This window comes from Diadema antillarum, unplaced genomic scaffold (assembly GCF_040938485.1).
Source record: "Diadema antillarum isolate AM-2024a unplaced genomic scaffold, OU_Dant_1.0 scf00000103, whole genome shotgun sequence".
Taxonomy (NCBI): Eukaryota; Metazoa; Echinodermata; class Echinoidea; order Diadematoida; family Diadematidae; genus Diadema; species Diadema antillarum.
Genome location: NW_027270992.1, coordinates 1,648,482 through 1,720,570, shown reverse-complemented (window position 1 = coordinate 1,720,570; position 72,089 = coordinate 1,648,482). Strand labels below are relative to the sequence as shown.

Sequence of the window (72,089 nt, the reverse complement as noted above, 5' to 3'; positions counted from 1 at the left end):
ACGCGTTTAAACGCAATTTCTTAGTTTCGTACAAAAACCGCAAGTCTTCTCTGCAACGCACTTGCGTTTAAATACAGCGTTACGTGTGATATGATGGACTTGCATTTGATTTTTAGAGTTGTGTTTAAACGCAATTGAGTTAAAAAAAGTTCCCTACAATTTTCTAGTTTCGTATGATTATCAAACGCAAGTCTTTCAGCGTTCCGTGCGATTTGATGGACTTGCATTTGATTTTTAGTGTTGCGTTTAAACGCAATTGAGTTTAAGTTTCCTACAATTTTCTAGTTTCGTGTGATTATCAAACGTAAGTCTTTTCAGCGTGCCATTGATTTGATGGACTTGCATTTGATTTTCAGAGTTGCGTTTAATTTTTAATTTTGCTTACGAAATGAAAAAAGTAATGCAAGTCTTTTCAACAATAACGCACTTCCGTAGATATAGAGATTTATTTAAACGCAGTTTCTAGTTTCGTACAAAAACCGCAAGTCTTCTCTGCAACACTCTTGCGTTTAAATACATCGTTGCGTGTGATTTGATGGACTTGCATTTGAATTTTTGAGTTGCATTATGCAATTAGTTGCATTGTAATAAATCTTTTTAGAAAGGGCCCTGGCTTTAATAGCGCTTCGGAATAATCAACGTTAGAATATACGGATTTACAAAAACACCTATTTCATGTTCGGATAATGAATACCTACTGGGACATATAAGTGTGCAAAATTTGTGCGTTTTGAGAAAACGAGAGGGAGAAAAGGGGTAAGGTGAACTGTCTTGGGTACTACATGTCATGCTCCAGTGTAAATGAGTGTAGGCCTATGTCCTTTTTATATTCTGGCATACAAGACAATGGACGCATGGCGCGAACGCTACCGCGCCGTACACTAGTGAATTACCGAGTAGAAACGCAGCGAATCGGAGCAGGCAAACAATTCTTTTTCAGAGAATGGCGATAAGATTTTGAGCGAAAAATTATGTCGACTTAGACGAGGGAATTAACACGTATTTCAGCTCAGTTGGCACTGAATCAGGTCGACTTACGCGAGTTGTCGACTTACAAATGTCGACTAAGACGAGGAAATTTTTAAGGAATAACAAAGGCAAAAATCGGGACTTTTTTATTGTGTCGACTTAAGCGAGTTGTCGACTTATGCGATGTCGACTTAGGCGAGGTCTACTGTATATACAAATGTAGGCCTACAGTCACTATGCAGATGCAGGATGCGATGATGTCACAATTACACTGTTGCGCATCCTACAGTGAGAAGCAGCGCACGATGTCACGGAAATATCTTTGTTACATCATTTCACACATAGTGTACTACCGTTCCGAAGTTTTCCAAATTATAACCATCAAGTGTCAAACATTCAAACATTAGGGAGTACAATTGTACATGTAGTTGAAAGTACAATGTACAGTTGTACATATGTAGTCCGGCCAATCTCTTTCAACCAATTGCTAGAGGATCAGTTACAACATTGTACATGTATTAGGTGTACGTGTACTCCGAAATAGGGAATTCCCAGATCTTTTGAATGATACATTTTGTACAAATGTACCTACAAATGTATTTTCTTAATTGAACTGCTTCTAAGATACGTTTAGAAACGTTAAGGCAAGGACGTATTTTTGGTGTAGGGCAAACATTCTTCACGTCTTCTTGTGAACCTACGTTGAGTGTTCTTGTGATGTACACGAAAACAAATTTATTTTTCTCAATGGGATTCTCCTCTGACATTACCACTATATGCATGGAATACAGTAGTTTGGGTTGAAATGGGGCTTCAGGTTTCCAACTTTCTTGTGAGAAACCTCTCATGAAATATAACGAGAGTGCATATGTACAATGTAATTCTGAGAGAGATTCAAAGTTTACTTGCCGAAAATTGGTTTTGAAATGGCCAAGATAATATCCAAAAACAAACATATCCTAATAAAAGGCGGGACCCATCGTTAGGATCGCTTTGTTCTACTTTGTGTGTGTGTGTGTGTGTGTGTGTGTGTGTGTGTTTATCTCGGCCATTTCAAAACCAATTTTCATTAAATAAACTTTGAGTTCCTCTTAGAATTGTATGCTCTAACATTTCAGAAGTGGTTTCGTAGAGTATCTCACAAAAAGTTAAAAGCTCAGTTCTCATTTCAACTGATACATGTACGTACCAGTACACTTTACTATACAGTCCAATCTAGTAAGGAACAGGACGTAGCCTACTTCAGGGGTTGTCCGATTTTCATCTAAAAGGGCCGGGGGGGGGGGGGGCGGAATCCGCCCCCCCCCCCCCCCATCCTGACGTTTCGCGCTATAATTCCGTAACGCGAGGAGGCCTCGTCGCGAGGCTTCTTGACTTTACTTGTTCAAGTCTCGCGCAGCTTTTGAGACCAAATTTGCAACATCCGCGCGTACTTTTGCGAAGCCACGCCCATTTTTGTAAAGGAATGTCGCCCCAAAACAGGCACAATTTTGTGATTTTGTGTACATTTCCTATGGAAAACAGTGCTCTGTCATGAAAGTCATAAAAACCTGATGATTTTTACAATTAATCACTTTCATTGATTAATTTTGCGCTAATTATGGTAGAAAAGTGGTAAGAGATCATTTCCGATAAAAAAACAAAGAAAAAACAAAAGTTGAAAAACAAGGAAATACATAAGAAATTCTGAAAACAATAAAATACATAAGAATTGAAATGGGTTTTGGAAGTTTTTGTGATGTACAATTGTTGAATATGCTAAAAACAGATTTACAGATCAAAAATTAGACTCTCAATGTTTTTAATTAGGCTAAAATATGATCTTGAGCTTAATTTGCATAATTAATTAATTGAAATTTGAAAATGATTGTTTCAAAAAATCTTATGACACAATCTTGTAGATTATGACGTGGGTCTCGTGCACGCAAAATTTCATCGCGATCACACCACCGATGGCCGAGATCTCGGGGGGGGGGGGGTGGAATCCATCCCCCCCCCCCCTCCCCCAGTCTGAGCATAGCCAAAAAAGCCCGGCCCTTTTAGGGTTAAAGGGATGGTAAAGTATTGGTAGAGATGAGAACTGGGCTTTTAAGTTTTTGCGAGATACCAAGAAAACACCTGTGAAATAGTATAAAGCATACCATTTTAAGAGGAAGTTTATTAGATGAAAATTGGGTTTGGAATGACTGAAACATCAGAAAATAATGTAAAACAAAGCGATCGTAATAAAATGTGGATCCACACTTTAGTAGAATCGCTCTGCTTTGGATATCTCAGCCATTTCAAAACCAATTTTCATCAAATAAACGTTGAATTCCTCATGGAATTACATGCTCTTTAATATTTTATAAGAGGTTTCTCATCTCACCAAATAATGTTAGAAACCTGACATTAGGTCTCAACCAAAACTATACAATCCCTTTAATCGCGTCTTTTTTATTCTATCTTTCTTAGCTAGGTCAATCCACGAGTGCTACAATAGTATGCCGGGAAAACTTCCCAATGTCAACCAAAACTATTTAACCAATTTGCATTCAATTTTCACCCGTTCCTATTTGCGTTGTTTCTATTTATAACAAGGTTGAGTAATGTCTTTTGTGAAAAACAAAACAAATTAAAAAAAACTTATATTCTCAGGGTTTAACGGGGATGGCTAGTAACTGATCAGTGGGAATCAGTGGGAATCCTGGGGGATGATTGTTCCAATCCGGGCCGTTAACTGTCGCCCCGTCACTGTACCGGCATGCTAACCTGGAAACATTAAACTGCACATTACTGGAATATGAGACCATTCTGAAGCAAATAATTTCCACACAACAATAGATATGTACTCTTTAATGAATCCCACAAGGATTGGAAGAATCATCCCCCAGCATTCCCACTGATTCCCACTGATCAGTTACTAGCCATCCCCTTTAACTATCCGTTAACACAAACTTTTTAATGGAGTGCCAGGAGTGTCTTTTGTTTAAAAGAAAAACAAATTTAAAGGGGATGGCTAGTAACTGATCAGTGGGAATAAGTGGGAATGCTGGGGATGATTGTTCCAATTCTTGTGGGATTCATTTTAAGAGTACATTATACAATGTATATCTATTGTGTGAAAACTGTTTGCTACAGAACGGTCTCTTATTCAAATAATGTGCAGTTTAATGCCCCGTCACTGTACAGGCATGCTAACCTGGAAACATTAAACTGCACATTACTTGAATGTGAGACCATTCTGAAGCAAACAAATTCCACACAACAATAGATATATAATGTACTCTTAAATGAATCCCACAAGGATTGGAACAATCACCCCCCCCCCCCAGCATTCCCACTGATTCCCACTGATCAGTTCCTAGCCATACCCTTCAACTGGAAAACTGAGAGCAAGCCTACAAACGCAGAATTGACAAACTTTACAGGGTTCAACACGGACTCAAACGCACTTTAGTGTATTGTGTTCCTGGTTCTAAATCTGGCCCTTGTGGCTACATTGTATGTAGATTTTGATATTTTCCTTAAAAATCATGTAACGCAGTTCCATCTGGTTTTAAACGAGATGGTACACATTGATATTATCAATAAGTGTTTTCGTAGTCTCGATTTTGCGCATGTCGATAACTTATCTGTGTACCGTTGCACTTGAAAGAAATCAGTAGAGTTGATTGCTATACTCAAGAAACAAACTGAGTTATGATCAGCCACCACGGGGCATACAAAGGCAATGTTCCGCGTTGAAATCAAAGTATGTCGTTTCATCAAACATACTGTGTAAGCACAATATCTCTTTGTAGAGGTAAATTATTGCCGCAGAGAAGATAAGAGGTAAACTGATTCTGATAATTCAAAACCATCTGTCTACAACTATTATATACAATTTGATTTATATGACAGCTTTACAATCTTGTATAATGAATACAATGTACTGTATTTACCATTAAAAAGCATACCACGGAACGCCCAGCTACGTGAACAGACGCACAATAATTCGAAAGTATAAAAAGCTGAAATTAGCAGGGATCCTTAAAATTTTCACTTTTTTTCATCATAATCCGTCATATAGCTTTTTTTCGATTAAAAGAATTATTTATAGGTGTTATATACATGTACACGTATTTTCTTTTATCGCAGTTGGTTGGTTTGGCGTAAGTATAACGACTGAGTTTTCTATAATCAGGCTTTTGAATGTTACATATACAACATTACTTCTTGACCGTTCTTGGTATGGCAGGAGATGATATAGGCCTAGAGGCAACCAAGGAGGTTGACCCCTGACGCAGCAAAGCGACACTAGTTATAATGAATCATAAATATATGCCTATGAATATTTCTCTTGCTTATAATAAATACCTGGTAAAGAGCAGTTTGATCCGTCTGCTCATTTCAAATACATTTTACAGTTCCTGGAAAGCAGATTGTACGTATGATTGATGTGTCTGGCATTTTTGTGTAGGTTTTTTTGTGGCTGTTAGGAACAGCCAAATGGAATAATGTCGGTCTATTGCACTAAAAGCGCTGCTATACTTTGACAACAGCTTGCTTCGACTTGGCGAAACAGACAGTGCTGTTTGCGCACAGGGCAAACCAACCCAAAATGTCGCCTGTAGAGGGTTTGGATTGGGCAAATAGGGGGTGTGCGTGCCGTGGGTCTGGTGTCTCGCTTGGCTCCTATCCAGGCGCTGCTATCAACCTGTCCGCGATGAATATTAGATTATGCAAATCAAAATCATAAGCACCGCCCATCATACGTACAAAGTAGTTACGCACCTCTCTGGATCAAGATTTTATGATAGCATCTGCGATATGTACGTACGTGTTGCCCCGGCGAGAGGCTGTTCTCAAATAGGTGATTCAATTGTGTCACACCCGTACTTTGAAAAGCTGCATGGATGATATAGTTAGACGCGGGAAAGTGTTGTTTGTTTGTTTGTTTTTGTTTTATTTTACATGTTGATTTAGTTTCTTTGGATGTAAACCGACTTACCTTCTGAGCCAGTAAGTGCAAGATCTCCGTCAAGAACCTCGCCTCCCATTTTCTTCACTAAATCAATTTGAATTTCAGTTGCAATTACCACATGCTAAAAATAAGAAGTTAATTCACCTACACATGATATTGCACATCACGTTTACAGGCATAACAGAAGAAAGAGACAAAAAATACCTGCATATAGCACCTCCCATGTATACGAACACAATGATTTGTTATTATCAACTCCCATCTCTCACACAATTACTCATGGTGGGGAAAATGGCACAGATTTTCAAGATGGTCTCGATTATTCCGTGGATTCATATTCATTCAGTTACCTATGTCGAACCCGGATGTCGAGTATGACTTCAGAGATGTGTAATGGATTACAGAGAAGTGACGGGAATTAACGCGCTGAAGGAATAAGTAGATTTACCGTGCGGTCTATAAGATTATGTCAGAGATAAATGATTAATTCTCCCCTCACCTCCGGCCTCTTGACCCCCCCCCCCCCCTCCCTTTCCATATCAATAAGTGATTCAATATTCAAATAGTTACGTTTTCCATTGCGAAAACTCGTTTCGATTTCATTCAAGTTTTGTAGTTTCTCATCCAATTTATAATGTTTGTTACACTTTTCGTCGTTATGTTGCTTGCCCTGCCAGGGCGTAGATGCTAATTGTTGTATAACATATATCTTTTGTGTCTTTTTAAAGACGAGAATACGCGTGGCCTTCTGAAAGTGCGCATGCTCTAATTACCAGCACATTTGTAACAATTCAAGATTTATGACGACACCGAATGACTGTTTCACTGAAGGAATCGCATTGCCCAAGAGTACACTGGAAATGATGGATTCTATATCCTGGTAAATCACTATGCAACCTCGGCCCTTGGTCTCGACCTCTGAGCCGCTTTTGCCCTCCCATTATATCAACATCTTGGATTACAAAAACCAATGATATTTTGATAACAATGATGAGGTGCTCGCGAGAGGGACAACTGTATTGACACGTGTGAGACAGAAAAAGCCGCGGTCACGCTGGCAAAAGGTAGGGATTAAAGGAAACCAAAACCCAAAGAGAAATGTGGCTTTTAGAGTGAAAGCAGTGACAACATTCAATAGTAGAACACATCAGTGAAAGTTTGAGGAAAATCAGACTATCGATGCAAAAGTTATAAATTTTTGAAGTTTTGGTGTTGGAACCGCTGGATGAGGAGACTATTAGAGTTCATGTCGTCATTGTGTGGACCAACAATATAAAGAAGATATATAGAGAAAATTAAACATGCTTTCACTTTTCTTGCATAATGAAAGAGCACTTGACTAACCACTTTCACAAAGCAGGGGGAATAATAAGTAATGCCCTTAACATTATGTCAGTATCAAGTTGATGGAAAGTGTGATTTTCATGATTTTTTTTTTTGTGGAATTCCTTTTATATTTTCTTTATATTGTTGTCCACACATGACTGTTGTTTTGTGTTTATTGGCGTTTCTCATTCTCTTTAGAATATTTACGCCATAACGTCTCCTCATCCAGTGGTTCCAACACCAAAACTTTGAAAAATTCATAATTTTTGCATTGATTATCCGATTTTCCTCAACCTTTCACTGATGTGTCCTATACTAATATTGCTGCTTTCACTCAATCCACATTTTTCTTTGGGTTTTGGTTTCCTTTAAAGATCGCGATTGGGATCTTTCGCGCCTGGATGAGAGAGAGAGGGGGGGGGGGGGGATTCGTAGCCGCGTGGTGCGACATTGTACGCAAGCGCATCACGTGTTCATTGGCATGGTCATGATAATTTCATCACTGTTAAATCGCATTGGAAGGTTTGGTTCGCACAGTTTGTTTCATTTCCAGCTGCAAGCATGGTCTTCCAGGGGTCCTGTTGGATGTAAGGCGGGACCACTTCACCGAATTTTAAACACTCTGCTCTTTGCGATGAATAAATGAAACCTGATCCTTTACGTATACATGAGTTGTGACTCTCTCACAAATGTGACCTCCATTTTATGTCCTATCCGAGGGACAGAGTACGTTGTATTTTGCCTCTTACTGAGAGGGAACGGTGTGATTACACCATGGACCTAGGTCCATGATTACACACAGCATTGCTCATTGATCAGTGGGACCCGGGAATCGAACCCGGGTCCTTCAATGGATTCGTGAGGCAGACGCGCTACCGACTGAGCTAACTCACCTATTCCAGGCACGCCCGTAGAACTTGTTAATGCTCTGTTACCTCTTAGAAGACTTAGAACACGTATTCTCTGTCATGAAATGATATGGCTTATGTCAACCGCTCGACATTTATGTTCCATGTTTGAACGATAGCGACATTGCAAATAAATCCATGAAGGAAGGCACGATATTAAACACGATGTAAAGTGGGATTCCGACGAAGATTCCATGGCAGGAAATAAACTTTGAAGGGTGTCCAAGATTGTGACCAAGGTCTAGTAACGATAAATGCTTGACCATTGTATTTGGAAAGACAACATCAAACCTCTTTGTCTAGATGAAACAATCAAAAATCAGTTTCTGCATCATCCTCTATTATCCACGCATTATGTTTATCAATCATTTTAATCAACCGCTCTTATATTGAAGCACGCCTGTCTGTTTTAATCTGTCTTTTGTCTGTCTTGTTATTTCTATTGTCTATTCTTCCATCTCTCTCGCACACACACACACACACACACACACACACACACACATATATATATATATATATATATATATATATATATATATATATAATATTGTTCGTATACTTGCTGTACACTGAAACTTTGAAACTTGAAACTTATTGATATCATTTGCTCGCTTTCCAATTTATTCTGATTGATTTGATTTCTGGAATTTGTTAAACAAGCTCTCATTTTTTTTTCTATATGAACCATTTACATTTTCTCTCCAGGTATGACAAATTACCTTCATCCATCACGGACATATACCCTCGATCGCGTTTACGTTTTTAAGGTGACATTCCTATATTTGCTTGGTCGTTTTCCCTGCCCAAACACATATTTACATGAATGTCAAAAGGTTCGAGAAAACTGAATGTTTATTCTGTTCCCCACCACGGTATTCAGCGCGGACACAGATGGCCCTTTAAAAGAACTGACTCAAACCAGTTTGGAACCATCCGAAGGGCCCCTAAGCACTAGAGTTCATGAACACAATGTCGTTTGCGTTGCTGAACTGTGCAAGAGCGATGACGACAGCTGAACAAAAAAAAGGGGGGAGCGATGATGGTTTGATTTAGGGATATGATGACAAGAATTAATCGCTCAACATTTCCTGTAAAGCGTCTTTTCACAATCAGATTACAGTACATTCTATGCGATTTCTTTTGTATACATTCTATGAGATCCGAAGGAGGTATATTTCCTTGATGAGATTTATTGTGTCCTCGTCCTATTTTCCCTCAGCCTAGCGCGCGTACCCTAATTTGTTATGGTATCGTCCGACCACACCATGACACACCCCCATTCTGATTGTTTGAATTGCTGCTAGATCGCTTCCTATATTGACCCATTTTTTCGCCAAGTTCACGTTGGACCCGTTTCATAAGTCACTCTGTTTACCCCAGGGGCATGAGCTGGCCAGCAACAGATCAGCAAACGACATTTGGACTGTTGCTATAGTAACTGTGATTATTGTTGCGCTTATGATATTGCAATTTTCATCGTAAAACGACAACCCCGATTGTGAAAAGCAGATTGTGACGGCAGATTGTGACAGCAGACAGATACCGCGCATAAAATAATGGTGAAGCATAAGTTTATTTTCTGAGAAATTAATTATGTGCAAAATAATGATACAATGTGTATACGTATTACGCAGATGAAGGCGCAAATATTCATAAGTGAATGACGCGCCTCAAACACAACAACAACAACAACAACAACAACAACAGGCTCATTCGCAGTCGATGCGCAAACACTGTCTTTTCTAATGCCACTAGGTTAAAACATAAAAACAGATATAAAAAAAAAAAAACCGACATATTTTCCACGTTCAGCAACGCTAATTGCTAACACAACCGATTTTTTTGTTCGTTTTTCCCTCGTAAAGGTGAATTCGATTTATAAAAAGAAAGAAGAAACAGTATTTGATGTGATGCCACTTCATGGTACCGGACGCGTGTTTTTTTTAGACGGCACAGATTGGGGAAACTAAAAATCTATCGGGGACCCTATCCCTAAACCTAACCCTAATCCTAATCCTAACCCTAACCATCAAACCCTAACCCTAACCCTAACCCTAACCCTAACCCCTACCCTAACCCTAACCCTAACCATAACCATAACCAAAAACCCTAACCCAACGTTTTTCCCATAGGTTTAACACGCGCCATGCCCCAATCTGTGCCGTCTTAAAAAAAAACGCGTACCGGACAACCCCGACGGACAACCAGAAGGCTGGCCCTACATTGCAACAATACTGCTGCATGCAAACAGGATCCCAAGGATTAGGGACGCGTGGATTCGACACTTCTGTTTGCTAGGTCATTGTGGACGGAGTATCAATAACATCATATCGTATCTGGTCTTTTGCAACTGCGATAGCGTGCATCAAGGTTTTGTATTTGAGGCCAAGTGCACGCGACCTCGTGCGAATCCACGGGTCAGGAGTTCCGCACGACTCCACAAGGGGCCATCACGTGGTTCTTGGCATGCTATCCTCGCTGCTTGCGCTTCGGCTGGTAGGCGTAGTCTATCAGCCTGACGTCGAAAAAGAACTTTAAAACAACTACGAGTATAAATAGGTTCATACAATGTGTATTACAGTACAGTACGTAGGAAGACAGCTCGAAATAAATTTCTAGTGAAAAAAAGACGGCAATGTCCCATAAGGAAAATGGACTTCATTATAATGGCAGCCTTTTCAGTGCAGGCACAATTCTTCATGAGCTGTAGAGTACATGCATGGGGCTATCCTGTTTTGTATCGTATATAACTGAATCAAGAGGGACGCTGTGGGTAGCATCTTGTTCAGTTCAATTGACATTAATTTCCATTCGTCCACAAAAACCGTAACAAAATGCAAAGTACTTTGGTCCAACATTACTCAATTATTGTTTTGTAATTGAGCAGAAAATACGTGATAAAAGTATCATGAAGTTTAATGAAACTATACATACAAATTCGTTAAACACCGGTAATTTACAGTACAAGCTACAGACACTACTTGAGCTGTGTGTACCCGGAAAAAAACAACACAATAGTACATACATACATACATACATACATACATAGACACATACACATATAACACACGTATGATAAGCACATTCATACGAATACACAAAGGACACAACAGCATACAAGGAAGAGAGCACAATGGCATTAAGAAACAAGCAGGTTCTATAGGCCTACGACAATTACCTCAAACCCCTTCCCTGATCCTGAACCTAATCCTAACACTAACCCAAATTCTAACCCTAATCTTTATCATAACTCAATCACTAACTATATTCCGGCATTAAGGGGGGTAATTGTCCTGATATGGAGCCAGGGGGGAGAGAGAGAGAGAGAGAGAGAGAGAGGGAGGGGGGGGGGGCAGACAGACAGACAGGCAGACAGGCAGGCAGACGGAGAAAGATGGGAAGAAAAGAAGGGGATGAGGTTATAGAGGGACGGGAAATAGAGGGAGAGAGCGTAGGTAGGAATGTGGCACCCATCCCACCAGGGGTCGATCGAGGCACAGACGAAACTCTCCCTGATCCGACGATGGGATAAGAAGTAAAAAGAAGGCATCACCAACGCATGCAGTGAGGGGAAGATGGAGTAACATAATAGTCTGACTTCTATGGTCATCAAAGCGATTGCTTGAAAAGGAGGCTGCTAGTTCACCCGCCTGAACGTGCCACTTCTTATAAACCCTGTTATCATCACGTCTTGAGGTCCAAAGGTACAACCCTCTTATTTGGATAATAGAAAAACATATTATCAAACATAACAGGCACGAAATTGATGGCAGCCTGTGTAAGTAAACACCAAACCCACGACACACCCCCTGTAGTACACAATGCATAGTGCCATGATATGACTACAATTCGGGCACCATTACACGTAACTATCGTTTGGCCAAGTCAAGGCTTTTCCATGAGCTGTTATTCAAGGAGCATTCCAGACGATTTTCATAATTTCACATCATTATGTAGTACATAAATCGACAGCTCCATGAATAGATTTGTGAATTTTATTGTGGTCCTTGAGCAGAGACATAGATATTCTGAAAAATCTTAAACAAATTACACTGAATAATGTTGATAACATAGAGCCTCACATAATATTATTTAAGAAATGTAGCAGTGCAATTCATTACAATACCGCTTGCAAGTTCGCCTATGTAGAATCTATGCATTCCTTCCTCTTTTGTTCTGCTTCCTTGAGCCCCCACTCATGCATTCTTATGGTGAGGCTGCCATGTCATTATTTGAAAACATTTTTATTCCTCTTCCCAATCACTATAAATTCTGAAACTCTATACTCGGTAGGCCCTACAACCAATTTAGTTGTTCATATGTATAAGTCTGAAAATCATCCGGAGGTCTCCTTTAAAGTATAATGATGCCTGTGTCCTGCGTGGCTGCCTGTACAAACAATGGATTTAGATAATTGCTCTGCGTAAATTAGCGGTTACAATGTATTTTCTTTCGTTACACATGGGCGTCACCAGAATATTGATATCAGACCTGAAAAAAAAAAAAAACCACAAACACTTATCATGAATGCACGCACAATTTAAATCTCTCTGGTCTCGGAGGTGGGACATCCCACCCCCCCCCCCCCCCCACGACCGCGCCCCGCTCACTCATACGGTCAGCTGAAGAAACCCGGAAGTGGAATCAGAAAGTTGCGCTAAGGCGGTTTTTGTTTTTGTTTTTGTTTTTTTGTTGTCTTTTGCTTGTAAGTTGATGAAACCCGGAAGTGGAACCAGAAATATAAACGCAGCCCCCTTGAAAAAAGCTGGTGACGTCACTCGCTACATCACGATAAAAATGTGTCATCCGTCACACATATAAAACGGAACTATTTTGACTCTGCATAGTGAAAACAGCCATTTCATTACAAAGTGTCCATCCATATGAATCTGATTGTCATTTCCATACTAATGATTTTATGAATAAACAAGGTTATGAAAAAGGGGGTGTAATTGTATCAGTACATGTTGGTAGTGCATAAGCCGAGAGAGGTGGATGAATAAGGCAGCCATCACTGTTGACACATCACAGTGCCATCGTAACCGTCTGAGAATGTATTGTAGATTCTATGATATTGCTTTATGAGTTTATGTTTATCTTTACGGTATTCTGTCCATATTTACAAGTCATATTATGTATAGCTGTTTGTTTACGTTTACGAATGATTGTAAGTTTACAGAGCTCATAAACCTCATAAACCCATATTTCCGTATAGTATTACATCTGCCGGAATTATGATAGTTTGTGTGTGCAATATGTACGTTGATGTGTAATTTAGTCTGCAGTCAAGGTATCATTATGAACAAAACGTTCCCTTTTTTATTCAGTGGCACGTGGTTTCTTAAACAGAGACTTTAAAGAGGGTGAGCTCGAATAAGAAATGAGAAATAAAAGAAAACAAATATTAAGATAACCTAACTTCGTCAATCATAAAACTCTGACATAAATTTAAGGAATTAACTTCCTTTATCTATAAGTCATATAGAGTTTAGTGTCTATCTATACTTCAAAGCTGTTAGGATTCCAATACCTTTTCATTTTCCTTATTCACTAAACTTGATTTCATTTCATATCGCGCCTAATCCCCATTCTACTTAATTACAATATTTATTTCATTACATCGCTGCACATTACTTCATATCCCTCCATAGTTCCACATAGTGCCATTTGTGGTATTTTATTCAATAATATTTTATCTCTATTCATTTCTATTCAATTGTTCATTGAATTTCGTTTCATTTCATCACATGCCACTCGATTTGAATCAGCTATTCCAATTTCTATTGTTATTACATTTAAAATCGATCAAACGTAAAAGAAAACGCCTATCTAATGACAACCACGTCATGAAAAATTTGAGTAGATAGTATATCTGTGAAACGTGAAAACTTATGCAAAATATTTGTTATGCGCTTGAGAATTATCAACACCATCTTCCAAAACAAAGAAAAACATGCAGTCGTTGTTTGTAATTCCATCTAGTTGTTTGTATCATAAACAAAGTATGATATCAGCTATTCTAGACGAAATAAAATTGACTGATTAAACATCCAACAAGAAGGGAATTCTCACGGCTATCATGTTAATATGTAGGCCTACTTATATGTAAATGCCCTTACATTGTAAGCCGCTCGTCTTTGTGGCGCATTTCATACAACACATAGAGTGAATTAAATTTAAAGGGATTTCTTGGTTAAGACCTAATTTCACGTTTCTAACATTTTTAGTGAGATAAAAGAACATGTATTCCAAGAGAAATTCACCGTTTATTTGATGAACATTGGGTTTTGAAACTGTCTGAGATATCGAAAACAGAGCAATCATAATAAAAGGTGCGGACCCATCTCATATTACGATTGCTTTGTTTTACTTTGTGAGATGTCCCAGCCATTCCAAAACCGATTTTAATCAAATAAACTTTGAATTCCTCTTAAAATGGTACACTCTGTACTATTTCATAATAGTGGTTTCTTGGTATCCCGCAAAAAGGTTAAAAGCCCAATCCTCATCTCCACCAATACTAATACTATCCCTTTAACTGTCGAAAATTTCGGACAAATTTCGGTCGCAAAATGTATAATAGAATATTTTCATTTTCAAATGTGAAATAGGACTACATCGAGTAATTACGAAAATAACTGAATTCGCTTTGCTTGATTTCATTCCGTGAGAACATAAAAAGTGAATTTAAATTGCACTTCCGGTTAGCAAGAATATTCCCCTCCTGTGGACAAGGAGATCGCTTTTAACAACGGAGAAGGGTCTAAAATGTACAAGCTTATGGGGTCCTGTGTATTGGGCAGTCCTCACACCACGGACCAACAATCAACGTGACATTTCTATTCGATTTAACAACGTGTCATTCCCATGGTATACGAATCATTTGAATACCATATCGCTGGAGAACCAGATAAAACTGGTTCCCATGCTCCATTTTGAGGTGACATACGCGTAGTCTACAAGCACAAACTTTATACCGACAGCGAAGCACAGAACAGAGGCCGGGATATTATTTGACTTCAATCTTGGTAACCAGCTGCCATTAAAGGGATTCAGATGAATAATACGAATACTTCTTTTACGTACACTGCACCTTTGAATAACTTGCATGCGATTGCTTTGTGTAATAAAAGTGCTGTAGGTTTTCAAGGTTTCCTTTAAAAAAGGGTTGTTTTCTGCATAGATAAAATTGAAAGTCGAATATATTATACGGAATTTCTCCAAATTGTTATAATCTATTTCTTTGTTTTGCTTGTCTGTCATTCCATTATACTTGAGAATGAACAATTTTCTAATGTATTCAAATAGTATACATAATATTTCCCTCAAGGGCAACATTAAAGCCGTCTTCCGTATAGGTCTATATTTCAGTACCCTCAACCCGGTTTACAGGAATATGTGATTGCTACGTCGACAAGGTTCGTAAAGAAAAGAAAAGAAAAATGTCAAGAACGAACGATGTCGTTAGATATAATAAATAATGCAAGCATAGTAGAAAAAAAAAACCCAGAGAATCACATATCATCTAAAACCAGGGAGGTAGGTCTTTCCACCTCCCCCGCTAAAACCGTCATAAAAACAAGACACGAAGACGACGCCGCTGAAAAAAATGAAATGCTGAATAAAACACGAACATCTGTATACGTGCAGCGAAGTATGGCAATATTGATCTATGTGCAGGCTGGTGCAGGACATACAGGCACCAACAGAAGAAGTTCATTCTTGCCTTCAACATGATATTGCTCTACTAAACCCCTTTGCTACCAGTGGATACTTGACGGCATTAGAAATCACTGGCAGACTTTCAAGAAATGGTTTTGAGGGTTAATATATGGGAACTTGTACAAGGTCCGTAAAAATGTTTTTCATTCGCGAAAGGCCGAGTCAGCACCTAGAGCATCGCCGCTAACGAGAAAAATGTATTGTGGCGGACAATGGTCCTCTCGTAGATAAAGGAAGCTATTTTTGTCTTTACATGATAACACACAAGCGTTTGACTACGATGAGGAACATTACGCTCGACCTAGATTTTATTCACCGAGCGCTTGAAATGTAAAAACATTTCAAAATTCAAAGAGAGAGAGAGAGAGGGGGGGGGGGGGGAGAAATAGGCAGTCGACTCAAGCGAAAACAGCACCAAGGCTCCTCTTTCTGCATTAAAAACCATAAGCATCTGTATACAGCCAGCTGTGTGAATTTAATTGGGCTTGATATCAATGCATACATGGTACAAAGAATAAGCCTCTATAACCATAAATGTGCCCCTGTAACTAATTAACATGGAAGTTTTAGCATAGAAACCCGTCAGTGAAAACAAGCCCAGCTGGTAATTTGACTTTCGATCAAATTCTCTAACATGGTAAAAAACAAACAAACAAACAAACAACAGCAACAACAACAACAACAGCAACAAAACCCGGGAAAATTCAGAAATGCTACATGACCCTTTCTCATAAACAGCATATCATTTTAAGACCTTCACTCAAAATGTGGTTGTATAGGAAGATGTCCTCAACACAACTAATAAAGAGGTGGATCTATTGTATTGTCAATTCGTTACTAATTGACACGCTTAGTAAGCTCTTATCTCCCGTTAGATGAGATGAATCTTCAGTGCAATTTCACACCATGCTAATTTTAGCTGAGTCTAGTAAATAGAATAAAATCGACGAACAGAACGGAACAAAGCAACACATGACGAAAAAAAAAAACACCCAAGAAAAATATGGAGCTTTGAAGTTTGAGGGCTTTGATAAAATAGTAAATTGGTCGTGACAACAAATGCAAACAAAAAATGAACAAAAAATAGAAAACGATGATGTCATCGTCTCAAATTTCCCTTCTGGTTTAATATCTATATATGAGATTATATATATATATATATATATATATATATATGAGATTATATATATATATATATATATATATGAGATTATATATATATATGTATATACATATATATAATCTCATATATATATATATATATACATATATATAATCTCATATATATATATATATATGAGATTATATATATAAATACAGAAAAAATACAAATTATGATTTAGTGGTCATTAATTCAAGAAGGGCAAATATTTCCTCTGAAAGAGTTCATCATTGGTTGGTGATGCAGCGCAACTAAACTTTGTTGCAAAGGATAGGTATTTTATTTTTCTCGTTCATTTTAAGTGAATATATAGGTGTTGAATGGAGGTTTGTGCGTAGGCCAGTAGGAGACAATTTGAGCTCCTATCAGCGTTTTATAACATAATTTGGTGAAACGTGGGGAACTAATACTTTGTGATTACCGATTAAGCTCTTAATTTTAGGTTTAATTTCGATGCGACGTCCACCATCATATTTGCTTCATCTTACCTTGCACTTTTGCACTTTAATCAGTCCGAAAAAGACGATACGCTGATGGCTCACAGGGTAAAGATATCGGCATTTTATCCACAAAGATAAAAAACCCATGCTGTCAACAAGGATCCTCAACTGATCACAGCTTTGCCAAGTAAACAAACCTCAGCTCCAGAATGTAGAGTGTCATTACTAACAACGCCATGATTAGATTTTATCGTGTATTTTCATAGTCCTGGTCTTTATCACAGATCTATTATTTACGCCGAATCCACTATCTTGATATCACAGTTAAATTCGTCCTTTACACTTGGCACTTTTCCATAACATAATGTTGATGTTGTTTACATTTTTTCCCTTTGTTCGCATTACCTGGTAATTTTATATAATTACACACTCTGGAAAATAGCCTTGGGCAGATGGCGAAGTTTTACGGCGTTGAAATAAACAAACAAGCAGGCTATTCTGCTATCGACATGTTCCCCCAGCAAAATAATTCAAGGTGATAATTTCCTGAATGCATCAAAAGCTTCCGTTGGGGTGATGGGGGGGGGGTAGAAAAAACGACAACAAACAAACACAGCTGTAATGTTGCGTGTCTTTACCAAAGTCAGATGCTGGATTTTTTTATTGACCTTCCGCTGTGTTACACGAAAGCAATTGAAGCCATGCAGATTTTTGCTTTCATTATCATTCTCCCTTTTAATTTAGAAAACGGGAATTCCTCAACATTTTGTGCTGCAATAATCGATTAGAAGCCTGGATTAATAGGTTTGCAGGATATCACATAAAGTGAAACGCCCTCCACGTTCAAATGGACCTTGACAAATAATGTCAAATCAAGTATTATACAGAATGGTGAACTTTGCTTCGGGGTGGACAAAAGGTAAGGTCAGGGAATCTAAAGGTATCATATGTTTTTACGAGAGAGAGAAAAATAATCACCAGCACATACTAAAATTTTGTCTGTATGCCGATGAAATGTGCAGAGTTGGAAGTTCATCATGTCATTTTAGGAAGACTGCGCTTCAATCAAATGAAACAGTCATAGACCTAAATCGTTTTCTAGGTTTGACAAAAATAAAGTATTAATGACTGTATTTCCCACCGTTATACATAGGAAAACCATCATTGTTTGTATGGTCATCTTACAGCGAAGCAGCATATTACTCTAGTAGGTCTATGATTAGACAGAAAATCCGTCTGTCAGAGGAGTTTGATAACATCGTTCCTTTCTTTTTAACTTTTACTTTGACTGTCCTCCTCCGATTCCGTAAAGCAAGACGCAGTCTTCGCGGAATATGTCCCCGACGATAAGTACAGACTGATTTTTCGGTCTAGCCTATGATTGACAAAGATTTTCAACTAATTTGCATCATATGCAGATTAGCTAGAAATGTCTGTCAAACATATTATGCAAATATGAGCAGATACTCATAACTATTCTTAAATATAATTTCCATAGCTGCGCGTGTATTCATAAATTATAGCAAAGGAATGAAATCATCATGAACAGACAATTCACTCGTCTCAGTCTCTGTAACCATGGATGTGTGTGTGTGTGCGTGTGTGTGTGTGTGTGTAGACAGATGTATTTCATGTATTTATTTCTATACATTTGAATATTCAAGTGGAATGTACAATAATGAATGAAACTGAAGTGAAATAAAAAGATAACTGAAAAAAAAAATGTGTGTAAATGTGTGTGCAATGAAACCACAAGCTCCCATACGAAGTTCTAGCAATCACACACACTCCTTCAATCCAGCACTACAGCTATTGCCAGCATTTCGTTCATGTGATTTTGCTCAAGAACCCCTATACAACCGTGGTAATTGTGCAAACTTCCATATCCCATGCCTACTAAGACTCTTTGGAACAGCCAGTAGATGTCCTTTATTATCAATTCTTTTTTTCTTCTTCATCTTTTACCTTGTCTCTTTCTCCATTTTCTATTTCATGTCAAACTTGTTTTCTCCATCTTTCATTTCTACAAATTTTCTTCCTTCTCTCCTTCCACTTCCTCCTGTTTATTTATCATCATCACCATCACCACCATCATCGTCATCTTCATTATCATCATCACCATAACCACCATCATCATCTTCATCATCACCACCACCATTGTCATCTTCTTCATCATCACTGTCATAATCGTCATCATTGTCATAATCGTCATCATCGTCATCATCATCATCATCATCATCATCATCATCATCATCATCATCGTCGTCATCATCATCATCATAACATCGTGTCGATAATGATACCAGTGAACACCATCCCCAGAGTGTGGTAGTTTCACCCAAAGACAGGTTGAATGCAAGGCTTACTGTATAGACAGCAGGACAACACTACATTGTATGCTGTATTTATTTGGAACATATCATAGAAATCATGCATATAGTGCACAGGGAAATACAAGTTCATGACTTGGATCATTTATTCAGACAGAAACCTTCCTCTTTGCATATGTGGAACTGCCTTGGTTCAGGTAACAGTCAGTCCTTTTCATATTAAATTAATTATCAACACTTCATGGTAATCTATCTTGGTAGAGCACCGTTGGGCATGATTTGAAATTCACATTCACAGACAATTTTTGTGTCAGATCGGTCTCTGCACAATGCAGAGAGGATTCTCAAATCTGAATAAACATCTGGGAAGTTGTTTGTTATTGTATTTTAGGATAATCATATCATTTTTTACCATTTTACCTCTGGTACTAATTTAGTAAAAAAAAGATAATAATAATAATCCCAGCCCCACACATCTCTGCTTACTTTCTACTTGTCAAGAAAACATATTCTATGATTTTTTTTTTAAATCCTGTTTCACAAGACATGAAGCTTTAATCACATGACATGTAACATTATAGATTATGAGCTAGCACACTGTGATTCATTTAGCATGGTGAGATTAATTCTATCGCATACAGTTAAAATGCATATCAGTCAAAATCATTGATGTTTAATAAGTGTGCACTGAAAGAGAAAATTCAAACAAAATCCAAATTTCCTGTTTCTGCCATCAACTTGTGACTATCATAGCACACACTGACCATTTTATTTCTTTAATACATGATGTTTGATCTATGGCATTAAAGCATGATGTTAAATCTATGCCACGCTGCCATAGCGATCCTTGCATGGACACTTGTTACCTCATTTCAATTCAAAAACATGATGTAATGAGGGCTACGTACATTTAAAAGCTTGTTTCTACGAATTGGATCATGTTCTGACATAAGGAAGCTTTAGATGTGTACATTCTACAATGTGCCTCCTCCCTGGTTGGATAATAGGAGCAGCTGTCTCACGCGTGTGTGTAACAACATTTTGTGCCTAATTGCCGTGTCGTATGATTAGCACTGCAGACCTAAAGCTCGATAGTGTCAGTGCAGATGGGGTGGGCACTGTCACCACCACTTCAACTATGACAACATTTATGCCAGCAGAACAGTGAACAAATTCACTTCATTGAGAACAAGATCATGGACGGAATTGGAAATGGAAAGTGCTTAGTTGAGATAATGAAGCATAGGTGACAAATACAATTGAAGAGCTGGATGTATGAATTATTTCATCATCTCTTTTGTTTTGGAAAGGGATGCTACATGAGGGAAAAAAGTGAACATTTAACTGAATATTTGAAAAGATATGGTTACCTCTTTTTGTGTGGAAAAAAAGGTGACTTTTTGCCAAACAATATTTCCGTTCTACAGTATACATCCAAATAAAGCTAATTCTGTCTATTTCATTGATACATCCAAGGTCCCATTTAAGTTTCCACCCATTTTGGCAGTGTTAACTGAATGTGTGTTTGTGTTTGTGTGTGTGTGTGTGTGTGTGTGTGTGTGCTTCTAATGTGTTTCACCACAGAAAGCATGAATCAACGGTGAAATGTGAATGGTAGATGCATATTAGGGTTGGTTACCAGGCTGATCCTTTTTTTTTTCCTCCATTCTTTTTGCTATCATTCAATCGCTTTCCCGAACTGTGTGTACCATGGGATCAATGGAATCTATGGAGACTGCTGCATATTGGAGACAGCAGAATAAAGTGCAGCAAAGTCTGATGTTTTCGTTTGTTTGTGCATTCCTATACCCTGGTAATGGATGCTGAAAACATATACATAGTATAAATATACAATTTCATATCTCACAGGGTTTATTCAGACTACTTATGCATGACAGAATAACATTGCAATAGTTCACTTTTGCAAAAATCATTCACGATATGACAGCTTGCACAGAAAAATATAATTGATTTCATGACCTGAAACAAGCCAACTTTGGAACTGACTTTGATTTATAAAATCAGAATCAAATATAGCATATAAAGTTATGATATATTTCAATTTCAAGCTACTACTACCACTCCACTCATACACAACAATCTACACAAGAAACACAGTATCACCACTGATTTAACATCCAATTTTCTTTCCTTCAACCTCCATCCCCCCCCCCCCAACCCATTAAGCAGTATTAACTACACTATTGTCACAAAATTGCCTAAAGCACCCCTCTCACTGTAATGGATCAGTCCAGGACTGTGCACTGGAGTCGAGTGTGCACTGGAGTGTGTACTGTACTGTAGGCATAGGTCATGTGTTAAAGTACGCAGGTCATGAGTGTGTGTGTGCCTGACCCAGCAGTGTCAGGTCAGTACAAAGTTTAGTGCAAGTGCACTAGCTTGTACTTGTCTTCAGAGTGTGCCTGGGGATTGTCATGGGGTGAAGGGTGATTTTTGCCACGGCGCTGTTTTTGGATGCTGCTCATGCAATACTGTTTACTGTACTTCTCAAGTCTCTCGCTCTGTATTTGAATCGACATACACTGCAGCTGTATTGGAGCTGATCCTCCTTGATTAAACACATTGGAATGGTATGTACCCTGACTGTTGACTCATTTTATGATGTCTTGACCTAAATAATAAGTGCATGCGTGGTGGCAGGTGGCGCTTGACAAGGAGGAACAAGAGAAGTCCACGCTCGTAGTGCGCAATGGCCTATACCAGGGCTCGACACTAACGGTGGTCCGGTGGCCCGGGGCCACCAAAAACGCATGTCGGGCCACCAAAATGTCAGAAATGAAGAATTTGGTGGCCTGATCGGGCCACCCAAAAAGGTTGGATATTTGCCTTTGGGCCACCAAAAATAAAAGTTAGTGTGGAGCCCTGCCTATACAAATGGAAAGTGATGCCATTTGGTTTAACCAACGCACCAGCGACATTTGAACTCCTCATGGAGAAGGTGCTGAGGGGACTTCAATGGGATATCCTCCTGATCTACTTGGACGACATAATTGTTTTCGACAGAACAGTGGAAGAGGAAATCCAGCGACTACGAATTTGCTTCGCAAGACTGCGAGACGCAAACCTCAAGCTAAAGCCAAGCAAGTGCAACCTCTTTCAAACGTCTGTCCTCTATCTTGGACATGTTGTCTCTTCTGAAGGTGTGTCGACAGATCCAGACAAAGTGAAAGCCATAGATGAATGGCCCAGACCTCAGTGCAAGAAGGAAGTGAGGAGTTTCCTCGGCCTCACTTCTTACTACAGGCGCTTTGTATGAGGATTTGCTGGAATTGCTGCTCCCCTCCATGCACTGACAGGAAAATCCGCTAAGTCTCAGTGGAATGACGCCTGTGAAACAGCCTTCCTGGAACTGAAACAGAGGATGAAGAGTGCACCCATGCTGATGTTGGTATCCAACAAAGGAAGACAACTTTGTACTGGATACGGATGCCAGCGTGGAAGCCATTGGAGCTGTGTTGTCGCAGGTTCAGGACGGAGAAGAACGGGTGCTTGCCTATTTCAGCCGGAAGCTTAGTAAGGCAGAGAGGAATTACTGCGTCACCCACAAGAGCTGCTTGCAGTAATAACATCACTGAACATTTCCAGCAATACCTGTATGGCAGGAACGTCAAGGTCTGGACGGACCATGCGTCCATATGCTGGTTGGTACACTTAAAAAATCCTGAAGGGCAGATGGCACGATGGCTTGAACAGTTCTCCGAATAACAAATCAAGATTGATCACAGACCAGGTCGCAAACATGCATATGCAGATGGGCTTTCACGCATGCAGTGTAAACAGTGCGGAAGAAATGTAGAGGAGGTAGATACTGAAGTCCTGTCTACATCCCAAGTCATCTCTCCAAAAGATGACAGAGATGGAAACGTCAGAGGTATTACTTCACAGCCTGCCCTAGCACTGTCAGACATACGAGACGCCCAACTAGCAGATGAAGACTTCAGATGGATGATGAGCAGGAAAGAAAACGATGATCCAAGACCAGAGTGGAGTTCAGTAGCTCAAAAATCATCAGCCGTAAAGACATACTTGTACTGGGCTCAATGGGATGAAATTGAGACCCGCGAAGGTGTCCTTTTCCGACGATGGGAATCGGATGATGGGAAGTTGGTAAGGAGACAAGTACTCTTACCTGAGAAACTCCGCAAGGATGTAGTTGCAGAGATTCATGGAAATCCCTTAGGTGGACACCTTGGCTCCCAGATAACGCTTGCGAAAGTAAAGGCAAGGTTTTACTGGAGCGGATTGACGGCTGATGTGAGGTCCTTCATAAGGACGTGTTCTCTGCGCCTGAGACGGAAATCGCCTCCAAGGAGATGGCAAGCACCATTGCAACAAAGTCGTGTTGGAGCACCCCTGGAACGGGTCGCAATAGACTTAATGGGCCCTTGCCAAAGACTGAGTCAGGGAATCAGTGGATTTTGGTGATAGGTGACTATCATACAAAATGGATGGAGGCTTATGCTCTCCCGGATGCCAAGGCAGTGACAGTGGCTAAGAAATTTGTTGATGAGTTTATCTGCCAATTTGGCATTCCTCTGGCACTTCACTCGGACCAGGGCTCAAACTTTGAATCCCAAGTATTCTCAGAAGTCTGCACCCTCCTCAAGATTCATAAAACCCGAACCACTCCCTACAACCCCATATCTGATGGTTTGGTAGAACGCTTTAGCAGAACCCTAATGAACATCGCCGCTATGTTGCTCCACGAAACTGAAGGACAGAAAAATTGGGATGAGCACCTCGCTCTCCCGACTAGCGCATATCGGGCAACGCCCCAGGAGTCCACGGGAGAAACTCCGAATATGATGATGCTTGGGAGAGAAACGAGGATGCCCATTGACCTGTCAACTTCATCACTTGACGATGAAGAAAATGTCGCAGACGACTATGCCCAACAACTAAGGAGCAAGCTCAGGGATGCCTACAAACGAGCCAATGAATGCTTGGACAAGAGTGCGGTCAGGCAGAAAACAGCCAATGATCGGAAGTCAAAGGATCACCAGCTCCAAGTAGGTGATTTTGTGTGTCTACATGACCCGGCAAAGAAGAAAGGCATTTCCCCAAAGCTCCAGCTACGCTGGACAGGCCCATACCTGGTAGTGAGCAAACTCTCTGACGTAACACTGCGCATCCAGTTGAGTCCTCGCGCTAATCCCAAGGTCGTCCATGTAGATAGGCTCAAACTATGCCATGGAGTAGGCCTATCAAAACAGAAGTGGGAATGGAGGAGACCATCCGATCCTCAGGTGGACGGGGTAAATGAGGACGTCAATGAGAGCCATGCAACTGACATAAATAATGAACCACCACAGCATGAATCATCAGATGAGCCAGGGGGTTGGGACCAAGTTGTTAGTGCCAGCAGCAACGCAGACAACATTCCTCAATATGAAAATGTTTCTCATGATTCATCCACAAGTGAACCTAAAATACTAAGTAGCCCACAAAGTGGGAGGGAAACGACAGTAAGTGAAAATAATGATGGGTACACACGTCACAGGAATGCACGATACCCCATGCGTAATCGACGACGCCCTTTATACTTAGAGGATTACTGTCCTTAACAAAATGGTATTATTATGTTGTTCTTCCCCCCCCCCCCCTCCCCATATTTCACAATGGCTGACCGCGAAGAAAGAACCTGCAGACGCTGTGGGAAAAACTTCACCACAATTGGAGAACTAAACTCCCACCTGAGAGATGTACATCACATCTACCGGGGACATATCTACAGATGCAGGGAGTGCAATTATACAACGCACAGCTCGTACAACCTCAAACGACACACCGACCTCGTTCATAATAGAAGAGACCGGAGGACCATTCGGCGCGGGGAGGGAAGGCTGTCCCTGTCACTTAATGGATCCCCTCTGCCTGAAACCAAAGCCCCCACCACACTTCTGCCAGGTACTTCATCAACACCCTGCAATTCCCATAGGCCTACTCGGGAACCACCAAGGTGGAAGATCCCATCCTCCCAAGGAACTGCCCCCACCAGCCCTGCAATCTCCCTCGCCCCATCATCTAACCCGGAGTTCGCGACTACGCCCCCATCCCGCCCCAGTGGAAAGCCGTTGGCTTTCCTACTACAAAGCATGGATAACCAGTCGGCTAGCGGGGGCGACACCAATGATGAAGACACACCCCCGCCCCCGATTGCGCCTACCACCCTTCTTGCCAGTGCGGTTGAGAAGAAGACCATCCGCTACTTTTACAACGGACGCGTCATCCGCCAGCTAGATTCGACGATAACAGACACTGTGAAGGTCCCAAAGGACTGGGACAATAGCATCGAGTGTAATCATGCTTTGTCAAAGAAGGACTACCGTAATGCATGGTTTTGTTCGTATGTATGCATGTATCTATGCATTATGATCATTTATTTCTTTTCTGTAGCTGTTTCTAACCTTACCTATTCCCTCCTCTCTCTATCTCTTGCCTGCACTCTCCCTATCTCTCCCTCTCTCTGTCTCTTTACCTTTTCTGTTACAGGTTATATGCATTGATATGGTTGGTATGTTGTAAATATTGTAAATATGGTACGCCAGCATTTGAGAACATTTCTGCTTTGTTAAGTTATGCATGCTATTTTTATGCCTTGTTCTGACACATGGTAAAAGAATACGGTTTACATGATTTCTTTTTGCACTAACAAAGAAAGAGTTTTGCCGATCATATGAATTTGTGTTTACATCTACAAAGCACACAGATCAAATGCAAATGATAACTGCCTTTACACCTTTTTTGTCTTTACACTAAAGTATACCTGTATTTTATACAGACTTTCATTATCTTGTAACTATGTGTTCATGCATTAGTGTACACATAAAGGTACACTCTTTGTTTGTTTATGCCAAAGCAGGTTTGCCAAAGGAGAAGTATGGCTGACATGTATATGAACAGGTGCTTAAGAAATATTTTATATGTTACATGTGTGTTTTAAGAGAAACAAAGGGAACCGGATTTAAACTTAGCTTTTTACATGCCAGGTGTATGTTTATTATGGTTAAGTCTGTTTGTTGATAACACTGTTGGAGAATCTTGTCAGCGCTTTCTGGGCAAGTACTTGATTACCTTGTAACCTTTGTCTTGAAGTTCGCTGTTGTTGGACTTAAAAGAAAAATTTGTGCATACAGTTAAAACATCTTGTTTTCTAGTGATTACTGGAAGATTGAAATTGTTCATGTTATGTCTTAACTTACCCTTCTCTACTTTCCCTCTCTATCGCCTGTCACTTTTGCTTTTTCCTTTTTGATTATCTATACAGGTTCTGCCTCACATTTCCCCCTTCTCTTCAACTATTTCTGATCACTTTCTCTGTTGTCTTTATATACCAGAACGATTTGACAGTTGTGCGTTGTTACCATTAACGAGACATGATTTTGCTTTGTATTACATGTATGATGACATCTGGAGTTTAATTGCTGCAAGTTCCTCAGGTGTGAATGTGAATTTTATGAAGAAAGTTTTATGTTTTGTATTCACATTCCTATATTTTTGTGCCAGGTGATACAGGGTGTTTCAAAATGCAAAGTATGGAAGTGCCATACGTATTCTAAAGTTGTCATACTTTTTCAGTGCTAAAACAACTTTTTGCCAAACATTAGTGTGTGACAAGAAATATTTCCAATACGCTACTGCATATGCTACATGAGAAGATACATTTTTTTATGTTATACCTGATGCCTTAATTGCCATACGTGTGTTGGTCAGTCGTACCTCAGAGTTTGTAGATAGTTTTCGTTTTGTTTTCTTTGAAAAAAATAACGTTCTGTGAATTTTGTGGCATTTTCAGATAATTTGAAACTGGGACGTTTCAATCTTGGTGGAGGGTTATGTCACAAAATTGCCTAGAGCACCCCTCTCAATGTAATGGATCAGTCCAAGGCTGTGCACTGGAGTCGAGTGTGCACTGGAGTGTGTACTGTACTGTAGGCATAGGTTATGTGTTAAAGTACACAGGTCACGAGTGTGTGTGTGCCTGACCCAGCAGTGTCAGGTCAGTACAAAGTTTAGTGCAAGTGCACTTGTCTTCGGAGTGTGCCTGGGGATTGTCGTGGGGTAAAGGCTGAATTTTGCCACGGTGCTGTTTTGGATGCTGCTCATGAAATCATGTTTACTGTACTTCTCAAGTCTCTCACTCTGTATTTGAATCGACATACACTGCAGCTGTATTGGAGCTGATCCTCCTTGATTAAACACATTGGAACAGTATGTACCCTGACTGTTGACTCATTTTATGATGTCTTGACCTAAATAATAAGTGCATGCAGTGGGTGCTCATTGTTGGTGGTTGCTCTGATGAGCGAGGGTACGAGGTGACCATGAGTGAGTGAGCGATAAGCTGAGGTGCCTGCCAGCCATATACTTTGGCGAGTATCCCGATTGAGTGGATGAAAATACTCAGTAATAACAAAGAGGCAAATTTGTTACACTATCGTCAAGAATCAATTTTTGTGACTGGGTACAGCATCAGCTCTTTCTTGAATGTCATTATGTCTGCTATACATGACCCTGACACCCCCTCCTCCAATGGAACAATCCTTGACGCTGATTGGTTGGATTTTGTGTCATCTTGCATCCCGACTGGTGCATCTACCTCATCTCCGTCCTGATTGGTCGGCGTGTCTGTGATGTCACTTGGGCCGTTCTCTGTGGCTGTCTTCTGAGGTAGGTTGTTCTTCTCGCATTCACCATATCCAATGACCTGAACGGACGGGAAGCCAGTGGGGAATATTGAACCGCATGTCATCAAAACTTTTTATAGCAGGTGGTTCTATATGTGATACTGTAAAACGAGGAATGTCCGCATGCATTTTAATTTCGCGAATTTTGCGAGAGCCGAGTTTTGCAAAATTAAAATGCATGCTAAAGATCTTTTCTACACTACAGCTTTGTATATGCAAGGAATGTTAGAGGCAACTTGCAAATTTCGTGCTGCGAATAAGGCCGTTGGCTTCCATTCGAAAAATTTCATGCCGCGAAAATATCATGTTTTACAGTAATATAAACTTACTATGACTCGTCTTACATGTGATTTTGATGACGCTTTCTTTGATTCCATTTATCTCATATTACTGGGTTTTAGTGAGAATCTAAAAACCATGACAATTACCTTGTTATTCTTGTTTTATATAAGGTTTCTCACTATACTAGGGTACAAAAACACAGCAATATAAAGAGTTGGGACATGAGTGTTTTGTTATATCTGACCAATTTATGATGAGGTTCCATTGCAGTAAATGTGAATAAGGAGTGGAAATGCACTTTAAGTGAGACATGACTACCTAAGCATTATCTCTATATCTTGCTAGGTAAGATTGAAGATTGCTGAATGGTGTAACATCTGATAACGGCAGGGCCATGTACTGTACCTGGACACTGAGTTTGCGGAATTTGGAGCCGCTAGGGGAGTGGTCCCTGAGATATTCCCGCACGTCATCCAACTTGATGGATCGTAGGATGTCCACCTAGTGACGAGGGATGGACAAACAAACAGATATCAACAGCAACAACAACAAGAGAAGATTCATGAATGAGGATAAGACTAATGCCAAGATGAGTCCACAGACCTGAGGTGTGTACGGAGACAGTATCTTTGCAATAGACAGGCTAATTTTGTTTGTGTATGTGTCTGTCTAGTTTGTTCTTCTTTGACATTAGCTATTCTCCTTTATTTTTCACTGCACTGCAGTAAAATTTCATTCTTACAGAGTTGACATGGAACCCAAAATGGCAAGGGTGGGATGGGGGTTGGTTTGTGGTATTTTTATCATATTTTCGTAGCTTCAAGGTTTTGGTTCTTTCATTTTGATCATATGAAACAAAAACAACAATATGAAAATGGAATAAAACAAGCTTTGGTAATCATATGGGTATATATCATATGCACATGAAAGATATCCCATGGTATGTCAATTTCATGCTCATTTTAGTCTGTGGACTTAATTAAAAGCATGTCTTGATTTAAGGTATTTTTGTGAATTTGGGCCATTGGGTTTACAAACAGGCAAGATCCAATGTATCTGTAAGATTGCAATTGCTGATCTTCACTTTAACAGACAAATTGGAAAAAGAAACCAGTGGGAATCGAACCTGTCATCTACTTCTTTTCGGGCAGCGACACTATCACAAGGCTATCCCTAATTGCCAGCAGTGACACAATGAACTTGGAACAAATGCCTAGGATCTGAAATTCCAACATTATTATGTTAAGGCCGACAAGTAGACTTATTGAATGAAAGCAAGAGGATATTAATGCAGAGGGGTGAAGATGTGCTATGACAAGATTTTTTTTTTTCACACATCACCTTCTGTACACGTGTATTTGTAAGAGGGTGACAATTGATTAAAAAAAAAAAATATGTCAGAACACATCTTTGCCCCTCTGCGTTAATATTCTCTTGCTTTCAGGCAAGATAGAGTTGGCCATGGGTGTACAGTGGATGATCATTCCTTGCTCCTACCTTGCGATGGATGCGGTCAAATGTGTACTCCTGGTTGATGACGTAGGCCCAGTTCCTGTCCGCCTCCTCGTAGAGGGAGACATCCTCGCTGAGAAGGATGTTGATCAGCCCGTCCACCTGGGTGCCGAAGTCCTCCTCCGACATCGACGCCAGCTGGCTGCTGAACGTCTCCAGGAAGCTGTCTATGCGCTGGTCAACAGAGCTGGCACTGTGGGCACGAGATAATGGAATCTTGATTTGTCTAATGTTGCAGCTAAAGAAGCACCGAATGCTCATTAGCATGGACCATAGGATGAACTGCACACCTAGCATATTATGCTGTGAAAGATATCATACAATCTTGCACATACTGTAAAACAAAAAATGTTCACATGCATCAAATTTTCGCAAAATTTTGCGAGGAGCCAAGATTGGCTAAAAATGAAATGCATGCAACTGTTCTTATTTCTTCTAAAGCTATGTCACATTTGTCTTACAGTAGTAGAATTCTTGCATCATAAGTGTTATTCATCAGTCAAATCACCAATTCATTATTTCTTTTTGTGTATTTTTTTGAGATTTGCAACAATTAGACAAAAATTTCTGTGACAACTACTACTTGACGAAAGCTCACATTCAGGCTATTGACTTCGGACTGACAAATTAAACACATAAAACAAAGAATCAATCTAAACGAAAATAGGAACATTGGACCATCCCACAACTCAGTAAAGACTGTTTCCTTTCTGAGAATGAAACCTTATGTGATCTTTTCTTAGTTGAATCACTGATATATGCACACTGGTGATGGTAAAACACATTACCTGAATTTGTTTGCTTGAGTGGTAACTGAGATGGTGAAACCCAAAATGCCAAATGTGTTCCTCTCAGTTGCATGCACACTGTACCTGCGGATAGTAAACCAGAACACAAAAGTATGTGGTAGCGCCCATTCAAATATATCAATATATACAGATACCAAAAGATGTATGAAGTACAAATATTTCTCCTCGTTGTGGCAGGAAAACATAATGCCTTGCACATACATTATTATCATGACATACAGCCTCTTACCACTGTATATTTATAGACTGAGAATGCATAGTAAGTATACATGCTATGATGATCATAGCAACATTGTCCTGTCATTTGAATTAAAGGCATTATTTACCATTTGCAGATGAAACAAAAACCCAGCTTTAGTGCTTCAAAATAGTTCTAAAATGTGAGTTCGGGATAGAAACAACCAATGTAAAAATGTTAATCAGTATAATCTGTGTTAAGTATTGTTGGACAAACAAGATGTGACCAATAGTTATAATGAAATTGTTTCTAGAATAACCGTCTACTGTTATGATTCATTGAGAAAAAGAAAGATATCTCCTTATATTTAAGGCTTCATTGAGAAATGCTTATATGGAAAGATGTTTTGTGATACAACTGACCTACAGATATGCATCAAATGTGATAACTTGATCATATTTTATTGAAAAATCACTGCTCTAAATGGAAGACAATATCTTTAGTAGGGGCTTTAAATCTTAGGTGTCACAAATTTGCTGGTCTACATAATGACAAATGAGCACAATTCGCATAACTAACAATTCAGTATCACTGACGAGCCAGTGTCTCTGCGAGTGAATCTGTGTGTAAAAAAATGACCTGAGCTGTACGATCAATCAATTTAGGAAGTTGACGTAAACGAAGGTCATGTATATCTAGCGGAGCTTACCCTAATTGCTCTTGAGTCCTCAGTATATCAAAGCAGGGTTCTTCCATTATCGTCTGATGCGTGGCAACAAAGAATAAGACAGGTATAGACAATCATGCAGAAAGACACAACATCGTTCAGACAAATTGTTAAGCTTCACATCAATTTAGTTCAATGCACATGTTTTCTGTCAGGAGAACAGAGATACAAATAATGACAGTTACAAGGAAAACATCTATGCTGTCGCTTCAGACAACAGCTGTGTGCAGGGCACCATATCAACTTTTGACTTTTTTTATACTATTCCACACCACACTATGAGATGATGTTGATGATGACATAATGCAAAAGAAAATCATCAAAATCAAGAAAATCATGCCCTGAAAGCAGTAGATGACAGGTTCGAGTCCCGCTGGTTCCTTTTTTTCCGACATGTTTGTTAATTTACAGATCAGCAGTTGCGATCTTAACAAATTTCATTTGTAGAGGGAGACAAAGTGAAGAAACTTGCATCTGAACCTTCACCCCTCTGAATACCGTAAAGTTCCGTGTATAAGACGCACTATTTTTTTGTCGGAAAACGTTGAAAATCGGGGGTGCGTCGTATACACGGGTACAGTCAAATCACGGAAAAAAAATCCGTCATGTACACCCAATTTCATAAGGCCAACTTGGGGCCATGTATGCCCATCGACGTTTGGAAGGTAAGCAATCACCAAACTTACGAATAATTGAGCGATCTTTCAATCTGGACACACACAAAAGCTGCAAATACGAGATAAACTTACATCGGCCTTGTGCAGTAACGATGTATCAATCTGGCCATAGACAACAGCTGTAACAGCACTGCTGTATGCTACCAATGTCAGTCTACCAAGCTACCAACAGCCAACCTAGTAGCTGGAATACGCGATGTACAGGTATCATTACTAAATTACCGATACCGTAAAACTTATCAATGTACTAGTATCAATATGGCCATAGGATCGGCACTATGTCACCGTAAATATGAACGATGTGTGAAGCATGCATGCATATCCATGTCGTTCGTTTGCTCTTCATTTCACGAGGCCAGCTAGGATAGCATAGCTACACTGAAGTAGCTAGCTAGCAAGCCTTTGGCAAAGGCAGCAGCTGCAGAGAGCTAGAGGCTTTTGCAATGGACTAGCGTGCACACAGCGATCGGATAGAAGCGCGCTTGCCCGTTGCGCGCTGTGTGTGCAAGTCCATTGCTCTCTGTGTGCGTGTGCTGAAATTATAGCGAGCTGCCTTTTGCAAAAGGCTAGCACTGTGCATACAAGCATGGTACAAGCAGGGAGGGCCACCTCCCTGGTACAAGAGACACGCGTTACTGGTAGTGCATGAGTGTACCGTACTACCGTACGCACCGTGCGTCTTGCCGTATGATCCCTCTGCTACACTTGTTGATGTTTTTCTTATTTTTCGTAATGAACCTTCCAGTCTGACATGCGTCAATATGCGAGACACCCTCTGCTATCATGACAGCAAAGATCGTACTGTACACTCATGAGTACGATATGCATGACACATGTACCACGCTTGAAAGGCGAAACAATAGCAAGTGAGTACCGAGACAAGTCTCGCATTTTGCGACTTCCATATTTTGCCGATGTCCGATGAATACCGTTAAAAGAAAATATAAAAGGAAACGAAAAATAGAGCAAATACATGCTGCATTCTAGGGAAATTTTGAGCTGAAATAATATGTATGACACACGCAATATTTGCGTGGACATTTTCGTTTTTTTTTTTTTGTTTTTTTTTAATTGTAGGTCCGAAAGTAGGGGTGCGTCTTATACACGGGTGCGTCTTATACACGGAACTTTACGGTAGTGTCTTTCTTTCAAAATCATCATATTAATTCACTGGACAATCACAATTTTAGTTTCAAAAGGTAATCACAAGAAATGTAGTTCTATTAGGAATGTGTTGGCAAAGCAAACAAATTAAGCATAAAATTCATGTCAGAATCTATTAAAAAAGAATACACTTAACAAAGAGGCTCATATAAGACAATAACAATATAAAAGTTAAAGCAGTCAGAAAATATATGCCATGTCTTGCTTACCATTAAGGCATCCAAGACTGCTAAACTCTGATATGTGCCTGGGCTGGCCTGAAAGTAGTCGGTGACTACAGAGTTGGCGTCTGAAGGGTTAAAGGCCCTCCACCTCAAGGTTTGGCATCCCTCAGGCAACCTGACCACCCGGTAGGAGGGACGATTCGCCTCCGGGATCGGGCTGAAAGAAAGCTTCTCTCGCAGGTACTCCTCCAAACTAAGAACCTCCTGAAGAGTGAAATTCAAATCATCATATTAACCCATTGAGGACGAGCCCCGAGTATGCTCGGGCAGGTGTCTATGGGAAATGCATGTTGTAACAAAGTCAGTCCGTCCTCAACGGGTTCGACCACAAAATATTCACGGTCAGTCCTACATGTCCAAAAAAGTATATGTAGGTATATTAACCCATACATGAACACATACCATATATTTATACACATAAATGCATCATACACCCACATACACTTAAATACATATCTTGAAGCGCATATACATACATATGTCCTCGAATTATCAGCATACACACACACAAACTTAAAGCTCAGCTGTTTAAAACTGCTCTTAAAATCTTTATAAGCAACCATTTGAGATTTGAATATATTCGTGAGTAATTTGAGTGATAATGATGCTGGCATAACTGAGTGGCAAGGGGCAAAACTACAAAGCATAGTATGGAAGAGAAAAGGTCACCTTGGCTGTACAGTTGCCCTGCACTAGCCCCTCAAAGAACAGTCTTGACTGGAAGTCTCTGGCCATGTTGTGGACATCCACTGGGCTGACCTCCGCCACCACCTGGTCCTTGTCCATCGCTGTCCACTTCACTTCCTGTAAGATGGCCAGCCTGAGGTCTCTGACCATAGAAAAGGAGTGACACTGTGAAATACAGAACTGAAAATATTCTAACATACACAACCCTAGTATAATGGGAATGACTGCAATGTGGAATGCATTCAATAGTTTCCACATTGTATAACTTTTGTCTGTTTTATTCATCTTTTGTACTAACCTTTAAAATTGGACAAAAATCACATTTTTAGAACCTACTTTCTGGACTTTTTGCATCCACACAAAGAAAAATTTGACACTATATTCCATCATTTGCTGCCTATTCAAGAGGTAGTCTATGACTATTCTTTATACAGTTACTCTAAAAATGGAAATACCAGTAAAAGGACTGGAATTGCTTGATGGTTGGCCCTCCATCTTATAAATCGGGATCATATCCAATATCTTGTCCAGTTTGAGAGAGCTCCCTTACAGTGGTGGCCAATCTTAACCCATGAAAATCAGTCCGTGTGATACCTAGAACATAGGTATGACAATAGCCAATGCATAATAACAGTACCACTAGGTTTCCACAGCAACACGTAAACAAGCATTATGGGACCTAGAGACACAGTGAAAAAGAAACAGTTTCATACATGTTTTGGCAAATTAGCGATTTTACAAATAATCTATTTGTGTCTTCGGCAAAATCATCCTTTCAGATTTTATAATCCTTAGATACGTGTATATCTGAGGGGATACCTATGACTCTATGAATGCCAACATAATTGCACTAATAGTGGGTTGCAGGTTTAATCATGCACTGAAAACAAAGCTAGTTGCACAGAATTTTTAAAACAGGCTTCAAGCTAAAGCATGTTCCCTACTAAAAGATAAGAACTAGTACCTGCAGACTTTGGCAGGCTTCAGGATGAAGTTGTGATACGAGTTCTTGAGATTCTCCTTGACCGCCGCAAACATGTCCTCAGAGAAGGAGAAGCCAACAATGGCATCCACGATGGTTTCAAATAGCAGCTGGAGGAGACAGGAAGATGGAAATGATGATGTCCACCCCGGTCCTTTCATACACTCCTCAAAGTATCTGACAACTACACCAAACTCCACCAAACTCCAGTGATCTTTTTCTGATACCAACACAGCAGTTGAGCATTATCTTACCAGCTTTGTAAGCATTTGAATAAGCCAGCTCAGGGTACCACTTTTGCCCATGAGCAGAAAGAGGTCATTTGTACCAACAGGCATGTTGGTTTTTAATTTCACTGAGATAAGCATCTGTGATACTGTACTGATCATTCAAGTAATCTTTGTAATTTGCATATAATAATATCCATAGAAATGGTGCCTACCAGCACATCCACCTGACAGCAGCCATAATATGTGGCAATATCAATAGTTATCAAATGTTAATTGACAGACCATTCTGATCACCTGGTCTATGCAAGTTCATCCTTTGTTTGAACATGACGGACGAATTCCATAAATTGTTAAGTCGGGCAAGCTTACATTGTATGCATTTTTTCTCTTTGAAAACTAGTGAAGTGTATAACCATCTGAAAAAAAAGAGGTGTCATTTGTACCCATGTGCACTTGAGCTAACTCTCAACTGGGTTATTACTGCTGGCATGGTAGCTCAAGTAAGCATACATTGTATCTTTAAAAGCTATCTACTGTCAGTATGAAACAGCATCAATGTATGCGTGGAAAGACTTTAGAACTCCAGCTGAATTTGGATATTTTTCTCTTTTAAATGCATGCTGACAATGATCAACTTTTATCTTGTATAAGGTAAAATTCCAGACTGCAACTTGCCCATATTCTGAAGTAGGAAGCGAGAGTGCTTTTGGAAACTTTGAACAATGCCATTTTCCTTTCAGCATATATGAAATAAAGATTTCCAATGAAAAAGAAATTGTACATGAACAAAAGTATCATTTCACAACATTGATATGTGACATTTTTCTCAAATCTTGCATCTTTCTCTTGCATTAAACGCATTTAAACTTTACTCAACAAAAATGTTCAATCAAATTTTTAAGATGTGAAAATACAGCTACCAAAACCCAATAATTGTACATTATAGTATGAAGACAGGTCGGCGCACTTGTCGAAATTGCCAGTCAACTACTTTGCTTGGCTGATGGCAAAAGAAAAAAGAGAGCACCTGCACAACATGTAGACAACAAAATACTGAGCTGATACGCAGCCAAACAATAGGTAAACTGGGTAACCATGATCCACTGTTTGATTGTAATCTATGGAGGAACACGCTGCAGTCGATACTTACTGGCAGTTTGTGATCAAAGCCATACAGCTTGATCTCCAATCCCGTCTCCAGCGCCTTGAGGGAGTAGCCCAGCTCGGCAGCCTCAGCCTCGTACGCAGTCTCGGTCAGCTGGTGTTCCAGCAGGTTCACGAAGAGGTCAAAGGTCACGGCGTGGTGAGGGGACTGGTTCACCAGCGGGGTCATCAGGTGGAAGCACATGGATGCTATTGTGATAAGTCATTTTGAGGTTTGTGAAGCTCAGTGCTCATCAATAAAGGAACAAACTGAGTACTTGAGGAATTACAGAACAAGAGTGTCAACATGAGGATCATGTGACAATCCCCAAGCTTCTGAAAAGTACAACTTTTTTGAACATGTATAAACTAGAAAGAAACTTGTACAAATGCATGAGGAAAAAAGAGATGAAATAACTGATTAATGCTGAATTACAGATTAAGCATCTCTACACGCTTTGCAGTTATTGGATTCTTGTTTGTTTGGTGTTCTTTTTACAAACATTAATAATTTAGACCTTTCCACAAAATACTACGCGATATGAAAACAGCATCAACAATGTCATCAGTCATGGTGGCAGAAGAAAGTAAGTAGGAGACAAATGGTTATAATGACAGTGACAATGATAATAGAACCATACCAATCCTCAGAACAAGAATCTTGAAAACCTACGCAGCACAACAGATAAATGTTTTTTTTTTTTTTTTCTGAAACTAACTACAAAGGCAAAAATAATCATTGCCACTATTTCTTCTGCCCACACATATTGGGAAGTATAAACAAGACTTTGACATGCTTGCAAATCACTGAACATCAATTTGTCGAATAGAACATGCATCCCACATGGTGACACGACATACATTTGTATGCTCCTGGGACAATTGCTCCGGTAATATTTTCTCCAAAGACTAGGAGTTAGGAGTAGGGTCATGATAGGGTTTAAGGTTTAGTATGATGTGAGGATTAGGATTAGGGTTAGGTTTACGTTTCTGGGTAGAATTAATGTTTGGCTTTGGAATAGGGTGCAGATATTTCATGGGAGCCATTGTCCAGGAGCAAGTGCCATGGAACCATTCCGCATAGACAGCTGGGGATCAACCACTATAAACGAGGTACAACTGCCACAAAAAAAAAAAAAGGACCTTTTGTGACAGGTGTTCTTGCATAGATATCAATGTACACATAAATCAGTCAAAAATTTGAGAAATGAATAGCGCACGGTTGAACTTATGTCAACTTCTTCAAAATTTTCCATGACAAGTGGTTTCACTTTTGACAAGATGCCAGCATCCTTACCTCTCGGCGTCTTGAACTTGGTGTCCCGTCTGTACCACAGTCGGCTGTGCTCTGTCTGCAGGATGCATGATGGGTAATCCGTGTCGGGCCTGTCTGCTTCCTTCAGGTCAAACTTGGTGGCTGTGAACCAGAGAGAAAATGCGAACACATAGGAACTGTAACAATGAATGCCACCGTATCAGGGCCCCCTTTTATCAAAAGATAAAATCGATTTTAAATTTCCTTACCACACAGGCTGCCATAGACTTAGAGTTGAAATCAGCTTTATAATCAATTTTAAGTCTTCATAAAACAGGGCCCAGGGCAATTACCCCCGGAGGACAATTACCCTCGGGCTAAATACTGGGCAGTGATAAGGTTAGAGTAAAGATTAGGCTAAGGGTTAGGTTTAGGGTTAGAGTTTGGGTTAGGATTAAGATTAGGATTAGGATTAGGATTAAGTTCGGGATTAGGATTAGGGTTAGGGTCAGGTGAAGGGTCTGGGGTAATTGCCCAGGGGGTAATCGCCCTATACCTGAATGCCACACCACTGATCAATGGACTGCTGCACACTGCACTGTTTTAGGTATAAACCACTTTGATTTACACGCTACGTAGAAGCTGTGATCTTGCTTGGAATGGGTTGCTGGTGGATGGGGTCAACTGGTGTAAACTTGCTGCCAGCAAGCTCCAATCCACATCAAGACTGAGAACCAAGTTTTTGCAGTTTGATGATGTATCTTTTAATTTCAATTTCATAACATCACAGCTCGGTCATATTCCATGCTCACTAAATCAAGAATACATTGCTACCAAAATATACATTCTTTCTCTCATGCTCTCTCTCTTTCTCGTGACAGACAGACAAACAGACATACACACACACACACACACACACGCACACACATATATACTGTAAAAGCAGAAATATTTACAGCATGAAACTTTTGAGAACTGGAGCCGGTGGCCCTTTTCACTGCATGAAACTTCCGCGACTTGGTGACTGGCATTCCATGCATTGTGCATAGACAAAAGCTATCGCTTGCATTTCAATTTCACAAATCATGGCTCCTCGCAAAATTCATGAAAACTTCATGCACCCGAAATCATCTGGTTTTACGGTACAAACACAAGCACAGAAAAATACAATACTGTGGTACTGTGAAGATGAATAAAAGGCAATCATCACCTATGTACAGAGAGGAATTGAAAAGACAGAGAAAGAGACTCAACTCACCAATAAACCTGTTTGGTGTTGGAAGATGAAGGGCGGGGTTCAGGTCTGCATCTGGAATCCAAAGAGAATATTTGACAGATGCAGTGAAGCTGATAAGACATCAGGAATAAATTTCAAACCTGCATGAACTGTTCTCAATTCTCAATCATTTGCAAAACATTAAGATAGAATCATGGCTGTCAAATCAGTCTATCACCCTTAGGTACAATTCGGCATGCCATCAAAAATGCCTCTCTACTACTTCGCAGGCCTATTTAATTGAAGTTTCCAGTACTGCACTTTACCCAGTTGGCTTTAGAAACATCTATCTCCAAAAAATCTGTGTGAAACTTTTTGTTCATGAGCTGTGAAACTCTCATCGGCATACGAAGTATCACTGCATTAACCAAAACACGACAACCTACCTTAACTTAAGTTTCTGCAAGGGACACTGGTCAGAAACATACAGCATTCCAAGACTGACTAGTGCATAACTTGATAAACTATACCATGGTTCAGTTTTGAAAGAATATCAAATTAGCAGTTTTAGTACTTTAATTGAGTGCAAAACACTCATCCATCTGTCATTCTCAGGATAATAAGAAATCAGTAAGTCATGACCACGTCACTCACCCCGAATCCTGGCCAGCCATTTTTCTGGAATCGGGTGGACGCTGTACTCTGTCCCGAACCAGCTCTCTGTCCGGTCCGTCTGACCAGCAAACTTCTTGGACGAAAGACAAATGTTGATGCTGTCTAAGGACAAAATGTCAGTGCACTCTCTGATCAGCTGAAAAGGACAATAAACAAGAAAAAACAACAACACATAAATCATGGTTGACATGCAACGGGTAAAACATAGATCCATATGCCTTCAGAAACCATTAATTTCTGCTCTAAAATGAAAACAAAAAGATAACAGTTCAAAAGTAGTATGTTGTGTGATACCAGGTATTTAGAAGTCACACGGTGTGCAATTAGCACATCTCCGCTTATAGTAAAATAAAGTTGTATGTGAGCATGTTGCCCCACCGCTTCAGAAAACTGATTAAAAACATCACAAATAAACAAATGCACTGCTACAAAAAGATTACAATCAAAGAGAAGTAGAGTGTGTTATTTTGAAATCACAGGGTGTGCAGTTAGTGCAGCCCCACTCATAGTAAAATGTGTGAGCATATTACCCCACCCCTTCAGGTAAGGGATAGACATGTCATCTAAGCAGAATGAATGAACAAATCTCACCTGCTCATTGTATTCGGTCTGAATGAGAGGACCAGTAATGTACTCCTCCACTGGATACAGCTGCATCTGCTCTGACAGCCCCTCTACATTTTCTACCGGATCAATCTTCAGAGGAGGACAAACACAAGTGGCAAGTTTGGTCAAGAGGATTTCACTTTCGAGTGTGTGATAAAGAAGACTTGAATCAGGGGGGTAAAAAGCTTGAATATCTATAAGAGGCATCAAATCTAGTTTACAGGTTTTCTTTCCACATGCCAAAATCTTTCTCCTCCTGCAATTTCTGATTTCACTTAGATTTAGAATTAGTCTCTGCTCTACTTGGGTGTTACATGGTGTCAAAAAATCATAATTTCAGTCCCATTTTTTGCTTTCTGTGAGGAAACACAGAAGAAAAATGGGAATTGACATCAACATACTAATTTTCCTGCAAAGCATAACTTCCATCAATTTACCACTACTTCCATGAATTAACAAATCAGGTAAGAGAATCTTAGCTGTTACAGTGGGTCTTGAAACTGCATTGTCAAGAACTAAACAAAATCTGCAACTAAGAGAGCATTTATCTCTAGACAAAAAAAAAAAAAAGAAGAAGCAGATTTCATGATGGTATGGCCAGAATTTTTTGTTTTTTTCTGTTGCATCCAGGTGAGAAAAACAAAATGAAAGAATCTGAATAGTTTTACAGCAAGACAAAGATGGTTACGTTAATGATAATCAATCAATACAAAAGTAACTCCTATAACTGATATCCCCTAAATACAAACAACAGGCTTACAATTACTTACGATGATAAGCAAGTGACAGACATACCCCCTCCCCCCCCCCCCCCCCGAAAAAAAAGCAATAAATAAATTCTTTCAAAGCTCATTCATTTTCAGGAACATCTTATTACCAACACTTTAGTGTAAACACACAAAGAAAACAAATCATGTTTTATACAAAGATAAGCTCATTCTCTCTATGTATCTGCATTTAGACTCGAGGTCCAACAGTGTCTAGTGTGAACAATCTCAAGCCTCAAAGTTAAACAAATACTGCAAAAAATGACAACTGAACAAACCTCTGAAAAGAACCTGAATATATTGTCATCTATGGTCTTGATTTCATCAAATATCCTGCAAAGACAGAGTATAATAACAAAGAGATACATGTAGACATATGAAAACTTTCACCACAAAATGGACTAAGCACCATTTTCAAACATTTTCAATTAAGTCAGTCATCAGATAGAACAAAAGAAAAAATTCCAGTGATACCTCACTTGTAACATAACAAGGAATATTCTTGAAGTTATGGTTAAAAATACCCCATATTTCATAATTTTATTTGTTTTTAGCAGCTTTAATTGCAAATATCTCGACTTCACAAGAATGGAGTTAACACGTTCTGCAATCAAACTCTTCACATAATCTCAAGTACCACTTGAGATATACTTAAGGTGTGACCTTTTCTGCCAATCCTAAATGTCCACTTAGTTGCCCTGCCTATGTCTGAATTGATTAAGGCTGATAATTTGAATGAGATCCACATTGTTTTGCCTTGCCATTGCCTGCAGCTCTCCTTTGATTTCAAGATTTACCTGGTATATTTTAGCAGGTCTGTATCTGTACACATTATAGTATATATATCACAAGTTTCATTTTGCATATCATATATAAAGGTGATAGTAACGCAATCAATTCTAGTGTGTCCATCACAGGAATGTGATTATTACTATAATCATTATCACCACCACCACTACAACCACCACCACCATGACCATCAGCATTATCAGAGTAAAAGTTCTGGTAAATGCCTCCTCTCTATTACACTTCTTCCACTAGGAAAACCTCAACTGCACTGTAGCAACAGCTTTAGCTGCAATTCCAAGTCACCTTTTCTGTGGCCCTTCCTTCTGCAGCATCTTGATGTATTGGAAGATTATCAGCAACACCTGGAAATAAACAACGGAATACAACACAGACATAAAACTAAGGAAATAAACCTCATACTGACATCATCCCAGAGTGACAGCTACCTGCAAAATATTCCAAGGACCACTGTAAAGGTCACTACTTGTCCATGATACATGTTACACTAGAGCATTAACGCCACTTGTCAAGATATTGTCTCGCCAAATAGCACTCAAAACCAGTCATTGGCCATGACGAGTATATGGTCTAGACATTTGATGCCACTTGACTGCTTTAAGTCTGTAAGTAGAAAAACGAAACAAAACAAAACAAAAACAGCATGATAATCCTTCAATTACATGTACATGTATATAGATGTAATCATCACTATTGCTGGTATGCTTCTTGTCAAGCACAATGTCAGGTGTGACCACACAAACAGGAAACTGGTAGAGAGAGACTATTTCATAAAGTCCTTGATGTTTATCCCAGGCATTCACACAAGAGCTGAAGAATAACATTGCCTGTTCACTTTCAGCAGTGTATGTCAAGAATGGGTATTATTACCGGTACATTGATACATGTGGATGGAGTGTTGGGTATTAACCCTAAAAAGACTGGGGGGGGGGGCCTAAAAGGCCCCCCCCTCGACATTTCGCGCGATTACTCAGCAACACGCAATGCTCTCGCCGCGATGCTATATGACTTTTTTCTTTCGAGTTTCCCGCACATTTTGACACCAAATTTGTGACGCCCGGGGGTACGGTTCTGAAGTTACATAACTTTTTGTACATGCACGTGAGACCGAAAATGGCTCAAAAATGTGATTTTGTGTACAAAGTCAATACAAATTGAGTTTTATCAAGTGGTTCATATAAATATGCTTATTTTTACTCTCAATGGCTAAAATCAATTTGTTTCAGTAGCAATATGCTTCAAAAAGGGTCTGCCACAAATTTTGCTGAAAAAAACAACAAAAACAAGAGGTCGAAAAAACAAGGAAATACATAAGAAATTCATAAAACAATAAAATAAATAAGAAATTAATTTTGATACCGAATTTTTTTTCAAGTACATTTGCTAAGAATGCTACAAAGAATATTTAGACCAAAAATGAGCACTTTTGGAGCTCTATTTACTGATTTAGATAAAAAGTCTGATTTCTCGCATAAATTAGCATAATTAATCAAAATGAAATAAAAGAAGACTATTTTGGAAAATTTAAATATACGATCTTGTAGATTACATCGCACACTACCATTGTGCAAATTTCCGCGGCGATCGCGCGATCCACGGCCGAGATCTTAAGGGGGGCCCTTTAGGCCCCCCCCCCAGTCTTTCGAGCTACCAAAATAGCCCAGTCTTTTTAGGGTTAATAGAAACAGACCAGGACCCCGCTTACACTGCCAGGCTGGCCTTTATGTGTCAACATCAACAATTTCAGGTCAGCCTCAATGAAAACATTGAAACATTTTGTCATAGTGTTGCTCTTCAAGTAAACAAAGAATTATTCATGCATGGGTAATTTGTCACACTTACATTTGATATGTGTACATCTAGTATAATTTGTGCACAGATAGAAATGATCACCATTCTGTTTTTCAAAAAAAAAACTAGAAATGTCGCTATGGCGACTGGTATGCCTCCGCGTTAATGCATGGTTCTCCCAATAAGTCTATAGTACGTCTTGACAATGTGTCGTGTGACATTTTCATGTACTGTAAAAGTGGATATTTTCGCGCAACTAATTTTTCACGCTCAGCCAGGTAAGAAGGGTTTCGTGTGTTTTTAACTCTGCGGAATGAAGACATCAACTACTGGAACATATGGCAAAGCAAAAATATTTGCGTGCTAGTTTCTGGATGCGCAAAATGCGCGAAAATTTCAACACCACAAAAATTTCCACTTTTACAGTAATTGGCCAAAAAAAAAAAAATCAGAATGTGGTGATTATTTACTTTCCTTGAAGTAGGTTCAATTGGATTAATGGCTATATTGTTTAGAGAGCAGGTACTACGGGATATGACGATTGTTACTTGACCTTTACTCCTTTCATATACATTTGGGCCCGCATGCATTATAACGTAAAAAGTAGGCCTGCCAAAGGAAGGGCCAAGGCTACCTTAAAGGGTGTGTACAGTTCTGGTCGAGGTGAGGATTTAGCTTTTAAACGTTTTGCGAGATATTCAGAAATCACTCTATGAGATGTCAAAGAGCATGCAATTCTAATTGGTATCAAAAGTTTGTTAAGAAATTCGGTTTTGAAATGGCTGAGATATCCAAAAACAAGGTGAAACAAAGAGATCCTAATAAAAGGCGTGGCCCGTCGCTTTTTATTATTATCACTTTTTTGGGTATCTCAGTCATTTGAAAACCAATTTTCATCAAATAAACATTGAATCCTTCTTAAAATTGCATGCTCTTTCATATTTCATAAGAGGTTTCTCATTATCTCACTTAGAAATGTTCAAAACATGAATCCCCACCTCAACCAGTACTGTACAGTCCAAAAGCGTTACACCATTTGGACCCACATGCATTTACACTAAAATATAGGCTGTCCCAAGGCTGGCCTTGGTATCACAATATTCCTGATGAAACAGGAGTCTAGGTTAGAAACAAACCTCGTCAACTTGTTTGAGGCCCTCATCTGACAGGACAATGCTGAAGCTGAAGGCAGCATAGGTCTCATTGTGCTCAGTGCTGGTTTCTGAGTTCCCGCAGTACAACCTCAACGCCAGAGCTCTGCAGTCATAGTTTAAAATATCAAACTTGTTGAATGTTCTGCACATAAAATTATTCAGTGTTATGGTTCATTTAATAATGTCTTACTGGATTTAAAAATTACGTACCAACACAAAGTTATTTCAGCTTTCCTTCTTGCTATCATGAAATTCTTCTTACTGATATGAACATGTTGCAAATCTTCCATTTCACTGAAGAGAAAATAAGTATCACTCTATTGACAAAATTTAAACAAAGCAATGAAGTGATGGTCATTTGGCTTTCAAAATGACAGAAAGCAGTTTCCACATATAATTAGCAATCAATGTCTATAAAGTCTAGAATTAAAAATCTATTTCAAATAACAATTACATGAAAGTGCAGATTGAATAGAGTTTACTTCAATTATTGGTACACCAGTGACTCTAGACTGTGACCAGATAGAAAATAATGAATATATTTAGACCATACATTGATTAACATTCTAGGAACATGATATAATAAGCAATATAATAACTACAAATTATTAAGAACAACAATAACATCTTGAAGTGTGGTTTGGTCTCCTGATAATAGCAAAAAGTAAAGATATTTAGTCAGTGATGAAAAGGAAATCATTCTTTTCGGAGTTATTTCTAAGATAAATCAGAAGATATATTGCTGACCTTTTCTTGAGCAAAGCCATGATGCTCCCTTTGCCCTCATGTCCCAGTAACCAGCCCAGGTAGTGCAGCGGTTTGCATCTTGATTTGGTAGTGGAGGAAGAAAAGCAGATTTTTGTATCCATATGAGTGATATAGACATCACACTACATGCAAATGTTTGCTATCTATGAATATGTACAGTGTAAGACCTACAAGCATGTAGCATATCAGCATAAAACTAACAATATTGCTTATTCAAAGCAGTTACTCAACAAAATGTTGTACTGCAAGAAACCTTTGCTCTCAGTCAAAATTTTTTTTTAGTCATCCAAACAATATTAATAAATTACCATGGTACAAGATTTTTCAAACTGGAGGAGATTTGAAATGAATTACCTCAGCATCTAAAGACGGCTGATACAGTAGGTGATTCTAAAAGTCTTTTGAAAACGTATTTCTTTTATTTGTTAATAGATTAGATTTCAAGCTGTATGTCAATGTTCACCTCATCTGATCTCTTCTTCTCTCCCTTGTGTCTATTTCCCCGTTATTTCTGTATTTTCCATCTTCGAAGTGCATAGAAATTTGAATTTATTTCTGTGACATGTGCTATACAACAACAGTATATTACTATACTTATTATCATCATTATTAGAATGATGTAGTATGCTGTAATACCAGTGTTAAATGCATAAAATGCATCCTTTTCGGTACCTGTAATGTTTCTGCAATGATGGAAGGGACCACAAGATGTCTAACTGATGCATGTCTTCAACAGGCACAACTACAAAGGGAACAGCAGAATGACACAGAGGGGTTACAACATTTTCTAAATACACTGTATAACAGAAAGAGAGAAGTTAGATGTGAATGCGCACAAGAAATTTTGTAATTCTGTCACACATTCAAACTATATACAAAAACTAAAATGCTGGGCTTATTAGCATGAGTATCTGTTTTTCATAATGTCTTTCAAAGCAAGAGCAAGGAAACAACCCTATGGAGGATATGCTTGTTCATATAACATATAAACAGGAATATTTCATAATATACTTACTACGTAAAAAAAAGAAGTACCAGGTAATAGTGATAAAAAGCCATAGTTCTCAAAGTCATTATTGTATAGTAAGTGAGCTACACATCTTTTTGGGATATGCCTATTCATCCAGTAGGTAACAGAAGAATATGAACCATGCAAAGGGATAAGAACTAAACTTTTACATGTATAATAACCTTTCCCATAAAAGATATAATATAATTTTACTTTAATGTCAATGCCTTTTCTTGTAAATGCACGTAGCAGGACTCATAAATCCAAGACAGAATGCATATACAATGAGATGAGTCCATGTTTTTATGACCAGAGTATTTCTTTAAATGGCATCATATTCATATCAAGTCAAGCATTCTCTCACCAGAGAACACATTATGGTATTCATGTATTCTCCTCATGCACACTCTACCTTGCTTTGGTGTGTATACGCCCACGAAGACCTTTAATGCACTAATGCACACACAGAAATACTCTGTCTTCATCACAAACACATAAACAGCTCACACTGCTGTGCTCAAATGCAGAAGCCACTGCAAGCTACAGGAATTCTACTCAATATCGCACCATTACCAAATCACTCTGATTTCACCTTGAAAACTAGTGCTCTGGAAGAGCGCATACCTTTTCACCTCAGTGAGTGCATACCTTTGTAAAGTTTGCAGAATTCTTCTTTCATGAAAGGCTGACCATGGTCCATGAAGCTGGGCTGATTTAAACCACTGGTACACATTTGGGATGAAACAAGGACAAAGTAATGATTAGGCTTTTGTACATCACATGCCACAAAGAGAGAGAAAAATACATAAAGTATTGACCACATTATATTTGTTAAAAACAGAATGGTATTGGGTACAAAGTGTGTACAGCAAAAAAGGAACCATGACTGAAAACCATTCATTCTTTTTGTGTGTGTGTGCTATATTTGGATTTGTTCAAAATGTGATCAACCCATTGCCTGATAAGTTCATGTACAAATGTCATGAGCTTTGTTGAAATCGTGCAATAACTACTTACTTCCTGAATACATTGTGTACCCCCCCCCCCTCTTCTTTCTCCATATCACCCTAAATCTAAGCAGTCCATTGTTACTCTGTCATACTGCAATCATGTAATAACACCACTCAATTTCCAGCCAAATTTCCACAAGTCTTACTCAGGAATAGGTCTACTTGTAAATGCTGCAATGACATATAAATATTTCTCCAAATGTAGCATATTGCAGTCTGTTATATGCAAACAGGAATCTTTTTTAAATCAGTGGTTACTGTTATCTCATCTCATTGTATTACTCATCTGCAAATTTGAATAGGCAATGCACAAACTATAACTTGTTAATATCTGGACTTGATGCAGGAATGGCTCAATGCATCTCTCTTACTTGTGAGGAACATCACTGAATGCTTCGCGGACCCATTCTTCAAGATTATCAAGTGATTCTGTAATAGCCAAAACACAACAAAGCACATTAAAAGGATGAGAAAACAGTATCATCACGACAATAATAACATTTAGTCGTAAAAGGCTTCATGATACACCATGCGCTTAGAAACATCAGTATTAAGCGCTATATAAATGTTATTCATTATCATTATCATTATACACCACATGTTCTTTCTTCGGTACACATGTATCTGTGGCCCTCAAAAGGGCCTATCCACATTCTCACCTTCAAAGATTTTGATAACGACATTTCTTCACTTTTCACTGGAACAATCCAATGGGTGAATAGTAACTGTCATAATTAACTCTCTCTCTTCAAGTCTGCTTCAGAGAGGGCATCTTGGTGCTAATGACTAACAGAACACAAAGATTCATTGATTAAATGCAGCCCATAGCTGAGGTGAGAACAAGGCTCAATTTCACAAAACGTTGCCATGATAGCAACTCTTGCTGGAATGGCCATTGTCATGGTAACGACACAAATCCTGCTTCCTGATTGGCTGTTGCTACAAGAAGTTGCTATTCTAGCAAGAATTACTATCATAACATCTTTTATGAAAGGAGACCCAGATTTCCACTGTTACTACATTTGTCTTCAATACCTCTTTGCACATGCTGCATTCAAACGACTGCCTCTGGGTCATTATATCAACTGCTACATTGCTATTTCAATAAAAGAGAAAACTAGATATATCGCTACGGCGACTGATATGCCTCCGCCATAACGCATGGTTCTCCTAATAGGTCTATAGTACAATGTCTTGACAATGTGTGATGACAGTTTCACACAATTGGCAAAATATCAAAATGACAGGTTTGCCACAAATGTGCTGAATGTTCACTTTCCTAGAACTAGGTTCAATTGGATGAATGATTAAAATGTCAGAGTGCAGGTATTTGGGGAACTGATGATTTTTACTTGACTTTTGACCCTTTTATAAGTTTATGCATTGAGTAATTTTCAAGGTATTGAGAAAAAGTATGATTTCAGTATCAAATGGGAAAATAGCATTATCTAAACCTGGCCTTTGACCTTTGACCTCACAGTTCCAAAGAGAATCACTGTTAGGTTGAACATGCATAAATATGTCAGTTTCATGATGATACCTTGAGTTCCTTTTGACATATGGAGGAAAAAGTGCAATTCAACACTTTCACTTGACCTTTGACCTTTTGACCTTTGACCTTTTGGCTAGAAACTTCCCACAGAATATATCGTCGTGCGCATGGCAGATTGTCGTTACAGTGTGGGAGTGCGCATGGCAGATTGTCGTTACAGTGTGGGAGTGCAAATGGCAGATTGTCGTTAGGGTGTGGGAGTGCGCATAGGGTTAACAACATTCTGCCATGCGCACGGAAGTGCTCTAACAACAATCTGCCATGCGCACGGAAGTGCGCTAACAACAATCTGCCATGCGCACGACGATATATATCGGGTAATACATGCATACATCAAGTTAAAACTAGAAATGTCGCTATGGCGACTGGTATGCCTCCGCCATAATGCAAGATTCTCCTAATAGGTCTATAGTACATGTGGACAATGTGTGATTACATTTTCACAAAATTGGCAAAATATTAAAATGACATGTTTGTCACAAATGTATTGAATGTTTACCTTCCTTGACCTATGTTTAATTCCATGGATGAATAGGAGAGCATGTATTTGGGGATTTAAGAACTTTCATAAGTTTGTGCACTGAGTAATTTTCAAGGTATGGAGAAAAAGCGCAATTTCTGTATTGAACAGTAAATTGTTATCATTTTCATCTGGCCTTTGATTTATAAGAGAATCACTGTCAGGCAGAACATACATAAATTCAGCATGTACTAAGTTTCAAGATAACTTGAGCCACTTCCGAGATATGGAGAAAGAATTAAGTTCAGCACTTTCACTTGATCTTTGACCTTTTGACCTTTGACCTTCTTGGCAAAAAAAAAATCCCAGAGAATCTCTATTCAGTTATACATGCATACATCAAGTTTTTAAAAAAAGTCCTGCTGGCATTGCATAAATATAAGGAAAATAGTACAATTTTGAAGTATTGCCCTTGACCTTTGACCCCTGACCTTTGACCCCATGAACCCTAAATTCCCTAGATAACCACTGCCAGTCAGTAGATGCATATATATACTATGTTCCATGAAGATACCTTGAACAATTTCCAAGATACAGAGAAAAAAGTGAAATTTTAACATTTTACTTGACCTTTTGATCTTTGACCTTTTGACCTCATGACCCCAAACTTTCACCAGAGAATCTTAATTGGGTAATACATGTATACACTCAGTTTCAAGAAAATATCTTCAGGCATTGCATAGATATGGGGGAAATAGTAAAATTTTAAGCATTTGACCTTGACCTTTTGACCTTTGACCTTGAGCATGTGCACCCAAAAGTTGATAGGCACAACTTCACCCCCTAATACACATACATGCCAAGTTTCATTAGGATACCTCAAAAGGTTTTGGTAGTTACCCTGTCCACAAAATTCATTACGGACGGACGGAAGGACGGACGGACGGAAGGACGGACGGACGGACGGACGGACGGAAAGACGGACGGACGGACGGACGGACAACCCGAAAACATAATGCCTCCGGCACCACTTTGTGGCGGAGGCATAAAAAAAAACCTTCAGGCATTGCATAAATATAAGGAAAGTTATGATATTTTGAGGAGTTGACCTTGACCTTTGACCCCCTGACCTTTGAACCATGACCCCCAACTTCCCTAGATAATCACTGCCCATTGGAACAAGCATATATACTAAGTTCCATGAAGATACCTTGAACCATTTGCGAGATATGGAGAAAAACACGAATTTTCAACCTTTTTTTTCACAAAATAACCTGTGACCTTTTACCTTTGACCCCGTGACCCTAAAATCCAGACAAAGTATTATCCCCCCAGGATATACCCTCATACCAAGTTTGATGTAAAACCACCACACGGTTCTTGAGATATCAACAAAAACAAAACGGGACGGACGTACATACGGACGGACGTACGGACGGGCGTACGGACGGACGTATGGACGGACGGACAGACGGACGGACGACCCAAAAACATAATGCCTCCGGCCACTTCGTTGGCGGAGGCATAAAAAAGAGGAAAAATTAAATCTGTATTCTCAACACTCTTGGAGAGTCATACCCACAAAAACAAGAGTGCATGTGATTATCAAATAAAGAGAGTGTAATCCAACTAACTGTGCTAAGAGTCACACAAAAGTATCAACCAGATCTTCATCATTATACAGTAATCAGTCACTATGTCTTTCCAGTGGTACCATGGCATTCACTGCTTTGATGACGAATTAGTGCTTGGTTTCTTTGCTTACCCCTTGACTGCACCACAAGAGTCATGTAGTGGGAGGAGTAAACCCTTAATCGGAACTCCTTCAGCCTCTGGTGGACATTTATGTCGTTTGCTGCTGGGTCTACCTTCAGGGATTTGGAGTTTCCTGTTGGTGGAGAAAGGCAATCATTCATTGGTTTTTGGTTTGTTTATCGTGAATCTGTACAATTGATTTCAATAACATCTCTTATTTCTGCATAGCGAAAAATGTGTACTTTGGCAAATGATAAACAAAAAGGCACCACCATAATTCTTCTCCTTGGCATTGTGGCATTAGGGCCTCACTTTTTCATACACAGTGTTTGTAGTTCACTACAAAGTTCTATGTTGGGAATATAATGTGATCTCCGCATATCACAAACACTGCTAACTTAAAGCCCAAACAAAGTTCTGGTACGCCTGAAAAGTTGTCAAATTTCGCTCCCAAATGTGAACGTATGCTTAGGAAATGTGCAGGATAACGATGTTCTTACAAGATATTCGATGGGTAACGACGAAAATGCAAAATATTAACCAAAAAGGTTCAGTCTCAGAACTTACCCGAACGGGGTCAGGCTAAACTCGGACTCGGGGATAACTCGGCTTCGCTTTGACGGCAGGCGAGATGAGTTGTAATGGTTGTCCCTCTGATATACAGTGTTGTCCTATGGGAGCGGCCTGTATAAACTAGCGCTTCGTGTTCTGGCTACTCGCAGTAATGGTCCGAGTTGTTACAATGCGCGCATCAAAACCTCTTTTGCGCGCATGCAAAATTAGTGTGCGCCTATCAAGCACCTCTAAAACAATCAAAGGCGCTTGATAAACAACAACAAAAACTCCAAAGACCGCGCGTCTCAGCAACTGAGGACCGCGCGCTGTCATTTTTGTTTTGTTTTGTACAGGATTACGTTAGCACGCACTTTCCTGTCCATTACCCAGTTAGGCCTCATTTGTTATTATGCAGTGGCCAGTAGAATGTGGCGATCACTTACTGCATGTGAATTGTCTGAAGTAGGGTCGAATTTTTCCCGAGACCGAGTTAGTCTGGAGCCTTCTGGAATAAAAGTCGGTTTTCCTACTATTATTATTTTTCTCAAAATACTCCAAACCGACTCATCATTCTGGCAAACCGCGTCAGCCAGGTAAGTTTCTTAGTGGACTCTTTCGATATATTGCAAGCAAAAATGAAATGGTGCTAGACGGGTTCTCAAGCACTTACCGAAACTTAGTTTTCACTTTAAATTACCTCAGATACAATTGTCAGTACATTCAGCAGCTTGATTGAAAAGTCACTATCATCTGCCCTGAAAGAGGTAAGATGCCTAATAGCATACACAAGTCATTAATTATATATTCAAGAGTTCTACATCTGATTGAGTAAATCTTTTGACAACTGATGAAGACAGGATAAAGTGAGGATCACACTGAAGTTGAGAAAAGAGAAACATATCTAGAACTGAGAATACCATTTTATTTATTTTTTAGTTTTATTTATCTATTTATTTTTTATTTATCTATTTATTTATTTATCTTTTTTATTTTTATGTTATTGTTTTATTTTTATCTACTTATTTTTATTTCTTTATTTCTTTATTTTTTTCTATTTTTTTTCTATTTTTTTTTTTTTTTTTTTTTTTGGGGGGGGGGGTCTTTGTGGCTGGTAAGCTGTCATATTTAACTCCTGGTGTGTTACATGGTTCACAAACATTAATATGTCATTTCATCTTTTAATGTCCCTGACATGGCTTATATTAACAAGTTGCTAATATTCATACTTAAAGAGGATGGCTAGTAACCGATCAGTGGGAATCAGTTGGAATGCTGAGGGATGATTGTTCCAATCCTTGTGGGATTCATTTAAGAGTACATTATATATCTACTGTTGTGTGAAAATTATTTGCTTCAGATCGGTCTCATATTCAAGTAATGTGCAGATTAATGCCCCGTCACTGACCAGGGACGCTTACCTGGAAACATTAAACTGCACATTACTTCAATATGAGACCATCCTGAAGCAAATAATTTTCACCCAAGAATAGATATATAATGTACTCTGAAATGAATCCCACAAGGATTGGAACAATCATCATCCAGCATTCCCACTGGTTCCCACTGATCAGTTACTAGCCATCCCCTTTAAGAACAATAGTCACAAAGCATCTCAACTTTCATTGATCAGAATATTGATATGAAAATTTGCAATCAATGTGATAGACGTCCCAGGACTCCAGAGGATCACTCACCCCAAGTGAACTTGGCCATAGGGTGACCCTGTTTGCACATGACGCTCATGAGCTGCTGCCTCCGATGGTAATCATTCTGGTGACTCATTTGGAACTCTGTGTGAGGAAGCAGAAGTTCATGCAAAACACCATCAGGGCCAGTAAAATAAGACAATTTGTTTCCAATCTAGTTCAGTTCAATTCATGTGAAAAGACTGCATTACAACGACAACACCAAGGCATTATGTATATTAATTCAGTCATAAGGTATATAAACAGTGCACAAAAGTGATCAAGAGTAGTTGGTACTTAAAAAAACACCCCCCCCCCCCCCCCCCAAAAAAAAAAAAAAAAAAGCAACAACAAACAAACAAACAAACAAACAGACAAACACCAGTTTGAAGAATGATCTTTTAGGAACAGATTTTCACTGCATTCCCAAGAACATACCAAAAAGTAACATTTTCAATACAAATGAGAACTGACTAATACAATTGAGTGTGATTGCTTTTCACACACTATTTGTCCATGTTAAGTGACAGTCAGTACAGAATTAAAATGAAATCTACAGGGGGCTGGGATCAAGAGCTAGAAATATCTTGTCCTCACCACTGTCTACTGCCTCCAGCTCTCGGTCTGTGGAGTCCTCCTTCAGGAGAGGGGCAGTGAAAAACTGGGCAAAGCGGATCAGACCCTCACGGAAGTGCTTCTTTTGAACCTCAAACTGAAATACCGTCTTACAGACAGACACACATGAGGGAAAGAGCGTGCATTAAACCACATTTCAGAAACCGTTACAGTTAAAGACTGACTCACTAATTCCTATAACCTACATACAAAAGGCATCTGTTAAAATCTTTTATTTCACTGCACTCTGCTCATGTAAAAGAATTTCTCTCTTGGTTACATTCTACTCTTTCACTATAGATCTAAAAGAAATTGAAGGATATATGAAATCAAATTGAAGGATATCCACTGGCCAATTTCATGCTAAACTTTTGGCTGATAAAAGTTACAATACGAGACTTCCTATTTTGATAACAAATGCTGTCATATTCAAACTTGGTTAGCAATACAACACAAATTACACATCGTAAAAGATTTTATGAAAAAAAACCACAATTTGTTAAAAGAACACGTCATTGACAATCATCTCATTGCAAATCTAAAATCAACATGTGGCAATAACCCCAACATATCTGCCACTACACTTCACTAAAAGGAGCAAAAATATGATCATAATGACTTCAAGAAAGTCTGCCCATCTACTTACTTTGTCGAAGCTTGTAGAGGCATTGTCACTGCCGCCATGTTGCCTGACGAAGACATCGAATGAGTTTTCATCCGGGTACTTCTCGCTGCCCATGAATACCACTGAAAAAAAAAGAATAGACCACAGGAGCTATTACAAAGAACTAATGAATGAATTACTAAAATTGAGCATGTGACTTTGAGCTGAGTCAATTTCAATATGAAACATGAAAGGTTTGACCCCCGAGTTGAAATCATCCAAACAGTGGCATGAATATTGCATAAAAACTGATTTTTTTTTTATTACCACACAAATACACATATCAAAATTCAAGAACAAGTCGAGAGTTGAGAGTTGCGGTTGACTATAAATGTTGCATAGTTTTGCTCATTCTTATGTGGTCACAGTCCATATTTCACTTCAGTTATGACTGATATAATAAATCAGTCTCTTTAACTTTGTAATATTCATCTAATACTTTGACTAATTTATCTCATACTTTTGATTACTTCAATACATCATTGGTACATAGAACTTATTCCTGCAGTTACAACTATGGTAAAAGATTTATTTCAATGTAGATCAGATCAGGCTTTAGCTAATATTCTACTTCCTCAAGAAGCAATCATTCTTACTATGCTCTAGGAAGTGGGCTAACCCTGGAATGTCGTCAGGATCGCTGAAACTTCCAATGCCAACACACAAAGCTGCTGCTGCCTGCAAATACAAAATGATATACACATTGTAACATTCTAAAATAAGAAACTAAGGGCAAACTGTTCAGTGAATAAATGCCTTTAGCTTTCAGAAACATGTGTTTAATCTCCAGGACATTCTTATAATTACAAGTTAAGTGTCTGGCATCTGCAATTCTATTAACCCTTTTAGTATGGACTGATTTTGCTACAACACGCATTTCCCATAGACACTTGCCCGAGTATACTCGGGACCTGTCCTCAATGGGTTAAGAGAGCTTTCACTTGTGCCAAGATTATACATTCAGGGTTGCATCACACCTCCTAATCATGGAATGCATTCAAGCGGTTTCCTCACAAAGAAACATGATACATTATTTCCATCTTTATACTTTGTCCACAAGTTATTCATTGAATCATATGATACAATGTCTTGGAAACATTATCTTAGATCTGCATATACAACACTCCCAACGGCCATGAAAATGTGTTTTTTCTTTTTTATCGTTCTCTCTATTATAATTCATATATTAATTATTTGTAATGGTGAACAAATTCTCACTTAACTGGAACTCTCTTTTCTCTGCCCAAATACAAAAAAACATTATCTTTCTTTTGTTTCATGACGACAAGAAATAATCGCTTGTACACATAATTGCTATACAAGCATATCGTGTAAACAAGTTCTAAAGAGGACTGCACTTACCAACTTTGCCTGCTTCTTTGGTGCTTTCTTTGTCTTTGACTCATCATCGTCCTCCTCTCCTTCCTCTTCTCCCTCTCCATCGTCATCATCTTCGTCCTCATCCATTTCCTCCTCGTCATTACCAGTCCCATCATCATCATCACTTCTCCCTGAGTCTTGCTTCACCCTCTTCCTCCCTGAGAATTCCTCCTCCGCTGCGTTTTTTGTTCTATGCCCCATGGACGGAGCAAGTCCCTTGTCATCGACCAATGCCGCAGCAGCACTATTGTCTTTCTCCTCCTCTTCCTCCGCCTCCGCGGCCTCCTCCTCCTCCTCCTCCTCAGTCATTTCAGCATCTTCTTCTGTGTCTTCACCTGCTACATCTGACACCAGTAAGGCTGTCAGGCCATTTTTTAACTTGATTACCCTAGATGGAAAGAAAAAAAATAGTGAGGCATTGGACACTTATATTATAACAAGTAACATATTATAATTCTTTTAAATGTATTTACCATTAAAGATGTCATTGTATTTGTCTACGAGTGCAGACCTGTCTAAATGAATGAATAATAATAATAATAATAATAATGATAATAATAATAATAACAAATAATAATAAATAATAGGGGCCTCTTATAATGCGCTGAAGTCCATCAAGAATGATGTTCATGGCGCTCTTACATAACCAGCACAAACAGTCCAGTTTAACAGTACAGTTTAAAGTTTAAAGCCAAAACATATGCCTGCAGAACTGCTGATTATTGCTCCAAAATGTATGTATACGTTGTATGGATAAGAAATGAGTGAAGTAATGCTGTAGCAACATGATTTCATCAGTTGTGTAACAACAAAAATGTGAAATATTAGCCAAAGAGGTTTGCCGGAAGTCCACATGCAATCTTGGAGCTTATCCAATCATGATTAAAGCAAAAATGCCAAAGTTCGACCTCCCGTGCCAAAATTTGACCACACACAAACACCATAGGTTTTACATGTAGCACTAGCAGGCGGTTGAATTTTGGACGGCGTTATGGTCGAATCAAGGGTAGCTTGCTTTACTAAGTAATTTGTCATAATTGACTGTAAATAATCAACAAATCGGGCCACAGCAATATCTGTTGATCTTCCTTCCGAGCTAGAGTGAATCACATGCACAACTGATCATGTATGATGTAACATCTACCTCCCCACAACCCTGAACGGACGGGTATGGTGCGGGACTGCTATTACCCATGATTACCAAATAAAAGTTGGTTAAAGAATTTCATTTTTAATTTTAAATATACACTGTTCTCCTCATAAACTAGTCTAGCATAGATCTCTGCTTTTTTAGCTTTAAATTTACATTTTGTTTGACATTTGTTTGTTGTGTGTCAGGATCAGGAGTGGGTGGAGCTGGAGCTGATGTATGGAGCTCCGATTGCCCCTCCCTCTTAGTCTTAACGTCAGCTTTCCCTACTTCAGCAGGGGCGGATCTAGCTTTTTATAAAGAGGGGGGGGGTTGGGGACAGTATGCGAGGGAGCGTAGCGAGCGAGGGGGGGGGGGGAGGGTGTGGGAGGGGGGTGTCCCCCCTCCCACAGTAGGGAGAATTTTTGAAAATCTGTGTGTGAAAATGGCGTTTTCTTGCATCTAAAACACCACTATTTTTGGTATAGAGGTCATTGCCAGATTAAAAATTACAAGTTTAAAAAAAAAGATAAGATAAAAAAAAAAATAGTCCCCAGATTTTTTTTTTTTTTTGGGGGGGGGCAACCCCCCCCAACCCCCCCAACCCCAACCCCCCCTCTAGATTCGCTTCTGTTCAGCCGTCACTGGGCGTCAGTCATTACAATTTTTTTTTTCTTATTGAAAGAGATTACAATCACAGCATCTTAATTGTAAATTACGCAACCAACTGTGCAATTAACTTAAACAGCCCAGTCACTGTAACGTTTAAGTAAATTTACCAGAGCTGTATTCGCACAGCGTACTAACATGCTAACACTAACACTCAGTCCGGGAAACCGCTCATGAGGACCGCCCCCGCGTACGAGGATGGTCCCTCCTCATGAGGACCTCCCCCCGCCTCATGAGGCCCCCCGGGGAACGCCTCATGAGGCCCCCCATTCACTTCTTATTCATCTCACATCTGACGTATAAATTGTCGCAACTTTGCACGGTGATTTTTTGTTACACACACATGTCCACTATCCATGATGAAAAGAAGAAAAAATCCTGTCTGTTTTTTTTTTCAAAAATCGAGTTTTAATCAACCGATGCAGAGCGCCCATCAAAACACGGGCGCCAGCGCGTTCGCACAATGCAAGACTGCCGCACCTAGCGGCCTGATCCGACTAAATATTTTCGATGCTTTTTTCTGCGGCTCTCACCTCTCCGCGCACGAATCAGCCTCGTGAAGCTGAAGTCTGACATCTTTTTACACAAATTCGTAACGAGAAAAATTAAATCAGTAGTATAGAAACCTGATCTTGTCCATATATTCCAAATTACTATTCCACACTGATAGAGTAGGTGGGTAGATGACATACTCCAGTTTGTTAGCAAAATAATCACTTTGTAGGTATGACGAGTTCACTTTCTTCGTCAATTCCGCCCACGATTCCGCCGCCCGCTTACCGTTTGGGCGCTTTCTCTGGAATCATCCCGCGACGCGACGTACGTCGCATCACATCACGCATCCAGCACATACCAGTCTGGTATGTGCTGGATGCGTGATGTGATGCGACGTACGTCGCGTCGCGGGATGATTCCAGAAAAAGCGCCCAAACGGCGGAATCGTGGGCAGAATTGACGAAGAAAGTGAACTCGTCATACCTACAAAGTGATTATTTTGCTAACAAACTGGAGTATGTCATCTACCCACCTACTCTATCAGTGTGGAATTGCCATTTGGAATATATGGACAAGATCAGGTTAGTACTGATTTAATTTTTCTCGTTACGAATTTGTGTAAAAAGATGTCAGACTTCAGCTTCACGAGGCTGATTCGTGCGCGGAGAGGTGAGAGCCGCAGAAAAAAGCATCGAAAATATTTAGTCGGATCAGGCCGCTAGGTGCGGCAGTCTTGCATTGTGCGAACGCGCTGGCGCCCATGTTTTGATGGGCGCTCTGGAGCTCTGCATCGGTTGATTAAAACTCGATTTTTGAAAAAAAAACCAGACAGGATTTTTTCTTCTTTTCATCATGGATAGTGGACATGTGTGTGTAACAAAAAATCACCGTGCAAAGTTGCGACAATTTATACGTCAGATGTGAGATGAATAAGAAGTGAATGGGGGGCCTCATGAGGCGTTCCCCGGGGGGCCTCATGAGGCAGGGGGAGGTCCTCATGAGGAGGGACCATCCTCGTACGCGGGGGCGGTCCTCATGAGCGGGTTTCCCGGACTGCACAGCGTCTGGTCGGGCTACTGTGCAATCAACCTCGGCGCGCTGTAACCAGGAACACTAACAATAACATTCAGTACCGGTAACAGTATGTGCGTTGGGGTGGTCGCTGGTCAGTGAATGCTGGTGGTGCGGTTATGCATACATTTCATACAATGCCAATGGCAATGGCAATGTGGCAGGCTGGCTGGCTTGTGCTTAGAAAAAACACAGCAGGAATAAACACGAGTGGGACTGTTGTCGAACTGTACCATCGGGATAAAGTTACTTGGTAAAAAGATCACACGCATTTATGCAAGTCACCGCAAAATACTATAAAATAGTAAAATGAAGATTACCTGTATTCTTTCTTATCATTCGGACTTTTCATTACTACGGGGAGACCAGTTTCAGAAAATGCATTTTCCTCAGATGTTACCTCCATTGCAGCACAGGTAAACGCCGTTGGGCGTTTGTTCACACAATCGTACGTACAATGCATGTGTACGTGTACACGTGCTGCTGATGTTGGCTTTCTGCACGCCCAGCCGTCGGGTCATCTACCGGCTTTACATCGGGGCGGGCTTAGGCGGGCGGGCGCCGTGCCTGCGATCGAGCGGGCACGCACGGCGGCACCTAGCTAGCTAGCTACAGGTCCATACGTGACTGCTGGTGCTGCTGGTGAATGGGCGATGCTATTAAAGTTTGAGAAGTGGTAGCAAGGCAAGGTGAGGATCGTAAGAGCAAGAGTGAGTTACGAGAACGGAGATTTATAGCATAAGCGCCAAAAATTGCGTTAATAGAGTTTTGATTTTTCCATTATAAAGTTTATTCAAGTTGAAAAAATCAGTGATAGTTCCCGAGTCCATTACCGGTTACACTACAGAGTACAGTGATGTTAACAGCCAGCGCCTCAATGGCCCGGCGGCGCCCCAGCCCAGTGGACGTACCAGTGCTGCATGCTCGCGCTGCACCGGCTGGTGGTGTTTCACAAAGAATTTAAGTCGATCTTTAATTAGATTTTAAGATCATCTTAAAATTATGGTAGGCTGTGTGTAACTTCCATAATATTCCAACTTTCATATAAGAAGGAAAGTTTGCGAGATTTTTTTCATACAGATTTTGATTAACAAAATAAAGTAACTTTAGAAATCAAGGGACAAAGCAAAAAGGATTTTTCTGTAAATTTTTATGTAACAATTTAAAGAGGATTCTGAAAACGTTACGATTAGAACCTCAATGAAACTGAAAAGTGAAACCAATGACATACCATAATTTTAACTCAATCTTAACTTTTAAGCTCGACTTAAATTCTTCGTGAAACACCCGGGGCCTGCACTATTGCCCCCTTGTTGCTTTAATTGTAGCAACGGAGTATGAGTTGTCGTCGGGCTACTTGTACGTTCACTACTGAATTAATGTTCTAACGTAAGAGTCTAGCTACAATTATAAATTGTAGGCAGTATTAAAGTGTCGGTTCTATTTCTTTGATGTTGATGTGCCATTGATATTTGGTAGGTTGTTTTTTTTTCTTCAAAGTATCAAAATAGCAAAGCCTTGCCCTTACCAAAAAACAACAACAACAAACAAAAAACGAAACAAAAAACTAGACAGTGTGTGTAGACTAAATATTGTAGATCTAGAAAATAGAGTTCTGATATTTGATGCATAGGATTTCTAGTGGTAATCATTTCAATCTTTTATATCTTTAAAAGGCAGTCACCTCACCTGATTGTATTTGTTAGTCACATGTATCGGTGATTAATTTCAAGATAAATGCACCTTTCTCTTCGTTGATTTTATATTGTTCCCTATATTAACTTTTCACTGTCTGTACTATCCTAGGTTTTACCACTTCTTGTAGGAATTGTGTGTGGAGTTAACTTTTGCATTGGGCTGGAGTGGAGGAGACATCATGACTCAAAATAGCAGAGGAGTGCTGCACTTTCCAGCTATTAAATTGTTCATCAAGCAGCTTGGGTTAGATGCTGTGACATCAACTCTAGCTCCCAAGGGTAACTGTTTTTGTTATTGGTGTTACATGTACTTTTAGGATTGTACAAGCAATTGCTGCTATTTGATTTAGCTTTCTAGACACATCTATTGAATGGTTAATTCCTGTGCAAAAAGGAGAGACATATGTCTGGTGGAATAGTTTCAAAAGTATCACACCAGTCTAAATGCACTTTATGTTGTAATGTGTACATGTGTGCTATATTGTCCAGAAATAACTTTCTTCAAGAAAGACTAATTGTATATCAGTTGGTATTGGACATCTTAAAAGATTTGACTTGTTCATGTACCTATTGGCATAATTTTGTAGTAGGCTCAAAGTCATTTGCTTTTATGTAATACCACCAATGTTTAAAGGGGAAGGCTAGTAACTGATCAGTGGGAATCAGTGGAAATGCTGGGAGATGATTGTTCCAATCCTTATGGGATTCATTCAAGAGTTCATTGTACATCTATTGTTGTGTGAAAATGATTTGCTTCAGAATGGTCTCATATTCAAGTAATGTGCAGTTTAATGCTTCCAGGTTAGCGTCCCTGGTCAGTGACGGAGCATTAATCTGCACATTACTTGAATATGAGACCGTTCTGAAGCAAATCATTTTCACACAACAATAGATATACAATGAACTCTTGAATGAATCCCATAAGGATTGGAACAATCATCTCCCAGCATTTCCACTGATTCCCACTGATCAGTTACTAGCCTTCCCCTTTAAACTTCAGGGAAAACAAAAGGAAATTGTTTTTAAAAGGGGGAATATTTCCTAAAGTCTGCAGTTTACAGTGTAAAGTTTGTTGAAGTAATTAGTAAGCTCATGGACCAGAATATGAACAGTATAGGGAATGACATCATGTGATTCAAAGCATACATTATTTCCTGCTTCCTAAAGATTTGAAGTATGCAGTGTATTTGTTGAACAGCTCCTCAAATCAGTTTGTTCTTGCTTACATTACCTCTCAGGTCTGGTCTGGCTTCAAGGGGTTCTGGTCAGCGTGGATGAAAGCAAAGATGAGGCCATCCTCGATGACTGCACCTCGACAACAAGGGTTGATTACAGCACCACCAAAAAGCTGCGCAGCGAAGGCAGTGACATCTTCAGAAGTGAGGTCATGGTTTAAATAGAGATGTTGTGATAATCCTACTACCTCGATCATTCAAATCTTGGTTGGTAGTCAGGGAGTTGTCATTTTGTTAGCCCTTATACAGTTATTTCTTCAGGGGTGAGGTGATGGTCAGAGATGTGGTGGTGTCACTGCTACTTTGGTGTCTTGGTACCCATTTTCAGTGTTTGCTAATCCCACGTCGTATCCAATTTCATGCTAATCATAACTAGGAATCAGATTTGAAGGAAACTTGGGAGGGGTTGCTTGAGATGGCTGCATCTATCATCATTTTCACTTTTATGTGTCTAATAGTTTTATTATTATTATTATCTTTTTTTAAAGGATAACTGCATTTGAAGGAAGAAGATATACTTTAGTAATGTAACATCAAAGTACTGTTTACAAATCCTTTCAACACTAATCCCTTAATTTTGACCACAGGTGATTACATTTCTTTTGATATCATTGATAATTTGATAATCATAGCAGATGTTATCTCGGCAATAAAAGTGGCACTGACAAATTTCAAAACAAGGGAACTCATTGTCATGGTGTGTTTTTTCCTCCCTACAGCTGGATCCCATGTGATGGTGATTGGCAGGGTTGTGTCCTTGCCTCCAAACTCGCTCATCAAGGCAGTCAAGATTTCTCCCATCGGCAACGACGGCCTGGACGAGTCGGCCTGGCCCATGGAGGTCGTCCATCAGCAGCAACATCTTCGCCAGAGGAGCCTGCAGCAGCTTGAGGAGGCGTTTCCAGACACGTTCAGCCAGGGGATGTGGGATGATACATGACGGAAATTCCGGTGTCACGACGAGGATAAGGATTAGGATTTAGGGAATGGCATATGAGAAAAGACAGGATGAGGGTCTCCTCTGAGATGAAGCGGATGTCAAAGGGAGTTACCAAGAGATGGAGATTGAGGGAGAGGTATTTGATGAAAAGTGGAGGGATGTCATCTGACATGGGATAGATGTGATAGAAATAAGTTCACTGGGAATAAAGACTGGGGTAGTGGCATCTTTGTGGACAAGGATGGGTTGTCCTTACTGTTGAAGAGAGCAGTCATTGAGAGTGACTTCGTACACTTTATATGGGTCAGTTAGTTAACTTCTGCTTTGAAAATTCCTAGTCTGAAGTTATGGTATGGAAATAGCATTGATCATTACCACATAAAAATATGTAGTTTTGAGTGGGTCAAATCTTCCTTTTAATCTTGACGATCGTGAATCGGGGGAGTGTATTAGGAATAGGTCATTGACTTGTTCCAGTCTGAGCGGAGTTTCTGTGTGATTTATCATAAACACAAATAAGAATGATAATGAGTAGCATGTGGTATGGGAGAGCAAAACAGTTCCATACATTATTGGTGTTGTGATTAAATTTGGGAGACAGAGTATGTGATTTGACAATAAGGAACGAAATGTGCAGTGTTCTGTTCTGGATGGTCTGGTTTTGTTAAGTTCAACTATACTTCAGTCTTTGCTCATGAAATACAACTGTCAGTCTTGCCACATGCTCCTAGAGTGGCAGAGAACATGAGTATATCTTCCAAATAGGTGACCAATTGGATCATGTTGAGCTCCACAAGGTCCTTGACTGTTAACTAGTCTGTAGGGCATCTGTAAGATTTCACCGAGTCCCAGTTGTACTCTTAAAAGTTGTTCACTTTATTGCATTGTCATCCACAGCGATTAAACCCTTGTGCCATGCATCGTAGGTGCCGGTTTTGAACCAGTCAGCATATAACGCACATATTACTTTATGCGACACTGCCCCAGTCCTTATAGATTGGCAGATATCATCAAAAATATTAAGGGAAATAATTGCTAATCTCCAAAATAAAAGAAAAAGAGGACTTCCATCAATACTCAGACTTTCGGGGGAGTGTTGAGTTTTCTGCAGGGAGAGAACTCATCCCCTTCTGTTAAACCAGCAATTTCCAAAATAGTTGAATGCCAAAACTACTTAAAAAATGGGGACTGATAGGGTCTTTTGCGGACCTTGCACCTTCCCCTACTCAAAGAAATGTCCTCCGTGACATTTCATCAGAACTCAGTTTAATTTTCATTTATGCTTCATCCATCCATGCCACTGGAACAGAATCTGACAAGCGGATGTGTATCGATATACTGCAGGTTAATAATGTGTAATTAGTATTACAGTGTGACCTCATGGGCAAGCAATAACCTGGTTGTTATGGCACAGTATGTTACACTGCCCATACCATCCTACCGTGCATGTGCTGAACTTGACATTGAATTTCTTCTTAAGTTCAAGAAAATTCAATCCTCTTCATATTTTAAAGAATATCCACTAATAAGCAATCACAGTGTGTGAAATCCCTACAATTATGAGGAGAGACCTTCATGACTTCGTCTTTCCTTCGTTTTGTGAGAACCCTTTTAAATGACTGCACATATCACTAAAAAGTAGTTATCTTGTTTTTGACTCTTCTCCATTACCTTGACAAGAAAAGTCTTTGGACTCAAAATTCGTATTTGGCAGGGCTAGGCATCAGTTACATTGCTTTACATATCGCCTATACCTAATATCAAACTGAACCTACGTTTGTGAGCTTGCACATTTGTTGATTCTATCCATGGAGCTACATATCCAAGGACATACATAGTTTCTGTCCACGCATGGTGCTTCAACTGTTGTATCTAGCTCCATGTTTCACTAATATGCCATTGTTGGCATCGGTGCCCAAGTGTGCTGAGGCGGAGAGGCACCCTCGGGAATCCTAGGTCACATGGTTTGGTTAGGCACAGGAGAGGGTGTGTCTGAGATTGCTGGCTGTAGTTGTGAGGGAGACCCTGGTGAGCAGCCGGGTAGCAGTATTCTGGCCAGGGTGGATCCTGTTGGGAAGGGTGCAGAAGGCCTAGGTATCAACAGCCGTGATGGTTGTGGCACTCCCTCTCGTTGATGGGATGACATGGTGCTGAGCTGAGGTCAGTCATATGAAGCACCACACATGTATGTGCATTGCACCAGGTGTGGTGTATGGGGACTGCTGCACAGAGCTCAGAGGCAGGTAGAGAGCCACAAAGACTGCATTCATTCTTCCCTCAGTGGAACCCTGAGCCTGCCTGCCCAGTTTGTGGCAGACAAGAGCCTGTGGAACCCTTCTAGTCCTTGTAGAAGTCTGTCAAACACACTTTGTAGGGCATTTCTGTCAGATTCTGCATCATCTGTCATGATAACTTTTTGACCTTAATTGTCCTCTGCTAAAAAGAAGGCATCATGTGGAAAGGCCTTTCAAAAGCTTTGAACCTCTCTGGAGTACTTCTTGTGCTTCAGACGTTGTAATTAAAACACCCAGTGGTAGTGCTCCAGCTGCACTATATGTCATTATGAGGAAAACTCTACATCTGTGGTGATCCAATCCACCAGACAAATTTACAAACACCAGTTCACTACTTTGCTTTATCAAAGCATGTATGTGTTTCATAAAGTCTGTACAAAGTGCAATTCATATGTTTTCCTTAATGCGTACCACCCTGGCTGTCACATCCTCCCAAGTGTTGTAGCTGGAGACTTTTTGTTCAAGGTCTTTAAGCATTGCCTTGCCATCTGGATGTCCATAATTTTCTTTGAAGATCTTGTGGTACAGCCTGGGTTTAGGAGAAAGAAATAAAGTATATAAAAAAAAAACGTCTGCAAGCAAATAATATTTAACATAATAATCATAAAACAAAAGTGTGGTGCTAACTATGCAATACTAAACTGGTGTTAAATCTCTGTTGGTATTACTGTAATGCTCATTGCATGGTGTCACTTCAGAATGTATATCTTTTTTGAGGATGGTTGGGGGGGGGGATTGATTAGTTCCTGAATCTGTTTGATTAAGTCTATCTTATTCTTGAAATATATTTTCATGTTTGCCCATACTAGGTGTATATATGTGTTCCCCCCTTTTTTTTTCATTTACATATTTAAATTGCATACCACCTGTGAGTGGACGAGATAATTGTAGACGTCTGGATACTCAACTGCGGGCCAGCGGGAGGCATCATTCTGCCAGGAATCAGCTGGGTGCTTATACGGGCAATTCGATGAATGTAGTCCAATTACGGCTAATTTTTGGTTGTACCTCCTCAGTGAATCACCTTGGAGGCCATCCAAGTATTCATATGACATCTTTCTTCTTTGAAAACATGTTGAAAAGGATGTAAAATGCACAGAAAAGGTAATAACAATTCGGAGTTTACAGTGTGCAACAGCACGCAATATGGCAAGTTGGCTTTTGTTTGTACCTTCGCGATCGGTTGCTAAGTGGAAGTTGTGTTCACCGAGTGAAAATCCCCGGATGTCCGGCCTTGGATGTCCGACCCCGAAAATTTATCATAATCTTAGTATATGTGAAGTATATAGCTAGGTTGTATGCATAACCAGCACATGGTTTGGGGGCGCGCATACTCGTGTCGTCGCGCGTAGTTGACTGAGTGCATCTGCATTGCCGTTGCTCTCCCCTGGTTTGTAGACGAGCTTGTAGTCGTGAGCGCCCATCTTTGAATACAGGAGGATGCCATCGTCTGTATTGCTCACGTAGCATCAAATAGCCCCAGCAAGGGTTTGTGATCTGTCGCAATCACAGGTACTGATGAAATTTACGTACACCAAAGCGATTGCGAGACCCTCCCGGTCAATCTGTCCATAGTTCTTCTCTGCTTGTGTAAGCGAATGTGATGCATATGCGATCGGTCTCTCACTGCTGTCCGCCATTTTGTGAGCAAGGACCATACCCACTCCATATGGGCTTGCGTCACAGTTGAGAACGAGTGGTTTCCTTGCATCGTGGTGGACCAACACCTTGTCTGACGTTAGCAGCATTTTCGATGATCCGAATGCACGCTGCTGCTCGGCTCCCCAGACTCGTATGGTATTCTTTTGCAGCAATACATGCAGGGGTGCCAAGATGGTTGACAAATTTGGCATGAATTTCCCGTAGTAGTTGAGAATGCCAAGGTAAGATTTCAACTCAGACATATTCATAGGTGTAGGCGCCTCTTTTACCGCTGTCACCTTCTCTTCTGTCAGATGGATTCCGGTCTGTGAGATGCAATAGCCCACGCACATCACTTCCGGTGCGAAAAACACACATGTCTGTTCTTTAACTTCAGCATCTTACAAACACAACTCACACTTTTAAATTTCCTTTTATACTCCTCTCCTTAATCTCACAGAAGCACAAAAGTAAGTATGAAAACATATACATCAGTATATTTAGGAATGGCTTGCACGACAACTAGAGCAGGCCATTAATTGTCAGTATGTATGCATATAACGACACAATGCATTTGTGTTCGCTTTCAACATGTAATATGACACAACTGTGTATTGGTGATGATAAACCCCTAATAAACCCAGGATAAAAACCAGAGATAAAACGTCTCAATGAGCAAAAAACTCTGGAAAACCTTGTGGCTCATTAAGAAGCATACATTAATACCGAATTATTACAAATAAATTAAACTGGTCGTGGTGAAGATGCAAGCTAGAATGATTTTCTACACACGCTAATGCCAGTATATGCCCAACAGTAAAAACTTTACTCAGCTAACAAGCCATCCGTGGCATTCCGGACTATTCAAACGTCCGATTTTCTGGCTCCGACTGAATGCATAAGCATGAATTACATTAACAAACAAACAACATTTGCCTGCTATACAAATGTAACGCAGGCAAAGAATATTCTTGTGTTTCAAGCACAGGCCATCTTCGTTGAGGTGACTGAAAACTTTGTCAAGGTTGTTGATATGGCAAGAATCTATGAAAATGCTGTTTTTTCTTTGTGGCATCTTTATCCTTTTTCTTCTGAGCCCTTGATTCTGCCCGAAGAAGACGTTTTTCGTCGTCAGAGTTGTCAGGCAAACTATTTTTCTCGTATTCGTCGACTGTTGCCCATCTTCCTTCGGAGCTGTTTGCGATTTTAATCAGCTTTTGTCTATGGTCCAAAATATGAATACCTTCACTTATTCTCTCCTGTGCTTCCCTCTTGCCTGGGATCCGTCCTCGTTTAGCAAAGCGTCCGCTTCTCTAAGCTTTCTTGTCACTTTAGCATTAACTTTATATTGCTCTTCATTGCCAAGTTAGCGAAATTTATACTCGTCCTTATCTATCTCTTTAATTTTTGCGATTTGGACATCACGGAGTTCACATTGATTATCGCTGATTTTTTGCTGGAAAGCTCCGAGCTTGTCTGTAATCAGCGAATCTAGATAGTTTAGCAAATCCGCTTGACTTTCACAGATTTTTGCTGTCACGAAATCAGCTACGTCGGCCAGCTCCACAACTGGTCGTGGTGAAGATGTAAGCTAGAATGATTTACTACACACGTTAACGCCACTATATGCCCAAACCGGCCAATTTTTGCGAGGAGTTCAACACTGTACACTCCGTATGGGCCGTGTCGTTTCTTACTGCTTTCAGTACTAGACAAAGTTGATGATGATGTCGATGATGTATTGTATGCCCACCTTCCAGGACTTCATCGATCTTATCATTCGATGAAGTCCTCAAATCCAGCTTAGTGAATGATGTACCTCCAGATAGAGATGTGAACAGCTCCTCCACTCTCAGCAAGGGGTAGATATCAGTCTTGGAGACTCAATTGACTGTCGTTTTATAGTCTCCGCATATTCGCAATGCATCAGACTATTTCAAAACAGGCACAATCAAGGCTGCCCATCTCGAAAATCTCGCTGGTTGGATCACTCCCTCCTCTTGCAGATGGCCCAGCTCATCTTTGACCTGCTCTTTCAATGAAAATGAAACAGGCCGCGCTTTACCAAACTTGGACTGAGCATCCTCGTGAATGGCAATCTGCACTGTTTGACCCTTCAGCTTGCCTATCTTGGAAAAGGTCGCTGTACTTTGCGAGCACGCTGCCGACTGAGGTGGTCTGCTCTACCACTGCAATGGTATTCCAGTCGAGCTTTAGCCGTGCTGGTCAGTTCCTCCCCTCTGAATTAGGCCCGTCAACTATGACAGCTAGTAAGGGAAGATTCAGGTCCTGGGCATTATGTCTCACATTCACTTGACATGCACCCACTACAGGTATTTTGTCCCAGTATATGTTCTCAAAACCACATCAGACTGGGACAGCTGAGGTTGATGCTTCCACGCGCGATATGTTGACTCACTGACTATTGATAGCGTTGCTCCGGTATTGATCTCCATGACGGTTGTATTTTGGGAAATCCCCAACTCCAGCAACATGGGAGCCTCCTTTTTCGGTGATGCCTTGTGCATGTAGTACTCCTCAGCGTTATCCTTGCGAGGTGTCGACTGTTCTGTGCTAGTCTCTGCTACGAACTTTGTTTGGACCTCCTTCCTCTGCACGGAATTAGTCTTGCTCTGACAGACTTTCGCGAAGTGGTATCGATTGCTTTGCACTTGCCTTTGTTGTGCCCCTGACCACAGCGATAGCACAAGTTGCAATGCTGAGCTCTGGGTTTGCCCTTCTTGTGTCCTGACTGCTGCTACAACACTTTGTTTGTTGCACCATTTCCGCATGGAGCCTGTGTTGATTGCAGATCAGACACATTTCTTTCAGCCATCTCCACACTTGTTGCAATGTTAGTGGCCGTGGTGAGATCAAGCTTCTTCTCAGCTAGAAGAATACTACACTACACTACTACACTACATGGTGTCTCTTTACTGCCCAGAGAGTTTCACTAAGAGCTGTCACTGTGGCTGCTGTGAGGTCAAGAAGACAGAAGACAAGGGAATCAAAAGGGATCTCGTAAGGAATCTCGTCAAAAGAGTTCATGCACGAAACCTTGTACATTGAAACTCCTTAGAACGAGACATGGCTGACTACAGTACAATAAAACGATGATTCCCGAAGAAACCTTTGTCTTTTGTCTTCTTGACCTCACGGCAGCCAAAATTGCATAATCATTGTTAAGCCACAAAAATGTCAATTAATGCCTTATAGTCATATATCTGATAGATTTTTGCAACAAAATCTTCTCGATATTAGAATCAATGAACTTCAAATTCTTGATGGCCACTTTGTAATTTTGATTGAGTCTTGTGAGGCCCATGACCTCTTCTTCAAATCCTCAGCATTGTTCGTTTGTTATGCAGCCATCACCCTCTGCAGAGCCATCAGCATCACTTAGCTCTTGGTTTCCGAGAGATTTGTCAGGCTGTGAAGTCAGGAACGTCCACTGGTGCAGTCTCTGGCCGTCCTTCCTCAATCTTCAGTTCTGAGTAGCATTTAAACTCATTTTATCCTTGTCCTGAGTAATGGTTATCGTCTTCAATTTTCTTGAAAAATGCTCTCAGTTGTTTCATTTTATGGAGGATTTAATTTACAGCGCAATCAATTTCATGTTCTTTCATTCTTTGACTGATCTTCCTTTTAGCATAACGAGGACAGGTAGTTTGTCGACGAAGTTTGCCTAATCCGCCTGGATTACTAGTCTTTTCCCTGTGTAACACCTATAAGGTCATGTCCTCCGCAATGTAAACGAGGTGTTGCAGAATGTAACCCTCCATGAGTGTGCTTGAATTATTCCTGTCCGTCAGCTCTCCATGGAGTGCATCAAATGTACACCACATGCCATCACTTTCCTACAGTCTACAGCTGAAGTGTTGACCCTTATATGCCGTTAGTCCTTGTAATTTGTATCGTGCATCGTTCACTGTTAGGACAAGTTGGTACATGAGCGGCATATCTTGCTGCGCCTCAACGTGGTATACGATGGGGGACATTACGAGGACAGGTGGTTTGCCATTGAAGTGCTTGAACTTCCGCCTGGATACCACTCTTTTTCCTGTGCAAC

General features: G+C 39.8%; 1 protein-coding gene across 1 annotated transcript; it reads right to left on the bottom strand.

The window, feature by feature from the left end:
* Positions 1–27,661: 27,661 nt before the first annotated feature.
* Positions 27,662–60,619, bottom strand: LOC139719006 (nardilysin-like). The gene is made up of 28 exons (XM_071630447.1): positions 60,534–60,619; positions 57,055–57,237; positions 56,832–57,003; positions 56,066–56,147; positions 55,452–55,552; positions 54,788–54,914; positions 54,200–54,295; positions 51,961–52,083; positions 48,555–48,612; positions 47,822–47,895; positions 46,837–46,906; positions 46,144–46,221; positions 45,379–45,499; positions 42,737–42,795; positions 41,923–41,977; positions 40,863–40,967; positions 40,251–40,407; positions 39,639–39,689; positions 38,423–38,542; positions 37,133–37,335; positions 35,735–35,862; positions 34,753–34,912; positions 34,069–34,287; positions 32,001–32,053; positions 31,093–31,176; positions 30,290–30,497; positions 29,198–29,293; positions 27,662–28,530 (listed from the first exon to the last, which is right to left on the bottom strand). Exons 1-28 carry the CDS (start codon positions 60,617–60,619, stop codon positions 28,264–28,266), a joined length of 3,336 nt encoding a protein of 1,111 aa, XP_071486548.1. The 3' UTR covers positions 27,662–28,263.
* Between the last annotated feature and the right edge of the window lie 11,470 nt (positions 60,620–72,089).

Bases quoted from the DNA above. Each gene is read 5' to 3' on its own strand.
- LOC139719006 (XM_071630447.1), bottom strand. From the start codon at position 60,619: ATGGAGGTAACATCTGAGGAAAATGCATTTTCTGAAACTGGTCTCCCC. The intron at 46,907-47,821 runs GTATGCACTCAC...TTCCCTTTGTAG, and splicing joins ATTCTGCAAACTTTACAAAG to TTGTGCCTGTTGAAGACATG. The intron at 42,796-45,378 runs GTTTGTTTCTAA...GTTTATTTCCAG, and splicing joins GCCTCAAACAAGTTGACGAG to GTGTTGCTGATAATCTTCCA.